The 67,000-nt window shown below is 41.1% G+C and overlaps 2 protein-coding genes and 1 long non-coding RNA gene across 4 annotated transcripts in view; 2 read left to right on the top strand and 1 right to left on the bottom strand.

The window, feature by feature from the left end:
• Positions 1-16,502: 16,502 nt before the first annotated feature.
• Positions 16,503-20,902, bottom strand: LOC139757139 (uncharacterized). Its single transcript, XR_011714520.1, has 3 exons — positions 20,714-20,902; positions 19,235-19,304; positions 16,503-19,026 (listed from the first exon to the last, which is right to left on the bottom strand). It is a non-coding gene; the product is annotated as an uncharacterized lncRNA (long non-coding RNA).
• A 314-nt stretch (positions 20,903-21,216) lies between these two features.
• On the top strand, positions 21,217-37,712 carry Apt1 (Acyl-protein thioesterase 1). 2 transcript variants are annotated; one of them, XM_071677391.1, is made up of 7 exons: positions 21,217-21,456; positions 24,016-24,047; positions 26,749-26,814; positions 27,564-27,611; positions 28,842-29,088; positions 31,054-31,218; positions 35,091-37,712. In XM_071677391.1, exons 1-7 carry the CDS (start codon positions 21,388-21,390, stop codon positions 35,139-35,141), a joined length of 678 nt encoding a protein of 225 aa, XP_071533492.1. In that variant the 5' UTR covers positions 21,217-21,387; the 3' UTR covers positions 35,142-37,712. The 2 variants fall into 2 exon arrangements, with proteins under 2 accessions (XP_071533492.1, XP_071533493.1); XM_071677392.1 differs by lacking the exon at positions 21,217-21,456 and adding an exon at positions 21,598-21,645.
• Positions 37,713-53,600: 15,888 nt separating this feature from the next.
• Positions 53,601-67,000, top strand: part of LOC139757218 (protein tipE-like) — a 126,120-nt gene continuing 112,720 nt past the window's right edge. The window contains exon 1 of the mRNA XM_071677390.1: positions 53,601-54,771. Within this exon, the coding sequence (XP_071533491.1) occupies positions 53,783-54,771 (989 nt within the window). The 5' untranslated portion in view covers positions 53,601-53,782. The remainder of the gene's footprint in view (positions 54,772-67,000) is intronic.

Genomic DNA, 67,000 nt, shown 5'->3' with positions numbered 1-67,000 from the left:
GAGGCTGCTGAAATCGGCCAGTAACAGACCGCTTCGCCAAGACTGTGTTGACCCTTGTTTTACAAGACAGCCTAGCCTTCAGATTGGCTCGTAAGGTGCAGGTCGAAGGTATATATATATATATATATATATATATATATATATATATATATATATATATATATATATATATATAGCCATCACATCACCCATGGGTCATATCGTAGGGAAATCACGAATATGGGGCGTGGGTTGGACGCGTCATGAGAATAGACAATGCCGAGAGAGAGAGAGAGAGAGAGAGAGAGAGAGAGAGAGAGAGAGAGAGAGAGAGAGAGAGAGAGTATGTATGTCTTCCCGGTGACTAGCATAGCTACTAGTAGTAGGCTGGACAGCATGGGGGGGGGGGGGGGAGACGATCCCAAAATGAGATGATCCCCCCCAAACTGTGAGGCACGTCTCGAGGCGTGGGGGCAAGACTGGACGGGAGATGAGCCAGGAGATACGTCGTTCATATATGGGCAGCGGGTACTTATGACGCAGCGAGGTAGAGGGGTGACAGCGGACAGGCTAAATTAGCCCCCACCTGGTGGATGGAGATAAGAATGCCGAGATATCTAGGGGAAAAATAATGATATAAGAAAAAAAACACACATATTCGCGAGGGAATGTGATGATGTCTTCATTCACACAATCACCCAACCACCACCCACCACCACCACCCACCACCACCACCTACCCACCACCCATCACCACCACCCACCACCACTGTAAGGACATGAATAATTCGAAATACGTGGGTCGGGACGCGCTACATGATAGAAAAGGGAAATGAGCGATCATTACCACGACAACGAGATGCAGACGAAACAAATACACGAGCTTGAAACTATACATTAGTAAAACAAACAACAAACAAAAACACAAGCCTAAAACAATATACTAGCACAGAAAACCAAACAAATACACCAGCCTGAAACAATACATTCGTACAAAAAACAAAAAACAAATACACAAGCCTGAAACAATACATTAGCACAAAAAACAACAAACAAATACACAAGCCTGAAACAATACATTAGTAAAAAAAAAAAAAATGCCAAAAATGTATTCACAGACTCGACGTATACGAAGGGAAAGAAACGGTGGGAGAAACATCATAACAGAACAGAAGAACGTGAAGTGACATGGCAACGAGCGGTACGTACACCCATGAGAAACAAGTCTGTTCATCCACACGAGTAAAGTGGTACAACGAGCGCCCGTAACGAACCTTATTGGGGGGTAAAGATGGCCTACAATTTCGACCGCAATGCTTTCGGTTTAACCTCGTGTACCTCCTAGTGAAGATTAGCGGCGCCCGGCACTTTGAGCGTTGCGCAAGCATGTCATCCCGTTCAAAAACCCTCTAACGTGCACTTACGTAATCTCATGAAAGCAACCCCTCTCTCTCTCTCCTGCCTTTGGGCGCAATCGAATCATTTCATACAAAGTCTTAACATTTACTAAGCTAACGACTTTATAACCACCATTTCTTTTTTCTTTTCCCTCCCTCTATCCACTGATCGGAAGAAGAAAACCAAACGGGGAAAGTCAAAAGATGACACCGAACGAAATTAATACTTATCAGGGGGAGGGGAAAAAAATCGTGGAACGTAAAATCGTCATAAAAGACGAGAAGAAAGATGCCCTCTCAGAATCCAATCATTTATATACAGGTCTGCTTGAGCCCGAAGCCTACGTCGGATCGCATGCGCCGTTCGGTCGCGCCCAAGTTTCGGTACCCAGCATCATTCTTCTGGCCTCGGAAGAGACGCTCTCTCTCTCTCTCTCTCTCTCTCTCTCTCTCTCTCTCTCTCTCTCTCTCTCTCTCTCTCTCTCTCTTTCCAGCAAAGACGGACCGGTCGATAAGAAACGTTAACCTCGTACGTCGTCGACTCGTCCCTCTCCTCCCCAACTCCCTCCCTCCCTCTCCGACGTCATCTTACAACAGAGACCTCGATGGTTGAACACAATCCGTGCATATTAATGAGATCAAGTGACTCCCCTTAATGGTACCGGACAAGCGCCCGCTGTGAATCTCTTGTTAGCCACGTATTGGAGAGATAAACCCGACAGCGAAGGTATTAAACATCATATACACCTCCCCCCTCCAAAAAAAAAAAAAAGAAAAAAAAAAGGAAAAAAATTCCTCATACCTTTCATGTACTATCCTAAGTGTCATATCAGATTATTCAAGTGCATTCTTGGTGACGCTACTTTAAAACGACATACAGAGTCGCTACTTAAAAACGACATACAGAGTCGCTACTTAAAAACGACATACACAGAGTCGCTACTTAAAAACGACATACACAGAGTCGCTACTTAAAAACGACATACACAGAGTCGCTACTTAAAAACGACATACAGAGTCGCTACTTAAAAACGACATACACAGAGTCGCTACTTAAAAACGACATACACAGAGTCGCTACTTAAAAACGACATACACAGAGTCGCTACTTAAAAACGACATACAGACGATGTTTTCAAGTGCTTTCCACACTCGGTGGACTTAAGCATCCAATGTCGATATATCGAACGACTTTCTCAAACCAACAATTCTCTGGTATGGCTACCATGCAAAGGCATTATTACCAGGGTGTATGGCTGTGCGGGAAGTAGAAAGGCAACAGCTATGGCTACTATGCAGGAGGTGTGGAAGGTTATAACACGCAAGTGGGATTAAAAAACACGACATTTACTTGGTCCGGTGTGGCACGGCGGTATTCTACGTGGAGACAGGTAATGAGCTTAGCAGGCGACTGGAGAGGGTGGGGGGAAAAAAATAATATGACCACTTAAGAACACGTACAGTCAGCCGGCCGGTGTGTTTGATCGTTTGTGCATGACGTCAACACCATGAATCACATGGACATCATGAACCCTCACAAGCGCGACGGTACGTCCCTTGGATACTCTATGGCCCCTGACCTTTGACCCCTCAGAGGGGTCAGGGGGAAAGGTCAAACCATCTTACCCGTGGGGTCGTAGTGGTCAACGGGTTTGTTACGACAAACCCGCGCGAGGTCGTAAGAAAAGAAAATGACCGCGTCCGTCTCCATCTATTTACGTGCAGTCGTCTTTCCAGGCGTCTATATCTATATTTCTATTGAGCCACCTGCCTATCCACGCACGCGTCCGTCTCCAATCTATTTACGTGCAGTCGTCTTTCTAGGCGTCTATATCTATGTTTCTATTGAGCCACCTGCCTATCCACGCACGCGTCCGTCTCCAATCTATTTACGTGCAGTCGTCCTTCTAGGCGTCTATATCTATGTTTCTATTGAGCCACCTGCCTATCCACGCACGCGTCCATCTCCATCTATTTACGTGCAGTCGTCTTTCCAGGCGTCTATATCTATGTTTCTATCGAGCCACCGGCCTATCCACGCACGTATCCACGCGGGTCAACGGAGGCGTACGACGTCCGCCCGCCTATCACCCACCCGTTTCACCGACCCACTTTATCAATCAGCGGATCCTAAATACATCGCAGGTGCCCATTCCCGTTACGAGGCATCGCTCGAGAGTGAGGAGTAATTAAGAGTTCCTTCACCTGCCTGACGCTTCGCAGGTTTTCCCCCCCGGGGGCCCTCCGGCCATGACTTCACCGGCCGAACAAACGATCCGGCACACCGCTCACCTCGCCGGACCCGCGTGCCGGATGGCGTCGGACGCATCCCACAGGGGCGCGGCTTAGGGTTTTGCTCCGTAGAACGGCTGTCACGTGTGGAAAAATGCCCCGCAAACTCGTCAGTGATACGTATAATAAATGGCTTCTCTGCCTTAGCGAGGCAGCAGCGGAGAACAGAGCCTTCGTGGCGACCCACTCGCTGTCTTCCTCGCGTTCCTACTTTTAGAAAGGCAGCCAATTACACAAGGAGGAAGGTTTCCAAATTGCGCCTCCTCCTCCTCCTCCTCCGCTCCCAGCCCTTTTCGTCGCTTACGACACGCAGGTGATACTTGGGTAGTAGTCTCTCTCTCTCTCTCTCTCTCTCTCTCTCTCTCTCTCTCTCTCTCTCTATATATATATATATATATATATATATATATATATATTATATATATATATATATATATATATATATATATATATATATATATATATATATATATATATATATAAGCTCATTTCTTCTCGTGAGGTGAGCACTGAGCAAGTTATACCTTGGGTACTGGGGGTCTTGAGACTGTTAATCGATATTTGTAACGTTAAAAGAGACGGGCGGCGTGCAAAGCGCAGACGAGTATGACCCGTGTAGTTGTACACTGGTGTATAAGTCATCGTGGAATTAAGTTTAAAAATGAGTTTGTGTGTGTGTGTGTGTGTGTGTGTGTGTGTGTGTGTGTACTAGAAAAGGTGTTCCTGCTGTGGATGGAGAGGATCTAAAAGTATAAGAAGCTGAAGGTAACACCATCCTCTTTGTCTAGAAACTATACTCCTAATCCAGTACACCTCTACAGGTCATCCACAACGCGTATTCTATCACCCCGCACAGTGGTCTCCACAATGGCACTGCTTACTTTCTGCGTTCGTTATCTGACACTGGTTCAGTTACTAATGCAGAGGCCGTCCTAATCTACGTGTTCTGCTGAATACAAGTTCTTGGCATGTATACACAAATGGTCGCGGAAGTGCAATATATCGAAAATATCATTGCATCTGTAATTTCAACATCGACCTCGCATACATCTTTTATGCACGAAAAAAAAAATATACATGAATCATTTCGTGAAATATTTGTTTTCTAAAAAAAATTCAACAACAAACGTATCAAGCCTTGTCATTTAAAATACATTTATCACTTAACGAATCTCTAACCTAATTCAACCAAACGACATCGAAATGTTTATACAGACACATTTCCGGGATCACGTTTTGAATAAAAACGTTGGCGTGAAACGAAGCAACGAACCTCTCCCGACACACTTCAGCCTCGATGAAAACAAACTTAAGACATATAATCCCATGGCAGACCTCACTACTTCGATCGGTGAGGGCAGAGTACCTCGATACGAGTTCATACGCCGATCGAAAGGGAGGGATGAACAGCGAGGGCTGGGCTAAGAGCCGTTTGCCTCAGCAACGCCCCTGATCGAACCCCGGGGTCACTGAATTACCATCACCAGCCACGCTTAACACTACTACACCAACGAAGCCCCCTGCTGTTCACGCATGAACGCCAAGTTATCAATACATCGTCTGCATATCGTATCATTATCATCATATGCTGAAGTTACATTATTCGTGGTGACGATTGTAAGCATCTTGTTAATCTAAAATAATTTCGACCTGATCAACACCTCCTCACCACGTCGTAAGTATTCATGTATTCTTTTAGAAAAAATAAAAAAATAATAATAAACCAAAAATAACATGTGCTACCAAAGCAGAAACTTAAGCTATACCCAAAGTCTCCCCAAACTTTCCAAAACACGGTTGCCAGCGCATGGAAATGACAGATGTAAAGAAAAGGACACACGTGAGCAGTTATACTTTAAAGTTTAAAGACATTTAAGTTCAATTCTCAGCAAAAAAAATATTTTAATTTCCTATTCCTACACTGACGGTATGTATAGTACATGCCCGAAGCACTGAACCCAACCCTAAACACGTCATGCCCTTCGCATATGATGACCCTCCCCCTTCAACCCATTTAACAAGACGACCTTCTCGTCACGATCTATATTCCTGAAGAGAAGAGAGAGTCTCTCTCTCTCTCTCTCTCTCTCTCTCTCTCTCTCTCTCTCTCTCTCTCTCTCTCTCTCTCTCTCTCTCTCACTTCTGATGCCATCTCCCGCTAGAACCAGACGACCTCCAACCCTCCAGGTGAGACTTTGAACGCATTCGTCACCGCCAACGACCAGCGGACCAGGGGCCGGCCGCTGCTAACAGCAGCAGCTCCTAAGTCCCAATGCTCTGTAATAAAGGTTTATCCCGCCAATGGGCCCGGCCAGGTTATCTAGTCCGGCTCTGATTAACGGCTGCTACGCACGAACACACACTCGTGCCGTACGGACATATGACCGCCACACAGCCTCCACCAGGTCTGGCTGGATACATACATACCCAAAGACGTAGCAGCGGTTTTCGAAGGTGGGATCCGCGAACGCTTAATGACGATATTCTTCTGCGCTCTATTACTTTTCGGGACATTCACGTAATCGTAGATACAAAGTTATCAAACACATAAAAATCAGAGCAGAAAATTCTGCTTTTATATTAACATATGGATTTTATTATTAAAACTAACCCTTGGTCAAGGTTCCAAAGATTCTTTTTCTTTTCACATTAAGTTCTGCGGGCTCAGAAAGTCTGAAAAAATATGTGCTTTAAATTTTAGCACCTGCCTCTCAGCCTTAAACTAACAGGGCTGACTTTAATCATTCCTCAAGAACTGCGATTCAAAATCACTTGTATGAGTTATATATATATATATATATATATATATATATATATATATATATATATATATATATATATATATTCATATTTGATCGCCGTTTCCCGCGTTAGCGCCAGGAACAGACGAACAAAGACCGCATTCACTTACATCCATTCTCTAGCTGTCATGTGTCATGCAGCGAAACCACAGGCATTTCCATGGTTTAACCCGAACGCTTTACATGCCTTGCTTAAGTTCACTGACAGCTCGACAACCCCAGTAGACCATATCTTTCCAATTCACTCTATCCCGTGCACGCCTTTCACCCTCCTATATCATAACTCCGTGAAACATGTTGTGAAGCATGTAGAGAAAAATTACGTTAAATAAAATCATCTGAACTACTAAATTGTTATATCACGCGGAAAATGGCGTATAGTATGAAAGAAAGAAATACTGGAAAAGATTTGTAATGTATCATTCAGAAGCCAACAACGAGGACTAATGGGCCAAATGCACTCGGTTCCTTAAACATGAAACATCTGAGCTAAATAATTCGAACACTATTGTGTTACAAATATACATTTAAATACAAGGAACACACACAAAAAACCTCATCAGAGCGCCATTACATAATCCATAACAAAAACTATTACTTTACTCATCCCAGAACACAATTCTGTATTATAGATATACAGTTAAATTCACGGATCACGAAAACACACTGAGGAGTGCCCCCTCAAAATACAAATCCATAACAAAATCATGACTTTATCTCCAATAACTTGACCACCGTCGGAAACCAATCGTGTGTGGGTCATTTGGGAACCAAAATCCGAACCCACTCTGTATGGGTAATCCGTTAATACGAGAGCCACGTCATTTATGTGTTAACTAGTCATGGCGAACCAATTACTTCGTTGATGCTGTTACCACTGTTGCAGCTCGACGACGAAAACCAGAGAAAATCAAATATAAAGAACCAGAGGAGCTTCATAAAATTTTTTTTTTTTTTTTTTTTTTTTTTTTTTTTTTTCCAAAAGAAGGAACAGAGAATTGGGCCAGGTGAGGGTATTCCCTCAAAGGCCCAGTCCTCTGTTCTTAACGCTACCTCGCTAATGCGGGAAATGGCGAATAGTTTGAAAGAAAAAGAAAAAAAAAAAATATATATATATATATATATATATATATATATATATATATATATATATATATATATATATATATATATATATATATATATTTTCTCGTAAGGTATAAATCTCATATTCGCATAAACTGCCGAAGAAAACTACAAACTAAACATCTTACCTGATTTCCCATAAGACCTCCAAAACCTCCTATGTCGTATTATCCAAGTATTTCGTCAGTTTCGTTTTAACGTCATTGGCGCAACAAGGTCTCCCCCCCGAAACTTTCACTTCCCCATCGATCGTAAATTGCACTTCTAATACGAATAAGCCATCTTACTGCTCCTTACCAAAAAATAGTCACGGCTATATATACATATACAACCCCATATTTGAACAATTTAAACTACTTCGCGAGCGCGACGCGTTCCATGCGCTTCTCTTCACTGCCTCTCACATCTATCCACCATTTTCCTTGAACGCTATGGCACGTTATACACCCAGAACTCCTTACGTTCTACTGCAAAAAGGTTTGCAACGGCCAGGGGTCAATGGCGAACGCAGGAAATGAACAGATCTACAACGAACGACTCGAAAGTTCCAATGAAGGTCTTCGTTTGCCAAAGAGGAAAAACAGAAGGTACCTGTGCACGAACCCCAAGCGCCCCCTCAGACGTGCACGAACCCCAGGCGCCCCCTCCGATGTGCACGAAACCTAGGCGCCCCATCCGATGTACACGAACCCCAGGCGCCCCTCCGATGTGCACGAACCCCAGGCGCCCCTTCCGATATGCACGAAACCTAGGCGCCCCCTCCGATGTGCACGTACCCCAGGCGCCCCCTCCGATGTGCACGAACCCCAGGCGCCCCCTCCGAAGACTTCATTGGTATCCCCCCCGAGAGCCACTCGTGGATCCAATCTTCACCGCCCGTGTCCTGGTGTTCTTACGTCGGGGGGGTGGTCTGGTCTGTCACCCCTCAGCCGCGCACGTCTTCGTTCCGTTTCAGCGAGGTCGTGTGGATCCTCTGTGTGACCGGAGAACTCTCCGTCCCAATTATATCCTCAAATTCCTTATCGGGACACGCCCGGCGGTGGCATGATCATCATCCCCCTAAATAAAAATGTAATCCACCTGTCGCTTTAACGCTAACCGCTGGTTAAGAGGAGACGAGAATGAACATTACCTGGTTTCCCCAACTCATGAAATGGTGGAGGGGAGAGAGAGAGAGTTCCTGCTCCCTCTTGCTCCCTCCCATTATCTGACCAGCCACGGTGACACGCCAATAATTTCATCCGGTTACAAACTTCCACAACTTTATTGGCACATTTGTCGTGGCTGTCCGATCCGGAATCAAAACGATGAGACCAGCTGTAAAACCGAAGAAAGATGGTTTCACAAACTTGCGGCAATGTTGAGGCGTCGGCTGCATCTGGAAGGTAAAGGCTAACCCAACCAACGCTCAACACTCTACGGATAATCTACTTCATACTGGAACCGGTTGGTCTGTCACACATTAGAATAATCCAGATTGATGATCGTTTCTGGCCATAAGTTAGGAAAACCGACTTGATAAGATAGCCTACAAAAACCTAGCAAAAAACTACATAATACCGAGAAGCGATACGAGCTATTTATACGCTACATTCACTTAATTCAGTTGAACACAACTAGGATCATTTACGTTACGAGATATGTTTCATTCTATTCATCTATGGCAGATTAGGATCACTTACGTTAACGAGCTATTAGGGCCATTCACGTCACGAGCTGTTTCATTCTATTCATCTATGGCATAGAAGGATCATTTAAATCACGGGCTACGTTTCATTCTATTCAAGGACGCATGAGAGGTTTCAATCTATATACCTGGTTTCAATTCAACATGGTCTCATTTATGTAACGTACTTTGATTTCCATTATTCTAGTAAATGGTTTCATTTAAGTTATTGTTTCTTTTAGGTTACGCAGTCTAATTTGGTAACGTTGGCGGTAAGAATAGTCTATTTAATGAGCTCTGAATTTTCAAATGTATCCATTTGTGACCACTACCTGATACGCTACATCAAGGCTCTTATATACATTACGATAACAGATGTTCATCCTTTCCTAAGCAATGTTTATCCTTACCAAATAAACACACAGCACAACTGCACGCTAAAAGTAATACCTTGCTCTCTTTGCAACATCCTGATAATTAATGCACCATAGTTAGGTTAAGTTACGAGGGCCTTTAACAGACTCAAATGCAAACGCTGTAAGGCAAATGAACCGTCGATAAACTAGACAGAGGAGACTAGATTAAAAAAGGAAAAAAAAATATCACATATTGGAATGAAACATCAACAGGCGAGAGGTCATAGTCATAACCCCGGAAAATCTACGTATATGTTGTGGTAAAATGAGGGAGCTTACTCTTTCGTCTGAAGAGCTTATACACAGAGACTATAATGGGTTTAAAGTGAACATAACTACATACTCTCATTCGTTCATTTCAAATAATATAAAAGCAACCAACCATACACCATGCTTATGTATTCTATATACATGATGTACATGTATTCTTCCTCTTTTGCCAATTTGCATAAACTTCATGAACCATCGGAATTAGGGAGGTGAAAAATAAAAGTGGATTTCCACAAATTCTTGGGAAAGGCTCATGTCTGATAAACATGTGTATTAAATGTGTACATCAGCAGCACTGTAAAGACTGGTGCACCCACAAACCAGCATGTAATCGCTGTTAAGTACATCGTAAAAGTTTACGGACGGCAACCAGATTGCTAGATGGTTTGTGTTCATGAATGTCTGCTGTTAGCATGACAAATGCACTTAAACAAGGTTTGAACTAGAATAGTTTTAAATCAGGTACAAAATTGAAATTCACACACACACGCACACCTGATTCTTCCAACAAATGATAGGAATAAGTAGTTTAACCAAATAAGTCCCTCTTGTTATGTTGATAAATCTCAACTACCCAGTGGCCATAAATTACCTACCTTTCAAACGCAGGGGATGTGGTAAGAGAAGCGTGTCAGCTGCTTCCGTCTGTGTTATTTTCCGTTTCATGCACAAAAAAAACACGCCGTGTTTGTCTTCAAATACCTCACAAGCAATTTTTGAATGAACCGTTTTTTGGCGAAGTGGCAGAGCCTTCGCTGACGAATTTATGTCACCCCACCGATACCTCCACAGCGTTTCGGTAAACAAACACGCCTATCTGCATCCCAACAGCTGGGACGCTATCTCAGCTGTGCAGATTCCGTTCACGGTAGCAACCTGGCCCAGCTCTCATGGCACGAACACTACTCGATTCCCCAGGTGACAGAGGAACATCGATGGCAAGCAAAGGCTACGGGGCTCCTAGAGTACGGCATTTCACTGACCAATTACGGCTTGAAACACACACACACACACACACACATAATCGTATTATGTTTTCAAAAGGCGGTTCCTCCCATCAGTTCACATTCGATAACCAAACGGAACTTGGACGATACTTGCGACCTGATAATGAACGGGCAACGCGAATTGACACTCGATCTGGAAAAACTAAGGTCGAGAGGAAACAATCACATGGTGGAGGGGGCCAGCGTCGCCGGCGAGCATCCACTCCCTCCAACAGATCAAACGACACTGAGGCGCGTGGCTCGAGAGAGCCTCGACCTATGCTAGCTAGCTTGCCTACCTAATACCACCGCCTTAAGTTAGGTCCACCACTCCAGCCGCCAGCGCTGGCACAACCTAACATGCATTTCAACTTACTACATCAGCACATATTTAGTTTACACTTCGTGCTATATAAATACATAAATGACCGATGTAAGGCGAGGTGCTGAGAGTTTGGCGTGGACCTTCCATGCTTGCGGGGTTGGGCTACGGGGGAATGGATCAACGGTGTTGGAAATTGATTCCCACAATGCCACGATGCCTCCAAATACGATATCCGTGCGCTTTGCAAATCGCTCTTCACAGAAGACGAAGGTTCGTTCGGGTGGAAAGCGAAGGGAATGGAAGTTGAAAAGACACACATAAGGAAAAATCAGGTTTTGGAGCAAGACATGGCCGGAGACTCAGGTAGTGCGGACTCATTGTGTGGAATGGAGAGAAAGGTGTGATATTAGGCTCACATGATGATGGATGGCGTGGGCGAGAGCATAAGATGTGGGAATATCAATGAAGGGATAAGTGGTCTGGAAGGTTGTCTGACTGCCAGTGTGTCGGTCCAAGATTCGTATTTGCGATATTCGGGCGTGATGTGTTTAGAATGATTGTAATTGTTACGTATGCGTCGGGTAATGACAGAGAGGGAGAGATCATAGGTACCCACTCGAGAGAATCTGAAAGCGCAAGGGGGTGGGTGGGGAATAGACAGTGATGGATGAAATAAATAGACGGGCAGGTGACACGGGAGAAAGTGATAGATAACGGATCACGTGTAATCGACAAAGCTTAATAAAAAAAAAATAGATAAAAATACGTGGATTATGCATGTGCGACAGCTGAGATAAACGTTGTAAAGGCATATTTTCGAAAAATGATTATTTTGAAAAAATACATATGGTACCGAGACGCAAGAGAGGATGGTTGAGAGTGGCATGTATCAAACAGAAAAAGAAACAGTGATAGAAGAGAAGTTGAGGAATCAAACTGTACAACATAACTCTCAAGTTCCTTAAAAAGCGGATAAGTTTAAGATGATAAAGACGCAAAAAAAAAGAGAAAAATATGAAAAATAAAAACTTTAAAAGTATGCTTAAGTATTGACTTCTAAAAAATATGAAAAATAAACACATTAAAGGTATGCCGAAGTATTGATTTCTGGATGAAATAACCACCAAATAGTCGACAGACATTCAACCCAACATATTATTATTATTATCATCATGCTCATTATACAACCCCAGGTCCACACGGCGGGAACAGGGTAAAACAAATTACTATGAAAAGCGTAGTCCCCCCCTCGACTCTGTGCTCTTTACCACCCGTCCAGTGTACACACGATACAGCCTCGCTGAATGTGGTGGCTTCTTGCTCGTAGTGTTACCCCTTGAATAATAAATGAGCACCGGTGCTATACAGGCTCTGCCTAAGCTTATTCCAGAGTAATGAGAGGTAATCCGACCCTCTACCGGATAGGCCTAGATCCTGTTCATACGGGGGATGATTATACGCGCCTCTAACTCAGGCTCTGAGACAGCAAAAGGTTGGAAGAACGTGGAGTTTATCCTCAATAACTATATCAAGAAAATGTATATTTCGCCTGAATGAGTATAAAACAAGACTAGAGTTCACTTGTACGTAAGAATCTGAAATTCTTTTACAATTTATATACAGCAATGGTGCGATATATATATATATATATATATATATATATATATATATATATATATATATATATATATAAATCTTAAAATTGTTTACACTGGCCGTAAACAATTAGTAGATCGTTCACATCGTCACCAAACAGCAGTCGCTATCGTTTTCTACACTTCACACACTTAGTACGGTATCTTGGCGGTCTTTGGCTAATTCGACGTTGTGGTCATTCCAACGATCTTTCACATAGAAAAAAAATGAATATCACGGGATGGTCTATAGCTATAGACACTGTTTTTTATTAGCTTGTACCTTCAGACGCCTATATAATACGATGGTACGACCCTGGAGTATGATAAAGTGACCCTTCAACACGACAGTACAACCCTCGAGTATTTTGTTCGTTAGCGTGGCCTTTGACAGGACGTTCTAACATTCAAAATGAGTCGGCCTGGTTAAAACCGAATGGCCAAATGTACTTACGTCATTTTACCCACAAGAATTATGAGACGTCATTTTCAAAAGTTTCTTATATGAGGAAAACGACAGTTTTCACATAAACATGCACTTTTATGTTTAACAACTACCACTTGTGGGTCTTATTCTCGTAACGACCCATTCTCCACGCCTATTCGACAGAAAATAAAAAAGAACTAGCGCTTGCTATGACGTTACTGACACGAACAGAAGATATCATTGGAAATGATTATGCATAGACCCCCAAAAGATCTAATAACCAAGCACCAAAGGATCACAGTCGGGCCCTAGCCACAGCATCATGCAAATATCAATAACTCATCGTAAGCTAACCCTGGAACCATTATAAAAGGACTTAGAATCCATGAAAGACTTTAAATCCTAGCCTAACTTAACCTAAACTCATCTATGCTTAAACCTATCAGTACCTAAGGATGGATGATATGCTGAGGTTTGACTATCCAGCCAAGTTATAGAATAACACAATGATCATGGAAAAACGCCTTTCCACCGCTCTTGCAAGCATCCATTGCAATGTTTATTTCCTATTCTTCTAGACTGGGAACCGAACTTCTGTTATCTATTCTGATGGAATCGTGTATTGTGAATGGACTACAGTTTTTAGAGACACACAACCCTGAGACAGTTGATATATAAAATGTTTGTGCCGATTTTTTTCACCATGTCTTTTTCCAAGTAATCTTCACCACAAATTAAAACTTTCGGCATTCGTTCTTCAGAGGAGAAAAAAAAAATCTCCAATTATTCTTCACGAACTCTTCCTATTTTGAACTTTTCCCCCCGCCAAAGTTCACCCTCGAAGGTGAGGTTATTTCCTTTCTTCCCTCAACTGTTCCACATCTGCCTACGTAAATCTCCCAGCACGACCACTCAAAACATTCATCTTTATTTAGTAGCACTGTTTACTCCTGTCTGTCTTACATCGTTCTCCACCCCTCCCTCACACACTATATATAAGGCTTTACTTGTACCTACTTCCTTAGAGATGCCTCCCTCTTTCAACACCTAGCCATACCCAAAGCCCCATATCTAATCACGGTCAACGTCATTCGCTTTTATCTTTTCCGTGCTACCTCAGTGCATTCCCTTGTTACGCCTGTTTCTCCTGTTTCTAAAACTACCTTGTCCCCCTCCTGCTCCTTTACGAATACAGTCCAGCTCGTGCTGGTCCCAAGCACTTTAAATCAACTTCGGTGGGAAGGTAGATGGCTAAAGTTAATTGGTTGGCCAAATTGGGAAAATCAAGAAAATACCTCACCGATTCATTTCTGTACACTTTTCAACGTGGGCTGAAAGTCCCTAACCAATTAAAACCTGTGCATCATTCAAGATGGGATTTCTTTTTCTATCAATAACGTCTCTACGGCACGTACCAGTGGTTGCAGTTAAACTGTACCAAGGATCATACATCCGAATATATAATCGGGCGTCACTGTGACTCCTCCTCCGTTGTCCGTCTCGGAACACTTCAACTGAAACGAATTTCACGTCGCTCTTGGTTATTTCGTACAGCGAAGCTATGAAACGGATGTGAAATCACAATCACACTGTTTTCCAAGGAGGTGCAGAAAGCAGGTGAGAAATTATAATGGTGCCATCTCAGCCACCACCACGTCCCCACTCCACCCACCTACCACGTCCTCACTCCACCCACCTACCACGTCCTCGCTCCACTCACCTACCTCACTGGTCGCAATGTGGACGTAGGCTTGGCGCGAAGGCGTCGTTCGGATAATTAGATAATCGAGGACGTCTTTACACCCAAATGCCATCAATTACTCTCGTGATTATCCGCAGCTTGTAATTACGGTAACTCTGACCAGCTTGTCGGTAAGAACTGAAATAGATCAGGGTACTTAAACGTTACGTAATCGATTGATGATTTAAATCTTTCCTTCATGCTGCCCCACGAGTCCCTCGCTGTGAGCTTCCGCAGCGCTCGGGAAGCTTGCCAAGTCCAACGGGCGAGACGGAAGGTCAGATATTGTGTTGATGGCGTGTGTGAGCGTATGTTTCCTAGTAGGGTGAGCTTAGGAATACTGAAGAGGAAGTGTTAAGTGATGACTTACAGACGTGTTCAATATGCCAAATAACAATGGATTACATGCAAGGGACAACGCACTGACCTTTTTTATATATATATATACATGGAGTATCGATGGCGTCCTACAAATTTCAACTTGCTATCCGTGTCAACGAAGGCGGGAGGGAGGTACCCCTACAGTTCTGGCCAATCCAGAAGCTCTGAAACGATGGTTCTGTTCGTGTTTGACATCCACTTGCGACCGACCAAGTACAGTTCGTGCTACCCCCACCCACGAACACCTGTGAGGGCGACCTGGCAAAGCACATATTGTTGGGTTCAGGTAGTAGTGACGGCCTGCCAATGCCCTAGGCGCCAGGGGTCAATACAGCCGCTGCCGATACACAAGCCAGAATCCCTTTGGTAAACTTACCGCAACTTCACATAAGGCCACGGGGTGGTGGCGTAACCGAACTACTGCCGTTGCTTTGGCGACAGGCTGATAAGCTTAGCTAAGACTCGTACACCTGGGTAAAGCTTTGCACGTGAGGCGGAGGTTAAGAGGTCTTGGACATGGGTATTGGGATGTTGTGGTCACCCGATATGTCTTGAAGGAGGAGGGTGGAAGCAAGTGAGGGGTGGAGGTGCAGCTGTTGCCGTGACCATCTGTGAGGTTCCGGGGATCAGCTGCAGCGATCCAGAGGGCTCAAGTTGGTCGGGTTTGTTAAGCAGTTGCAACCATCCGGGAACATCTACGTAGATGGCACTGACTGCAAAGCAACTGCTGCTGTCTCTCTGTAGTTTCTTGGAGATGATAATAGCAGAGCAGCTGTTGTTGTTGTTGTCTCTCTAGTTCCTTGGAGATGATTAATGGCAGAGCAGCTGTTGTTGTTGTTGTCTCTCTCTAGTTCCTTGGAGATGATTAATGGCAGAGCAGCTGTTGTTGTCTCAGTAGTATCTGGGAGATGACAATGGTAGAGCAGCTGTTGTTGTCTCTCTGTAGTTTCTGGGAGATGGTTAATAGCAGAGCAGCTGCTGTCTCCTGTAGTTTCTGGGAGATGATTTATGGCAGAGCAGCTGTTGTTGTCTCTCTGTAGTTTCTGGGAGATGATTTATGGCAGAGCAGCTGTTGTTGTCTCTCTGTAGTTTCTGGGAGATGATAATGGCAGAGCAGCTGTTGTTGTCTCAGTAGTATCTGGGAGATGATAATGGTAGAGCAGCTGTTGTTGTCTCTCTGTAGTTTCTGAGAGATGATTAATGGTAGAGCAGCTGTTGTTACAGGTTCTCTTTAGGTCCTGAGTGACGAAGACGATACAGAAAGTAAACAGGCACTGGAAGACACACAAGCCTGTACCGAGTTAACCTGATGATAGAGCTTACTCTTTCATGACCCTCTACCTCATCTATGACAACCAATCGATTGGAAATAATCTATTCTCTTGAATGATTCTTGTCGTTTCCCAAATGCAGAAAGCAATATCTTCTACTTCCCAGCGAATTTCTTGGATAAAGAATATCTCCATACCGGTGTGAAACATCTTACTTTTTGAAGTTGTAGCCCAATATTTTACCCTAAGGATCTCTGAACACTTCGAGCAGAACTTCAATGTCGGTTATCAAACAGTCCCGAGTACCTTGAAAACTTTTATTGCATCGCCTTGAGAGCCTTCGCCTCGGTACAGAGGACAGTTCGACTCCCTTCTATCTTCCCTCGTATGGCTTCCTTCAAAGCTCTTTGGCGGCCCCTTTTCTGGATTCGGTCAAGCCAGCTCTGCTCCCTTTGATGGATATCAAGGTCGTACCGCATATTCGAAAGGGGATATATGGTCTCTCTATTGACCGTCATGGTCAAATGGCCTCTAAGCTTTGTATCAAAAGTTTCCCGGAAAACGTCCAGTTCATATTCGCTTTCTGGCCGGCAGTTATACTGCACCAGGCTGAGCGACAGTCATACTACACTAGACTAAGCGACAGCTACACTGTACGAGACTTTGGATTTCAAGCCGCTAACAGATGACAAGCGCCTACATCTTATTCTTCTTGCGCCACTTGAATAATTCTTTCATATATATACATTTTGTTTTTGTATTTTTGTTTACATCTACAAAACTGCCCCAATTAGCACTTGTCATCATAGAACATCATTTGCCACTTTTGAAATCACTTTGCCAGTTTCCGTCAAAGTCGTTTCAGACATTTCTGTGATCATATTCGGGTATCATCCAACTCATTTTCGGAACAATCAGCAAATTTAGAGACTTAATGTCAGTTTTATATCACTTATTGCAATTCCAGCACCATGAACTATCATTTCACATAATCTTTCATGTGTTATTTTATCGCCGGCCTTTTGAATATCTGAAGGGGTTAAATAAGATACTTTTCTTACATCTTAGTTGTTCAGTGTCACTGAAAAAGTCTAATCCATTTCTATGTTCCCGTCAAAATGTTCAGTTGATCCTGAAGAGCAGTTTTCATCATTTTCCAGAGTACTGAGGCGAGGGCCAATTGAACTATAATTCAGTGCTTTACTAACAACCATTGCCAACGTCCAGTTCTGGGAAAACTACCCCACAAATAATGGTCTATAATTCTACTGTATAGCCTTAACTGCGGATGTGTAAGCTCACGACTCAAGTCTTTCAAACTCCAAGAATGACATGTCCTCTGGCTGTGCAATAGTCATCTTTTATTCCCAATACCTTCACCATACAACCCCGAGAAGCTTGTTGCTCCCATATCAATGGACGAGTTGCAAAACACTATACAGCATCTGGATGTCTTTAAATACCTTTTTCTTCCTCTGCGCTCAAGAAAGAATCACGCGTTTCTAACTCATCTGAAACATCTACAGCATGTAGGTTGGATTTTCATGGCGGTCAAGAGCCAGGGGTCATACATCAGCTACGGTGTACAATAATTTGAACGTCTTTTTCCTTCTACAGTCCACACCAGAGATAAGGTTTGGGTCAGTACTTGAAGCCTTGAAGTCATAAATAAGTCTTCATCTTCTATCAGTTGTTCCACGGTGTCCTGAATCTACACAAACTTTTCTATATTTGCCAAAGCTTTTTTTTATCTGCTCTCTTCTCATCATTTTCCTTCTTAACTGTTCCTTTCTTTTTCTCCCCCCAACCTTTCCTTCGACGATCGAAGTTATCACAAGGTTTGTAATATGTGAAATTGTCATCTTTTCGTAAGGATTTCATTGCCTCCAGCTGCTTGGCGGAAGAATGTATGGAGACACCGATCTTCTCTCTCTTGCAGGAGCTTATCTCTTGCAGTATCTTATCTCTTGCAGGATCTTATCTCTTGCAGGATTCACCGAAGGTCTTGCTTGGGGAGGTGGTGAGGTCGTTCCTTTGTTATTACCCTGACGATGACGAGTCTGGATGGTCGAGCTGGCTGGTAGAGCGAGCACACACACACACACTGGTCAAGTGTGACGACCTGCCTGTTTCAGCTTATCGCACTGTGGCCACCGATGGCCTGCAAGTGTTTGTTGTGGCCTGAACGCGCCGTGGCACCTGCAGCAGAAGATGGTCCATGCGAAATATTCCCCCCCCCCCCCACTATGGAAGGGAGTACTGAAGATCTGTTGCGTCCTGTGTTCCAGCTGCTATTTTCTGTCGCAGTCTTCAGACCTGATGGAAATGATAGATGCGTACCCTCGTTACATATCGTCCATATCAGTCTATCCTTATATCTTCTCCATCTTAATTCTACTTGAAAGAGATAACAGCACAAGCTCATCCCGTCTTGAAGAAGAAAACTAACTTCCATATTCTAATGATTTCTATGGACAATTTTATGGTTTCACTATTCTTCTAGTAACATTATTTAGTACCTTACCACATACAAGCGTAGTCCTCTGCAACGGGTATTTGGCTGGCGAACATTCCGTCTGTATGAAGACAAGGACCTAGAAATAACAAAAAAAAAAAAAAAAATCATTCAGGGAACGATGAAACAAATTCTTATTCGATGTAGATATAGCTCAATTTAAGCATCAATTGTATCATCCTCAATACTAAAGATACAACGCTCCATTCGCTGATTCATTACAGTTTTATTGTCTTTACTCTAAATTTCCAATTTGGTTGAATTAAGTGTAACATCCAACGATATAAACGCTGAGAAAGATATGGCTTCATGCGATTTTCGTTTAATCCGGAAATATTACCATGTGTACCCTAAACCTTCTCCGTTTTCATTAAATCCAACATCCACAAGCGTTTTCTACTACAAACTGATTCAACAAAAGCCTCCATCTTTTTAAAAACGTAAATATAAAAAATATCGCTTCTCATTCATTAAATATTAACAGGACACTAATATACTTACATACTAATCCTTAGATTGATGTACTATGGGTAAGAAAATAGTTGCAAGATATTAAATAGTCTTCACATGAAAAAAAAAACTTTGTTCTCCATTTCTTTTGCAACATGCGTCCCTTCCTCGATTTTCCAAATATCAAAATTTTCAAAAAGTCAAACTTGTAATCATTCAAACACATTGGTAACATATTTATAGTAAAAATTATAATGAAAGCCCGATAACAAGAATTATTCTATCCCTTATTTGGCTACACAGTATTCTTAAAAACTGATTATAAATATTACACTCAAGACAAATTATAATGCCTAAAGTCATAAAATGAAATGAAAATTGGAAAGATGTTCGTTGATGTTTGTTTTTTTCGTCCAACAAGATCCTACTGAAGAGAAAAATATATGACAAAGGGAAAATATAATGAATATGGAGTAAATTCAAGCCATGCATATGTTCGATGGTACAGACAATTGAAAGTTGGGGATGTATCACACGGCAAGTATGGGGTACCCCTACTCATACTGACCTTTAAAAATGGCAAGGTGATAAGAATTAGCCAGAGTTTTTTTTAGGTAAACCTGCAGGATGTCTCACAATGAGATTCACAAGGATATAAATGATTATACATACGTCAAGACATGAAATGGAGTAATCCTGAAACTACAAAGGGAAAAACTTCAACAATAAACAAATTCCTATCCAATGTAAATAAAAAAATCTGGTAAAGTTAAGGGAATTAATTTCAAGGATCGAGCAGGGGAGGCTAAAAAAAATTAATATCTATACTGTTTCTACAACATCAAGAAATCCAACCTCACTTTCTCTATTAGAATGGGTTTGGTTAGAAGTGATAATACCATAAAAAAAAGAAAAAAAACTACCCTTCCAATAATTTCTCCGTGGACTGACGTGGCTCTGACGCGCTGTTCGTTATGTCATTCAACGGCTGAAAATCTGCATCCCAAGTTACTAGAGGGATATGTAATATACACTTACAGCATACGGGCAGTCGACAGGAGGACGATTCTCAAATCTCTACCTCATCCCGATGGCGTTTACCGCAGCCGGCTCTGCAAAGAAAACGCTAAGGTCAAACAAATCAGGATTTATGATACTTTTTTTTTTAAATATAAAATAGCCTTTGCACCGGAGGTTCATGATACTGTTCAACACTCACCGATAAAAATAAACTGGTTAAATTAGGTAAGTGGTTTTTACTAGTTTCATGGAAATTGATTGTTTTGAAATGCAAAATTTTTATACATTAGTTGTTCATGTAAACAGATCTGGAAACCCTCGATGTCCGAACGCGTCATTACTGACATCAGGAATAAAATTTCCTCCCCTGACTTCGGATTCTTATGAAGCATTTCCACCTTATATATATCCCTCCTCCCATTGTTCAATATATCACCGCTACTCTCCAGCCATCCGTAGTTAGAGAAATAATAATGGTGGAGGATCCAGATGGCATTAAGACGGTTTGCGCAATCTGTTTGCGCAGAGTCGGATGCGCCGCTCTCGGTGTCGTCTGTTGCGGCGGAGGGGGACGGGGAAGGCCGCCGCGCAACACACACACACAGACTCGTATGGTTCTACTGTGGTGAAAAAATTTTTCCCTAAGGTGGATCTGGCCACGGCTAACTTGGGAGGGACGTTGGTGCCATCGTATGGGTGGTAACGCATCGAAGATGGCGGCTCCAGTAGTAGTGAATGCGACAGCCAAGCACACGGCCACAGTAAGTGTCGACCGTTCCCACCAGCCTTGGTGGGGAAGGGGGGGGAGGGGAGGAAAGTTTACTCGTGTCAAAGGGGGGAGCAGGCAATGTTATGATGGTCTTTATGGTCCTTATTTACCATTTACCCAGCCATTTAAACGCTGGGGACATCGGTATATGGTTCACGCTGATAGTCCCATTGATATCGACGTAAGCTCGGGGTAATCTGGGAAGTGAAAGCTTAGCTGATAAGCGACGCTCAAACTGTACAAGGCTGGCTGTGTTAACTCTGTCACGATATAATGTCACTGATCTGTTGTACCCAGTGGGTTGAGATGGTAAAGGCCATGCACACGGTCGCCATTACGTTCTCAGTCATTAAACCATAGCCCAAAATGCCAATTATACTGATAGTTCAATTGAGGTAATGTGCGATTGGTAAAATACGGTATATTGGGACTACATTTGTATATATTCTTTTATTACAAGCATAATTACTCATCACTGCCGTCATTAGCAGTTAAATTGCACTAAAAGTGCGTCGAAACCAACCTTGGATATTGAGTGACTTGAGTCCTGCAATGGTAGTGTCTCGTTTAACAGTATAAAATGGAGAACTCTAAACATTTATTTTACGGTATGTCAAGGTGATAGTGGTTATAGTTGTGAATATTATGGGAAAGTGAGATTAATTATTTAATTGTAAATTAAACACTCATTCTCCAGTGCCAGTGTAGTGTTTAAGGAATACAGTAATGCTTAAGGTGCATGATTTTGAGCGTTCATGTTTCACCGAACAATATCAGATTCAGCAATGAGTGAGGTTTATGTGAATCAGGGGAAACTGTATGGTTAATCAATGTACAAGTAGGGAATACATTTGCGAAATATCACTCGAACCCATAAATACCTCTCATGGTAGCTGAAATGATAGTAGGAGTATATAAGCATTAAATTTGTTTGCTGTAGGGGATTGCATGGCTGCTTGCTGTGTCAATTTCTTGACATCTTGCACTATTTTGTAGTGCATAATCATAGGTATAACATCTAGACTACAATATTGAATATAAATCTCAACTGCTATGGAGGTTAGATTCTTCGTACTTTTCCAAAAGCTCTTGTGCATTTTCTAGATTTAGGATCTTCATTCTGTTCTTACCGATTCCTTGTTTTCTCGCATAATAATGAGTATGGTTTTTCATTAGTACTCATACGAGAATAAACTTGGCAACGAGAAATTAGCGACCAATGTATGGATCAAAATAATTTAAGAAACACACTTTCTTATCATATGTTGAGGTATATATTCATAAATATGAACAGTGATAGAGTATATTCTTAATCTACTTTTGTTTTGGTGTGGTAAAGGTTTGAAGTTTGTGAATAACATATTTTGAGTTCAATTCAAAACCGCAGAAATTTTTCTTCGTAATATGTTGCAGATTTGAAATAACATACGAATGAACTCAATGCATAATGAAGTGATATATATATATATATATATATATATATATATATATATATATATATATATATATATAAAAAACATACCTATCAGATTATCACTTGCCTTAATGGTGTTCCCTGGTCACTCACTTTTTTTTTTTTTGTGTGTGTGTGTGTCTGTGTGTGTGGGATGGAGGACATCAGCTATGCAAGTACATCATGAAATCTTGCCTATAGATACATTTTCATGTTTCTCAATAAGAATATAGGCCTTTTCTTTGGACAATTTCTTATTGACCAATGGTTAGTTATTGGTAGAGGAAAAATTTCTCCCGGAACAGAAACTGTGAAAATTTCACTAAGCACAAGGACAACAGGCAAAAGTTGCACTGCTCCACTTTCAGTACCATGGGGTAACTGAGGTGGCAAATCATCATGCGACTTCTATGACTACACCATGCTGCCAAACATAGGACGTCCCCAACAGAAGCGAGTAATAGGAATTATTCAAAAAAGAAATGCATGAGTCTTATTTTACAAGGCAGTTATGAGATTTTTTCAGAGACAGTATGCCACATTAGAAATTTCCTATTTACATGCTTACCTTTGTAGTATGGAATCAGATACTGACATTTGTAAATACAGTTGCACACTGTAATTAACAGTGATAATCAACTAGAGAGGGTTCTTCCCAGTTTTATGGATGGCCTTTTAATCTTTTTCCTAATTCCAGAGCTACCCTTTTTATGCCATATATTTAGTCAGCATAGAATTTTTTCTACATAAACAGAGAATACATAAAATTTTAACACATGACTCGCCTTACTAAATGCAGAACCCCCACTACCCATCACATAGGAATGTGGTAGACAAGATTTTTATTGGTGATTTGACATTTTCTCCTTTACAAGGATATAGATATTATGTTCAATGTTTTGCTGAACATTTTCATTTAAGGATGATTTGACATTTTTCCCCTTACCATTGGGTTCAGAATTTGTGTTTAATGTTTTGCTGAACATTTTCATAGAATTGTTTTAATGAGTCATTTTACAGAATATGTTTTGTAATGTGAAAGATGGGAGGTGCTGTTAGTGAACAGGTTTCCTTATTTATGCTATTATCTTTTTTCAGGTTATTTTCCTTCATGGTCTTGGTGACACTGGGTAAGTAAACAAGAGGATTTAACTGCTTAATACAGCAGTACCAGTATTCTGAAGTAACAAGCAATAATTGCCATATCTTAATAACAAACACAAAACTTTTTTATCCTCTAGATTCCTTTAATTTGCTATACAGCAATCTGTCTTGTCTGGAACTTTTGCATACCTCTATGTTTGCAACAGTCATCAGCCACCAAGGCAGTACTCATACAATATTTACTCGGGATTAACCCTGTTCTTCCTGGTTCACTGTCTTCATTCCACAGAATGAGATTTTGTTTTCCAATTCATTTTTTTATAGAAAACACTTCCCAACCTTAGCAAAGTAGTGTCTAAACATACAAAGGCTTTATTTGTTTATGCATACTCTCTAACTGTGCTACAGGGGCTACCATCCATAGCCAAAACACACAGACTTCCATGGTTTACCAAGGCCACTTCACGTGCCCTAGTTCAACCCATTCATAGCATAACATACTGATCCAATTCATTCTTTTCTATACACAACTCACCCTCATGAATGTTCAGTCCCCAATACTCCAAAGTCTATTTCACTATAACCTTCCATCTCATTGGTCTTCCTCTGTACTTCAGTCTCATATTTTCCACATACAGATCTTTGTCATCCTTCCTTAACACATTTTTTCCATACTTCCCAACCAATTCAGCACATCCAGGTTGAATTTCTCAATTATACTATGCTCTTTAGCATATTTCTCTCACAGTCATTCCTTGCACAGTCAACTAGTCTCACACGGCATATTAATGATTTCAGATGTTTCATCACCAACACATCCACCCTTTTCAGTTTTCTGCAATCAGGGCCTTCAACACACATCCATGTAACACTGCCAGAACTACTATTAACTCAGACGTACCTGTCTTTGTCATAACAGACACAACTCTCCTTCCAAACACAACTCAATGCGTTCATTTGCTCAGCCATTTCTTCCACCATACAATTCACTTCAAACCCCCCGGTTGGATCTGTTGGCAAGTCCACTTCCAAGAACTGAAAGCATCTCTAACTCCAGGTCCTTCCCATTTTGAATTTACTTCCAAACCATCATGTTTCATCCCCCTGCTGCACATGACTGCCTCACTTTAGTTTACTTTTCTCTATTACCACATTCTCCCTAACTATGCTAGTGGAGCTTCCCCTCTTGATTTTGCAGAGGTATTATTTTACACATAACTGATTTACTTCTCAAGTAAATTAAATGTTGGTATAAGATCAGATTGCTGTATACAGTATGACCTTCAATTAAAGAGAATTGCACATAAAAAAGGGAAGCAATGTCACAAATGTATAATTATCATAAATATTTGTAAGCAGCTAACATGAATTGTTCTCCTCATGGTTTTTGAAAGTATCAAATTGTTCACAGAAGTAAAGGGAACCAAGAAGTACAGGAAATTTACATTATTACAAATATATGAGTTGTTTTAAAGGTAGAAATTCAAAATGTGTACTGAATTGCAATTTTTTTATGGCAACCACCAATATAGTGATGCTAAGTACTGGAAGGGTAAACTCACCAAGATGATCAGCAAAAAAAAGTAATTACAAAGTTAGATTACAAAAGCTCCCACAAAGATGCAGCAAGTGAACAGTAAAACACTGTAAATCAATACTGTTATGAATATGAATTAAGAGGGCTGTGCTACAATGAAAGGTTGAAGGCTTCAGAAAAAAACAGATTCTGGTTGGACGTGGGTAAATACTGGTTCGGAAATAGGATACTAGATTTATGGAAGAAGCTGCCAAGTACAGTAGTGGAAGCTAGGTCTTTAGGTAGCTCTAAACAAAGGTTTGATATGCTTATAGGTTCAAGCAAGTTGGTTGTAGGGTGGACAGTCTCAGGACCTGCCTAGCATGGGCCAATAGGTCTCTTGCAGTGTCCGTACTTCTCATGTTCTAAGCTGTTCATCTAAAAAGAGAGGGAGTGACCTGAAACAGCCTTTGAACTCAAAAAATCGACTGGGTGATGTTGACTGTAAAAAGTTCTATGAGGTACTGTACCAGAGGCTATGATCAGAAGCTGAGAAAGAGGATGTTTAAGAAGGATGTAGAAATACTGGTTTTGTGTAAGGATAGTGGTATGATTGTAATGGTCTAAGCCAGGAGATCATGAATGTTGGTATCTTGCAAAGATTTAGGTCATGTTGATGGTACAATTTAAGTCATGTTGGTACAAAAAAGCACAAAAGATGGCAACACCAGTGTAAAACTCTCCCAGTAACTTGCAAACAGTAATCAATTACACCTGGGCACACTGAGACCATTCTGGGGAAATTATGCCAGAATCAATCATCATTGAATTACAAATACTGTGATTATTTTTGATGGTTATACAGCATATCTATATGTGTATTTCTCTGAATATTCACCAATCCTTCAAAATGGTATCAATTGCCTCATTCTTTGGTACACATCTGAGACATGCTCATAAAAAATCGTACAAATGATTTTATGAACCTTTATGTTCTACAGTTAAGTACATAGATAGCTTCTTTCACTCAGACTTTTAAAGATGTATTTTTACACATCAGTGTATTTCATATTCTTGATGCATAATGATATTTGTCATAATTTGATTTTCACCAAATAACTGGTGTTGCTTGTGACTGTTTTCATAATCTTAATGTGCATGAAATTCTGCACACTAGTTTTATCGTAATAAAATTACTTATTATCTTGCAGTCATGGTTGGGCAAGTGCAATGGCAGCCATTGGATCACCTCACATTAAGTTCATATGCCCAACTGCGTAAGTTTACCGTAGTTTTATTTAGTGTAATTTTCACTGTGCAAATAAATCTTTGGCACCTTATATCAGTCTTTACTTTATCAGTTTTTGACATTTATTGAAATGGAGCAATAATTTCTTAACAGAAAGTGGTCTTGCCAGTTCAGGCAGGTTTAATTCTTGTCAGACTTCACCTGGCAGCTAATCTATCATTATATTCAATGTTATACAGGTACTTAAAATATACAAGACATCTGTGATTGCATCATTCATGTAAAACACTTCTACTGAGGGTAAGAACTTCATTGACATGCATTCTTTCCAATCCTTACATTATTTCTGTTATGCTTTAAAGTAGGTTTATCATTCATAAATGGCACATACAGGGCATCAAATCTGGGAAAGTATTACCAGAAAATTCATTAATGAATAAGAAATGAAGGAACAGATTAGAAATAATACATATGTTTGTTATTTCAAACTAAAACATTAATTAGGAAAGCAGACTCATTATTTGATGCAGAATGCACATGCAATACCCTGATCCTATCCCTTTATGTGTTAGGGCATTGTGGTTTAGTGGGTTGAAACTAAATGATTTAGATTAATGTTTATTTAGGAAAAGAATTTTTTTTTTATGTACTGCCCTATGAAGTGCCCAATAGTTCAAGGGATAGAGGAGTCTGTAATTTAAATTAAGATAATCAATCATTACTGTACTTTTTAAAGATGATGTACTTCAGTTTCATATACTGATTATTTCTTTACAGGCAAATAATGCCAGTGACACTAAATGCTGGTTTCAAAATGCCATCCTGGTAAGTACAACAGCTGCAGCTTTATATTTCTGATCAATATTTTAAGGATAATGAGAATATTCTTTGAACAAATGAATTTATGTTACCAACATTTTGTACGTTCATGATAAAATTGTACTGTAATCCATTCACTGTGGCTTAGACATGTACATCCCCAATGATAATTTTTTCCAGTGTGGTGGCTAGGGCATGTATATTAATATTTCTTAAATTGGATGACTATTCCTTCAGTGCTTCTTTTGGCATCCCACACATTGCCAGGCACTACAGCCAAAACATTTTGCATTTACTGGTCAGTATGTGTGTCTAAACAAGATCTAGGACATCACTTTGTAATTTGAAATGCTTTGACACTCTTAAAAGATGATAAATATTAAGGACCAAAATTCTTTTTGATCAGACTTATTTTGTGATAAGAACACAAAAATTATACATGCCCTTAAGTACTCATGGAGTACCGCTTGGTAGCACAGGAGCACAAGTTAAACCACACATACATAGTCTTTTCTGGGTGAGATGCATGTAATTTTTTTTCTTAAAAACTGTCCTAGGTCAGTCAGTTGTAATAAAAAAGTCTTGAGACATTTGTGTAGAAAATCCCATACAAAGAATGCACATTACATGATAGGACCACCAGAGTGAAATGGTTAAGGATGCACTTTTACCTTTTAATGCAAATTGTATTTTTCACTAAGAACAAAGCCTGACATACACCTTTGAACTTGGAGCATTTTTTTTCTCACCTTGGTTAGATTTCATTTTGTAAAAGAAAAACTACAAAGTAGTAACTGTGACACAAATCATAAAACCACTCAAGAAAAAAATATGGGATGGTAGCAACTGAAATAAATGTTTCTTGGGAACATTAAGTGTAAGGTAGAAATACAGTCGGTACACAGAATGGCGTTTTGGCAAATCATTCTTAATACATAATTAGAGTATCAATAACTTTATGCTTATGGTAAGAAATGGAGAAACTGAGTTACAGAAAAGATATAAGGTTATATAGGTGTTACAAAACTGAAGAAAGCTGGAACACAAAAAAATTATGGTTATTAGATTCAACTACTACTTTTGTGTTTGCATGGTTATTGTTACAGAAACATTTTAAGAAAATGTATGTACCTAATGGTTAGTTAGAAAATTTACTTTTTAGTGGTTATTCTACTCTTTTTAAAAATGGTTATTTTTGTGGTTTGTATCAGTAAAATTGATTATGCTGTACTTCAGGTTTGACTTGAAGTCATTAGATGTGGATGGTCCAGAAGATGGTGATGGCATCAGGAAAGCAAGAGATGGAATTCATCACTTGATCGAGGAAGAAGTTAAATCTGGTATTCCGCATGAGCGAATTATGTTGGGAGGCTTCAGCCAGGGTGGGGCTTTAGCTTTATACTCTACCTTCACACATACTAAGACCCTAGCAGGGGCTGTAGGACTCTCATGTTGGCTGCCACTGAGGGAAGAATTTCCTCAGGTAAGATCTATGGGAGAATACAATGCTTACTGCTTGTTAACACTAGGTGTTGATTGCTGATGAAGCAGATAAAACTAAAACAGATATCACAAGGTGAAACAAGAGGATGAGGAAGCTGTTAAGGGAACAGGAGTAATGGTAAAGTGAAAAAAAAAACAGATTTGTGCTGAAAAAAGGACTGGTGACTGGGAGTACCAGGTTCAAAAAGAGAGACATAGACAAGTATACACATGTGAGTAGGAAAGACGGTCAGCAGGCATTACTGGATTACATATTAATTGACAGGTTGGTAAATGAGAGACTTGAATGTGAATGTGATGAAAGGGGCAGCTGGTAGAATGTCTTATTACTTCCTTGTGGAGATAAGGGTGAAGGCTTTTAGAGGATTACAGAAGAGAGGAAATGTTTTCGGTTTAAAGAGAGTGAGTTTGGAAAAGAGATTTGTATGAAGAAATATCAGGAGAGACTTAGTGTTGAATAAAAAAAGGTGAGATTAAATGAAGCATAGGGACTGGGTGAGAAATGTACAGTATTTAGGGAAGCAGTTTTGGCATGTGTGTGAGATGCATGTAACCTGCAAAAATTGGGAAACAGGCAGATTAGAAAGGGTGGTGAGTGGTGAAATTAAGTAAGTTGCTGGTGAAAGAGAAGACAGAGGCTTTTGGGTGATACTGGGAAGGAGTGCAAAGGTTTGGGAAGTGTATAAGAGAAAGTGGCAGAAGGTCTAGAGGATGGTGCAGAGGTTGAAAAAGAGGTGCAGCTGAGAGTTGGGGTGAGCAAGTAACAGTAAACTTTAGGGAGAATAAGATATTTTGGAGGGAGGTCAATAACATGCAAAAAGCAAGAGAACAAATGGGAACATCAGTAAAGGGAGAAGTGGTAACAGATACATATGAAGTGAGGAGATGCAGTGAGTTTTTTTGAAGAACAGTTTGATGTATGAGATAAAAGGATGGGAGATGTAGGGTGTTTGGTTTGGGGAGGTATGTGAAGCGAGAGTTATGGAGATTGGTTAGGTAAGGATAGAATAGGTGGTGAAAGCCTTACTTAAGATGGTATTGCAGTTGAATTTCTTAAAGGTAGGTCTGTATTGATGACTGGTTACTTAGGATTTTCAATGTATGTATGGATCATGGTGAGGTACCTGAGGATTGGTGGAATGTTTGTATCGTGTTATTTGTATTGAGGCGAGGGGTTTGTATAGTGTTATTTGTATAGAGGCGAGGGGCTTAAAGGCAAGTGTTACAATTACAGAAGTATAAGTTTGTTGATTGTACCTTGTAAGCTGAATGGCGGAGTCATTATTGAGAGGGTGAAGGCATGTACAAAGTATCAGATTGGGAAGGATCAGTGTAGTTTCAGAAGTAGTAGGAGATGTGTTGGTCAGGTGTTCATTTTAAAGAATGTGTGTAAGAAATACTTGAGAAACAGATGAATTTGTATGCAACATATATGAATCTGTTGAAAGTTTATGATAGGGTCGATAGTGATGCTTTGTGGAAAGTCTTAAGAATATATGGTGTCGGTGGAAGTTTTTATCAAGGATGTAAGGCCTGTGTGTGTAGGTAGACAGGAGAATGAGTGGTTCCAAGCAGGGAAATGGAGAACGAGGATAAAAAAAACTGGCTTAGTATGATTCTTATCTTTTTCCATGTTAATAGGAATCATTACAAATCCAATCTGTTTGCACTAGGTGTTTGATGTTTCTGAATAATGTATCCAAGTGCAATAGTATGCATTTATTAAATGTGGTATAATCTGATATTATAATAATATTACGTGATTATACATTGATCATTCACAAAATGACTTGTATATTTAAGTTTCCTGAGATAAGCAGTGAACTATTTTCATGATTTGCTTTTGGTCTGTAACCTCCATTGCTTTATATATATTTGATCATTTTTCTTTCATAAATGCGTGTAAGGATTATTTATAATGAATAGAGTGATTATTCACTTACAGGCTGCCATCAGCAACACAGGCTCACCAATTCTGCAGTGCCACGGTGACTGTGACCCCATAGTACCATACAAGTTTGGGCAGATAACGAGTCAAATTATTAAGAAATTTGCTGGAAATATCGAGTTCAAGACATATAGAGGCATGATGCACTCATCTTGTGAAGAGGTCAGAATTTATCAATAGTTTGTATCCAACACAGAGATTTTCGTTCTCTCTCTCTGACAGCTCTCTAAAGTATACATAAACTCATTAGTATTTATTTTTTTTTTAATTCAAGCCTGATTATGTACATCTTATAATTTTTAACCTAGATTCCTGACAGCTGTTAAAGGAGACATTTAAGGAATTTCTCTGATCAAGGCTGTGTAAAACTAATGTCGACTCCCTACTACAACAGGGCATTGTAGCATAACTTATGAACAATTGAACTTCATTATGTCGTTACCCCCATTATAATGGTCACCGAGTTGTTTAAACAAGTGAATTACTGTATACGTTTTTTCCATACCAGAGCTGGGAATAAGTGACAAATTTCATCTTAGTTTGAGCTTATTTTCTTTTAAATAAAGTTGGAATTCACTATTGTGAATTGTCTAAGTTTTGTAGATGTGATGGTACCCATTATATTCACAATGAATGTGTCTCTTAGTCTGCTCAAAGGATAGACCTTTAATTGCTACAGTTTATTGTTTACTGCAGTGTGGAAGAATCCTAAAGTATGAATAATGTGGAGCAGATGTAGCAGTCATTAAAATTTATGTCATGTCTTTCACTCCATGTATGTGAGGTGGATGAAGTATATACGATGCTACAGTTCACTTGCACCTGTATCATTACTTACTTAACCTCCCCTTACAACTGAGCACTATGTGGAAATTTGTTTAAATTCTAGTAAAAAAAAATTCAATCCTTAAACATTAACCCATACCAAATGATGTAACTTTTCCACCTGTTTAAACATTCAGCTTACTTAATGTACTATTACTAGCCTATGGAGGTCTCTTACATCATCAGGCAGATGTGGGAAAATATTCTGCTGTCCTCAGTACCCTTCAACAACCATTGTAGATGCACGACCATTGACTGGAAGGTTATGTGTATAGTAAAACCGCATTCTAATGGACTTCAGTGTATCTGAATTTGGCGTCTAACAGACCCTCTGGACCCCACTGGACTGAGTTTGGAATCTCATGGAAATTTCCATGCAAGTCTGTGAATTCAGTCAGGTAAGGTAAGGACCCATCAGACTGAGTTTAGGATGTACTGGATTAGTCCATTAGCTTCCAACCTTGGTCCAGGACACTGGGCATCTGGAGAACATGTGACAGCCTGTTTCACATCACCTTAGTGCACTTTTTCTTTATATCACCATCATACAATGATCTCTGCATATGCATACATAGATTTACGATGGTTTACAGTATTTAATGATGCAGTACTTTTTTTGTACCTTTACACCCACAAGGATAATTTAAATAATAATGTAAAGATAAAGCAAAACAGAATTTCATCACTGCCCACCAGTCTGAGATATGCACCCACTTGGTCAGTACATAAGCTAACATCGGCATGTGTTATGCAACTGCAGTTTTTTTATGGTACAAAGGCCTGTCTTTTTGCATTAAATAATGACAGATAAGAGGGTTATCAGTGTTGCATGTGCTTTTAGATCTCAGAGACACCTCAGCTTTGCTGACAAGCTGAAAATGAGTGAGCACATTAGCAGGGTTGAGTAGCTTGTGCCTCATGCAAACCCCATTTCAGACTAGATGATGATTCAGGTAAGCTTGAGAGCTAAATACCTCCATCCTTATGGGAATGAGGCAAGTTTCCATTACACTTGTTATACTTTTTCATACTTGATTGCTGTTTCCTTGCATTAGTGAAGTAGCACCAGGAACAGATGAAGAAAAGCCACATTCATTCACATCCATTCTCTAGCTGTCATATGTAAAGCACCAAAACCACAGCTGCCTATCCACAACCAAGCCATGTATACATTTCCATGGTTTACCCTGGCTCAGCCCATTGACCTCTTTCCAGTTGTTAATTTCATACTATTTGCCATTTCCCGCATTAGCGAGGTAGCACTAAGAACAGAGGACTGAGCCTTTGAGGGAATATTCTCACTTGGCCCCCTTCTCTGCTCCCCTTTTGGAATATTAAAAAATAACGAGAAGAAAGGACTTCTAGCCCCCCTGCTCCCTTCCCTTTTAGTCACCCTCTACAACACGCAGGGAAAACGTGGAAAGTATGTTCCTTAGAAAAATTCAGAATGTAATAGAAACTGGCTTTTAATGGATCACCATTTACGTGTTAGCCTGTTACAATGGGGTTCACTGTACTCAGTTACCTTGTGGAAACTATGTAGACTTGCACTACCTCAGTTATCATGCATCAATTAAGGAAAGTGAATTGAAGAAGACTAACATGGAAAATTGTGAAGAAATGAGTGACTTGAGTAGTTTTGGTGGGATTGTTTAAGAAAGAGGGAGGCCAGCACCTTCAGTCCCACCACCCTCATGCTTATCCTTTTTTCAAAAGAAAGAAATTACTCTACTGCACCTAATTTGCTGTTTATATAATCCTAGGGTGATGAGAGGACTTTGGTAACAGATGATAGGACTTTAGCTAGAAGATATCCGAAGAAAACCATCTCCAGTAATTTGTGCCAGACTCTCTATCTGTAATCATGTTGTTCACCAACATTGTCCATTGTTACCCAGCAATGATAGAACTGAATGACATATGTCCCATAACTTTAATCTGAATTTTATGTCACTTCTAAAAACAGGTTAAATGTGGAACTTTATCTGGCATATTGCTACCTCGCAAATGCGGGAGACAGCGACAAAGCAAAATAAAGAAAATAATATCACAAAGAAAATAGCATCTTTGGCCATGAAACCTTATACAGTTGTTTCCTAGCAACTAAAACAAACAGTGACATAAAACGAGCAACTCATTTCTTATCATTATAAATATTTTTAACTAGGAACTTAAATGTGGCTCATAATTTGGAGAAAAATTCCAATGATGGCCATGAAGCAATATGTGATTGTTTCTCCATTATTTAAAGTATTAACTGGTATAGAGGTCCATAATTCTAATTTGATTTTTCTTTCACATAAAGGTCTACCCAGAACTTAACCTGGCTCATAACTTCAATAAAATTGCACTTTTGGCCATGGAACTTTATTGACTTTTAGGCAACTTAAAGAAAGTTTAGCCCGAAACTTATCGTGGCTAATAACTTGAAGAAACTTCCTCCTTTGAACAAGAAACATTACACAGTTGTTTCCCTGCATATGAAGTACTGAATGTTGTAAACCCTATAACTAGTTTGATTTCTATTGGTACTTTCCAAAAAAAATATTTCCCATTATTTCATTCCTAATAACTATTCTGAAGTGCAGGCAAAGGTGAATAATGTTTGTCTCACTTGAAAATCAGTTTGATGTGCAAAGTGAAGAATTGAGTGATGCATGTGTTGGTGTAGTATGTAGAATTGTATGTTCCATTAACATATTGGATGTAGGCAGATGATTTCTGAGAGTAAAATGTAAGGCTGTATGCATCTGATCCTCTATGGAAATGGGAATGGAATTAAGAGATAATAGATAAGTATATATAAAATGATTATTACTTCATTAAGCGTACATGAGAAGGGTAGTAGTTTCAGGAAAGAAAATTTATCATGTACAGCAGAAAGCAGTAATGAAAGAAAGAAAAGTAGATGGTCGGGTGTTTTGAGAATATGCTAAGTAAGGGTGCAGTTTGGGCTACTGTAACCAAAGAAAAGTACAAAATGAGTCTTGTATTTTAAGGAAAGTGATAGAACAATAGATAAAAATGTATCTCCAAGGTGTTGTAGAATAATATCCTTTTTCAGGGATTGAATGAGTAATGGTATAGTGAAATACAAATATTCATGTTTTGAAATAGGTGTTCCCAAGTTCTTATTATGATGATGCAGTAGTTACATGTTTACAGAGAAGTCTTTCAGAATGATAAAGTTTTTTTACTATCCTTTTCAGGAAATGGCAGACATCAAGAAGTTCATTCACCAGCATTTGCCTCCAGTTTAGAAACAAATGTGCCACCCACATATAAAAAGTGATGCAGTATCATCTGGAATTCAGCTGTCATGTACAACAATTACTCTTATAAAAGAAAGAGAAACAGTAAAGTTTGGATTATCAGTATTTGTTCCTCTGTTGTTATGTTCATTCACTGCCATTAATGACTTTGTTCAGGTAGACATCTACACCACCAGTTGTACAAGTCATGAAATTATTTATTTTTACTATTCAACATGGTTTCAAGGATGCAAGTTATTCCCTCTTGCTTGTTATGGCAGTTAAGGATGGCAAGTGTAAATTTACACCACCCCAACACAGTATCTGCATACAAAAATAACCCATCCTACATGGCTTAGCAAAGTGCAGCCCTGAAAAATGAAAACAGTTATCACATTGTCATTATCCCTTACCACCACCCTCTCCCTGGACAAATGAAATTATGACCACAGCCAGTGAACAATAATATTTTTTCTGTACATCAGCAGAGAGTTAGCACTGGAACTGCTGCTAGTTTATTGTGTTATAAGTTCTGATTCTGACTAAAGTCAGTGAACTTCAATCTTGCAAGAATGGTGTTGGTCGCTCTGCCATGTCTGATGCAATGTGCGAGGCTTGAGAATAGTCTTAAGTGATTTATGAAAAGTACAATCATTCTATTTTGAGAAACCTGTCCTCGTCCATCCATATTAGCCCTCTTGCATTACCATCAGTTGTGCTGAGCCTGGCTACTGAAGGAGATTAGCACACATTTTTGTTAGGTAGTTACATTTGATTCAGTTTTAAGTGCTGAGGTAAGTTACTGGAGCTGAGTTTTCAGTGAGGCTCATATTATTGTAAATTCTATTATTTAGTCCCCAAGTTTATGGTCTGCCAGGTGCAGTTAAGATGAGCCTGTATTTGCATATTATTATTTTAACATATAACCCCACACCCTTTGATAGAGCTCCTGCAGTTCATGGCTGTGCCACAATCAGGAGCTAGGATATGATGGTCTCTTTTGGATTGAAAAGTTTTTCTGTCAGACTATAATCCCTTTCATCAAATGACTATAATACAGTCTCATCAAAGGTGACTTTTAAAAATATCTTGGAGCTACAAGCAAGTGGAGTCCAATAACTCCTACATCTGCATATAAGAATATATATACATTTTTTTTAGTTATATTACTATGACCCCTTTTACAGGACTCATGCAGCTTTAAGATAGTTACAGGGCAGGGCTGGACTTTTATAGTGTGAGAAGTTCCTTGATGAGATTGTACTTCAATAATACAACCTCAACAAAGTTGACTTCTCATTCACCGTTAACCACAAGCAGGCAAAGTCTGCTAAAATCTGTTATGTTTATCCACCCAGTCATTACTTTATGCAGGATTTCACAATTATGCAAGGAACTTACTTCCATAAGTCTCTCTTTTTTGCAGTCAATATTTACTACCATGAGACTGTGTGCAGTATAAAGTGAGCCAAAACTTTAGAGAAGGTTGGCAGGTGAAGCTGGCGTGGGTTCTGAGTGGAATGCACCACATCAGCATCAGCAGGTCAGCCTCACAATTACCACCGTTGTGTGCATACCTGTGCTTTTTGAGCAATTTGTACACCTCCTGAAGTGATTTTCATGTAACCAGCTGTGTTTGTGTCTGTGTTTCTCATCCAGCAACTTCACTCACCCCAGAAACCCTCACTAAACTTAGAAATACAGCCAGAAATCTTATCATGTGCTGATGCTGACAAGGGAGTATCAGCATGGTAGAAAGTGTACTAAAACATATGTAAGGGTGGATGGGTGGAGTAAGTGTGAGTCCTGGATGTAGTGTGCTATGTTACAGCTAGCAGGTCAGTCTCACAGTTACCACAGTTGTGTGAAAATCTGTGCCACTTGTATAATTTGGGTATATCTGCTTATGTGATATTCCTGCAACCAGCTGTGTTCATGTTTATTAACATGACATCCAAATGTCCAGTAACATCTCATATCCCAAAACCACCAGCTGAATGGAAGAAAACCTCTCTGACTTTAAGCAGGAAGCTACAAATCTTACGATGTGGTGAGGGCACATCAGCACTTAGGCATGCTTACAACCTGGGTAAATCTAAAATCCACAATAAGAAAAATGCAGAGAAAGTGTGGAGTGCTGTAGTCCACTCTATTCCAGTGTCTGCCAAGGTAACCACAAGGGTTAGAAACTACTTATAGAGAAGATGGAGAAAATACTCCATTATACATAAAGTATTAGATGAAGAACAAAAGCAGCCTTAGTATCCTTCAGCTTAGGTCTAAAGCTCAGAGGAATTATGAGTGTTTATTTTAAAGAAGACAAGGTAACTACAGAGCCATTGCAAGCAAGTAAAAGATGGCTAGATAAAATTACATGATGTCAGAAGCTACACAAGGGTAACAGGAGAATCTGCTAGTGTTGACTATGAAGCTGCTGCACACATCTCATTTTTCTCTTTGTGCGAGGTTTTTACAGGGCATAAACCCTGCATACAGCAAGGGATGGGTGTATGTATATATTTGTGTGTGCATATGTATTTCATGCCTCACTTTTCTTAATAAAACCACTACAGTATGGAGGATTCATCTCTGTTTTCCAAGAATCAACCTGATGACTGGATCAGTTCTGTAATTCAAACTGTGCGAGGGTAAAGTGGAAATGGAGATAATTACCAGTTGGGTTTGTGCTAATTATTGTGATTTACAAAATCATTTTATGTAGGATGGGTTCTTTGGAGAAGTGGAACTCTGCTTGGGTGGTTTTACAGGAAAGAGAAGAGCTTATGTCATTCTTGAGTCAGAATGCAGAAGTCAGGCTGGTTAAAACCAGTTTTAGTTATGAAAAAATAAGGCTCTAGTAGCAGTAGCATTAATTTTTCTTAGGTGTTACAGGTATTCATTTTTGAACAATTAGAATGAACCATAAAATTTATTCTAGTTTGTCAAAAATTCCACTATACAGATTCTGATATAATTTATATAGAAACTAAGTACACTGTTATTAACAAAATATCCCCTTTTACTATAATCATGTAGCTGGAAATAATGATACTTATTTTATGGGAGGGCTGATATAAACTGCCTCATGCAAAAGCCAAAAGTTTTTTCTTCCCCGTGATGAGATAAATTTGACTATACTTAGTCAATATATTAAGTATGAGTAGGTTAATGGTGCATTTGGAAAATTTTTCCTGACTTTCAACTTATACTACCTCTGGTGTCATTCTCATTATTTTACATTTTTCACATGTAATAAAGAGAATAAAAACCTTATATGTGAAGCTTAGTGAATGCATTTTTTAAAGTTTAATATCTTTACAACCAGATCCATTCCTAAAAAGTATTTCTATCTTTTATCCTCAATGACCTCATTCCATCCCAACAAAACACATCATAATGGTCCTCTCATATGGAGACAATGCTGTCTCAATTTGCTTTATCTCTTGCAAGATTCACACCTTCCTGAATGTCCAGGCCTCAAACACTCAAAGCATTTTTCACTCCATCCTGCCACATCCTCCTCAGTGTCCCCCTTTTCCTTGTCCCCCTCACTTCTGACATGTATGCCTTCTTAATCATCCTCAACATATGCCCAAGCCCTTGCAGAACACAGCCCAAGCCCTTTCAGAACACCCTCTTTAGCCCTCACATACATACTTCTCGTACTACCAACTGCCTCTTTTCCATTATCATTTCTTATTTGGTCAACCATCCTAACACTTCCTATTGCCCTTAATAATTTGATTTCCAACACATTCACCCTCTTCCATACTATGTCATCCAGGGCCCACACCTTGCTCTCACATCGCACTGAATAGACTACTATAGAATCCAAACATGCACCCACTTTGCCTTCAGAAACAATGAACTCTCCAAAAACTCTTCAGTTCCCAATGGATGTCCTAGCTCACCCACCATAAAGCTTTCCTCAGCTTCGATGGTTCCCTTTGTTGCCATGTCCACTCCCATTTATCTAAAACACATTATTTTCTCCATAAAATCTCACACCCCAACTTATCTATCTCTTTGCTTTGCTTAACCTAATGAACTTGTTTTTATGCACATTTACCCTAAACTTTCTCCTCTCTTACATTCTCCCAAACTAAGACAACTTCTGCATTTAATCGCTTAAATCTACCACCAATGCCATGTCATCAGAAAACAAGTGACTACTCCCAAGCCCCTGAACAGGCTACATACCTAATCCTCTCTCCAAGACCCTTCTATATACCTCCCTCACCACCTCATCCATAAACAGGTTAAACAGCTATGGTAATATCAAACACCCCTGCAGGAGACCCAACTTGACTTGGAACCGCTTGCCCTACTCTTTTCCTACTCGCATACTTGCCTTATTCTAACCATAAAAACTTCTCTGCTTCTAATAGCTGTACTCGCATACCATGTATTCATAAAATATATCACAAAGCATATCTATTACCCTGATCATATGCCTCCTCCAGATCCATAAATGCCACATACAAATCCATCTGTTTCTGTTAAGTACTTCTCGGGTACATGTATATGTACTCAGAAGTGGACAGGATATCTCAGTGGGGTAGACAAAATCTTAAGATTAGTGCCTCCAAGACCCAATTTCTACACATCTCTCTCGAAAACTCCTCACAACTCTCATCTCTCCTTTGATGGTTATGTAATTCCACCTCTTGACTCAATGAACATACTTGTAATTACTGTAACATCCACTCTTTCTTGGAAATTCCTTTTTACAGTAATAGCTAAGTCTGCCTTTAAGAAACTGGATGTCCTGTTTAGATGTCAAAAGTTCTCTTCTGAACAGTTGATCCGCTTATTCAAGAGATTGATTCATCCTTGTATGGAGTACTGCTCTCACTTTTGGGGTGATTCTAGCTCTGTATGCTTGCTTGAGAGTTGAGCCAAAAGCATCCCCAGGCTAATTTCCAAACTTGACTCCCTTGCCCTTCGCAGCAATTTTGGTTCACTGTCTCTCTCCTATAGGTATTACTTTGGTTTTTGCTCATGAAAGCTGGCTGCTTGTATGCCCCTACCACTAGCTAGATCATGCAATACTCAGCAAGCTGCTGCATCAGGATTATTGTGTGGCCATCAGCAACTCACAGGTGAGTTTTGATACCTGCTTCTTTCCCTACTCTTTGAAGCTTTGGAACTCTCTACCATCTCATGTCTTTCCCAATAACTATGACCTGGCACATTTCAAAAGACAGGTTATTCACTTCCTCCAAAATTCATGAATACCTTCCCTTGTCTTTTCTTTTTCTATTTCATAATTCTATATATTTTAATAAAGGCCTGGCCTTGATGTGGACTTTTGTCTGTGACTGGAGCGTTCAACCATGGAAAGGTCTAGGGGGCCAGGATAGTTAGCTGTGGTTTTGATGCATTACACATGAGTGCTAGGGACTGAGTGTGAACAAGCCTGGCCTTTTTGGTCTGTTTTCCTGGCGCTACCTCGCTGAAGCAGGGGGTAGCGATGGTGTTTCCTGTGGGGCAGGGTAGTGCCAGAAATGGATGAAGGCAAGCAAGTATCAGTATATACATATGTATATATGTCTTTGTATGTGTATAAATATGTATGTATATGTTGATATATACATGTATGTATATGTGCATGTATGGGTGTTTATGTATATATATTTATTTACTTATTTTGCTTTGTCGCTGTCTCCGGTGTTAGTGAGGTAGCACAAGGAAACAGACGAAAGAATGGCCCAACCCACCCACATACACATGTATATGCATACATGGCCACACATGCAAATATACATACCTATACATCTCAATGTATACATATATATACACACACAGACTTATACATTTATACACATGTACATAATTCATACTGTCTGCCTTTATTTATTCCCATCTCCACCTTGCCACACATGGAATAACAACCCCCTCCCTCCTTTTTTTTTTTTTTTTTTTTTTCAAAAGAAAGAACAGAGAAGGGGGCCAGGTGAGGATACTTCCTCAAAGGCTCAGTCCTCTGTTCTTAACACTACCTCGCTAATGCGGGAAATGGCGAATAGTGTGAAAGAAAGAATATATATATATATATATATATATATATATATATATATATATATATATATATATATATATATATATATATATATGTGTGTGTGTGTGTGTGTTTATATGAGTGAATGGGCCATTTTTTGTCTGTTTCCTTGTGCTACCTCGCTAACGCGGGAGACAGCGACAAAGCAAAATAAGTAAATAAATATATATACATAAACACCCATACATGCACATAAATAAATAAATAATAAAATAGAAGTGTGTGAGGAGCCATGAAAGATGAGGTAAGTCACAGGGCGGGTGAGGGTGCAAAGGTTCTAGGAGCATTGAGGAATGTATAGAAAAAGGTCACTATCTGGCAGGGTAAAAATGGGTATGTTTGAAGGTATATTTGTCCCGGTGGTGTTGTATGGATGTAAGGCATGTGTAGATGAGAATTTCTGGAAGTGTAAATGTGGTGGAAATCAAATGTTTGAGGACAATTGGCAGTGTGAGGAGGGTTGATGAAGTAAGTAATGATGAGGTAAGTGGGAGGTATGGTAATAAGAAAATTATGTTTGAGAGAGCAGGTGTTTTTGAAATGGTTTGGACATACGGAGGGAATGAGCGAGCCGTTGACAAAGGGGATGTATGTGTCAGAAGTGTAGGGGACATGGAGAAAGTGGAGACCAAACTGGTGCTGAAAGGTATGAAACAAGAATTTGAGTGCTACGGACCTGAACATGCAGGAGGGTAAAAGGCATGCATGGGACAGAGCAAATTGGAACAGTGTGATTTAATGGGGATGACATGCTGTCAGTGACTGAACCAAGGCATGTGACGTGGTTAGGGAAAGCCAGAGAAAGGTTTCTAGAGCCTGATTGTGAAGTGTGCTCTGTTTTCACTGTATGATACATTACTGCAATAGAGTGGATGTGAGCAAACAAGGCCCTTTCTTTAAATGTTCCTGGTGATACCTCACTGATGTGAACAATGTGAACAAGCATAATATCAATATATATTTTATGGGGTTACTTGGCTCTGCCTTCAAGAGGTAACACTTTGAATGAAAAGTCTGGCGAGTCTGTATCATAGCGAGTAAAGTCTCAATGAAGAACTGCAGAAGAGTCCACTTTCCCTAATAATGGAAGTAGTGCTTTATTAGGCTGCAGGAGCCTTTCGAAAGAGGCCTTGTGAACATCATGACTTAATAAAAATTGATCTTGAGATAAGTATGTCAATAAAATATACATATTATCATTATTATTATTATTACTACCAGAGTGGCTAGAGTGAATAGGATTCTTGAGAAAGTGGGCAAATGCACTGTTGATTAGTTGGTGGTACCAGACACCACCTGCTCGAATTTACACTGCGAGTGAAAAATCTCTGGCATGGTTGTATCACTGGAAATACGGTTTCATCAAAGAACTTGTTATGCTAAAGATCACATTTCCCTGCCATTTGAAGTTGCACATCCTTAGGCTGAAAGCACCTCTGGAAAGAGGTCCTAAGTAACACCAGGACTATTTCTTTGAAACTGGTCCTAGGGTATTCATATATATATATATATATATATATATATATATATATATATATATATATATATATATATATATATATATATATATATATTTATAGATAGATAGATAAAGTAGCTGCAGGAGCCTCTGATAAGAGGTCATGGGCAAGACCTGTACTCTCTCCCAGAAAGAGGTCCTGGGGTAACTATGAATAAAAACGAAAATTACTACCCACCCACATACACAAGTATATCCATAAACACCCACACATGCACATATATATACATACACAGACACATACATATATACGAATAAAGTGCATATGAACGCGCACCTTCATAGAACATACAAACCTCCAACAGCCAGGATCGAACCCGGGACCCCTGTGCAAGAGGCAGGCATGCTAACCGCTAGGCTATGGGACAGTCCCATAGCCTAGCGGTTAGCATGCCTGCCTCTTGCACAGGGGTCCCAGGTTCGATCCTGGCTGTTAGAGGTTTGTATGATATACATATATACACATGTACATATCCATACTTGCTGCCTTCATCCAATCCCATCGCCACCCTGCCACACACTAAATAGCATCCCCTCTCCAGAAGGAGGGCTGGAAATCCTTCCCTCCCATTTTTAATTTTCCAAAAGAAGGAACAGGGAAGGGAGCCAAGTGAGGATATTCCCTCCGAGGCTCAGTCCTTTGTTCTTAATGCTACCTTGCTAACGCGAGAAATGGCGGTTATGTACGATATATATATATATATATATATATATATATATATATATATATATATATATATATATATATATATATACTTGCTATATATACGCTACCTTGCTAATGCGGGAAATGGCGAATAGTACGAAAAAAAAAATATACTATTGTTATAAGGCCACCTGTGAGTGGTGATAATGCAAAGGAAGTACATCATGGAGTATCTTCCCACCCCAAAGAAGTTCAATATGCTCTCTTCTCATTTGTGATGCTGCATCAAAGCCACAGGAGCCCCATAAAAGGGTTCCTCAGGTTACATAATTAAATATGTACACAAAATTGCACAAGTGTGCATCTGACAACTGATCAAATGAGGCATTCTAAATAAGGCCCCATTCTTTTATATGAATATTATCCTTGCTTATTTAATTCATGAAGCATGATCAACCTCCTCAGTACAAAGTTTATGCCTGCAAAATCTTAACCAATCACCCACAATTACAGATCACCTCACCAGTTAACTTAGCTACTTGCTTACTCAACCATACACACACACACACATCTGCACAACTACTGAAGCACAGAAACATTGCATATTATAATGAATACAATGGTCATTTATACAGAAATCAAGTGATACTCTCAGATGTCAAGAACAATGATGATTTCCCTCCACACATACTCGTGCATGCCAGTGTAGATACTATTCACTTATATTCAATATGCTCTTCATTTTTTCTACTGTTCATTAAAGTGAGGAAAAAAAGAAAATTTGAAAATGGAATACTGCAACTGAATATACATTTAATTTACATAATGTAATATGACAGCCTTATCTCTCATGAACTTGTACATAAACACTAACACATTCTACCAGTGAGGACATATGGATTATTATTGTTATTGCCCACTTATTGTTTCTGAAAAATTTACTTGATAATTCCTTCATTAATATGCTGGAACCCTTACATTATAGGATGATAAACAGCAGCTTGGAAGGAGTTTTTATACTGGTGTAAGAATGACCAAATATGACAAGAAAAGATAAAGAGAAGGATAAAGGTGTGTATGTAAGTGTGTGTGTAACACCCCTCTGCCCCTCAGACACCCACATACAAACTTGTCCACTCAAACCAACCAATGATCCCAGCTTTTGAATGGGTTTACATTCCACTGAGGTTCAAGCTACTATGGCATGATCATGTCTCAGATAATACTGGATAAAAGTTTCAGGCCATTTAGTTTTTCCTTGGTATTCCCAACTTCTTTTATGACTCGTTCAACAAGTTTTAACATACTGCATCTGGTAATGACTTTCATACAATATGTATTCAAAGCTTCTGCTCCTGATACTACCTTGCCAAGGTGGGAAAAGGAAAGCAGGTATGAGAGCAAGAGATAGAATAGTGAAAACAATTGGAAAATAGGAAATTTCAATGAAAAGGAAAGTGACCACTCCCACTACACCATATTTGGTATTCCTGTTATCCTTTACTCTATTGGAGCATGTAACCTGTAAATCTCTACTGGATTCAGCTTTTAATGTGTTATTCAAACTTAATGGATAAGAATACTATTAACATTGACAGTTCTGAAGTAAATGAAACTTTGTCATGTACTATGTTATTTAACTCATCATTCATAAAACATTAAAATTAATGTTAATGCATGTTCATAAATATTACTAACAGTTTGATTAGAATGAATGATAGAAACTCTGATTTAACAATTCTTACCAAGGCAAGATAATGTGATACCTGTAAGGGATAACACCACAATACATATATTTACTGGACCATATGCTAAGATGGCAAAAAAAATACAAGGTACTATGCAGTCTAAAGACTGTGACCATTCATTAAATGAATTATGAGATAATACTTATCTTCCTTTTATTTTGAAGAAGTTTGTTTTCACATTATTTTACATGTAAAGTGCTAGAAGCATGCATGGAGATCGTGTTTTTTTTAACAGCCATTGGTCATTTGTTCCCCAATAATATTGAAAAAAATCACTCTAAACGAGACTTTGTAAAACTATCTAAATATGCATTGGTACCTTTTCAACATATTGAACTGAAAATTGTTTACATTATATTTCTTGACTGGATATAACAGTATTTAGAAACTGATTAAAAATCACTAAATTCTTGAAGAAGTGATTCTCCTCTGACAGCAGAGCAGCAACCCTCCACTCATATATGCTGTCTTGACAGTAACAGTGATACAGTACAGTTCAGTTTTTGTTTATGTAGACTACATTCATTGAACATTCTCCTCTGATATGCATAGTGGACTTCACTGGTTATGTAATATGGAGTTAGAAAGGATGGAAGGAGGGAATGGTAAGTGGAGCATTAGCTGAGTTATCTTGTCAAAACGTTTGCTTTGTAGCACTGCAACACTGAGTGAAACATTGGAGTGAATTCTAGACCTGATTTGGAACTATATAAGGTCAAACTAGTCGGCAAGCAAGGCCATTTGAGTAGTACCTATGAACATACCAATCAACTGTTAAAACATTTGCCGCTGTCTAACAAAACCCAAACCATACTTACTCCCTCCCACATTCTTGATTTGTACAGGTACATCTACAATGAGCTCAGACTTTTTGTCTCATAGTAAAAAGCCTGCCTTCATGTGATAACCATAATAGAGGTCGAAATCACACCAATGTTAAACCAATCCCAGTCCTAAATTTGACAATAATATTGTGACCTAACTTTGGGATCGTTACATTAGATGTCTTTAGGTGACTTGCATTTTGTTTATCAGAGAAAGCTTTAAAAAGTATCATCAGTTAAGTAAGGTCCACTATTCATGCAAGTGTATTTGTTACACACACACATACACACACACACATAAATACTCCATCCAGCTATGTAGTAGGAAACGTTTAGATACAGATGTATACTATTTTGGCACACAAATCATTTTGAATGTAATCCAAGGATTGAATTGCATGATTCAAATTTTTTTAGTTTTAACTCTTTTAAGGATTGGTACCACATCTGAATAATCACAGTCAGCCGAATGCTGTTAATGAAAGTCATTGTAGTATATATATTTTTTTCATTTTGTGGGTATGCACATACAGTCCATGAACCGATTGTTATTCCTCCTTGTGTCATGGGCCCACTATATGTCTAAGTCATTTTAGTGAATTCCAACCCAAATTTTCAATTCATTACTGATTACTGAATTAATTTTACCATCCTTTAGGACAGGTTGCCATATGTCTGACAGAATTGTAATCATTTAAAATGAACAATTGATTATTATGAATATCATTTTGTCTTGATTTTAAGAGATACTTCTATATAATTATTTTATGTTAACATCATTTTCATTTTTTTGACTATGTACATTGCCAGAGAGCTAGTCAATAATTTCCCTTGTTTTGAAATGATAAATCTCATTTACTAAACTAGTAACACAGTTAGATCATTTCATTATTAAGAGTTCTATCACTATTCACTTTTATTTTCATTTACAATCATTAGCATCTCTTATTGTATTTATGCAGTGTTTTGATAATGACCTGTTACAATGATACTAGTTATGGAACTTTGTAGTTATATTAGACAGTCTCAAGGTGTCACATTATACTGTATGTAATTGGTGAATATTGCTGGCTCTGCAGTGATGCACATTATGAGGTCCATAATGTTTTGGAAACTGGTTGTTAATCATTACTATTAATGGATATATTGTACCAAGTAATAACCAAATTTTAAAGAAAAATTTATCTTGTTAAATCATTATACCGAGATATTTATTGCTGTTTAAGGCAGACCTATAACAAATATACATTTAGGAGACTGCTAGGGGTGCATTCTGCATTTTTATAGGTAATCTAGGCTAGGAGTATCCTGAAGTGTTGGTTTAGTTGGTTTGTACAAATGTGCTACAAAGCATTGGTCGGAATGGTTTGTACAAATTTACTACAAACTAATCTTGTTGCTAGATGCCAAATCATCAAGCTTATTGTAAGAGCCTATTTGGATAAAGATATCCATTAATATTAACAAAGGGTTAAAGCCAATTCCCTGCATTGGCTTGTCCATTTCCTAGCAATAGAAATATGAAAATTATTATATCTTTAGAATAAGAGTTGTAGGTTTGTTTATAGACCCCCACATTGTTCTGGTAGTGATATACTCTATTTACTCACAAACCTTATGCCCAGTATTTTTAAAATATATCCAGCATAGAGCATACATTTTCTTGCTGGTATGTATGACTATCCTAATCAGTTGACTTGTGAGGACTGGTTTACAACTAAGAATAATATGCAAAAGCCAAAAAACTAGAAGTGTGTTTTTTGTCCTTTTTGTTAGGTCAGTACTCTGTACCATGCATACCAATAATTCAGTGTTCAGTTTCAGACCTTAAAATTTCTAATGAAATTGATACTAAATGTGAATTTAATAACTCAGCATTTAACAAACTAGTTTTGTACTCGGTAATTTGCCTTTAATGCAAGGTCGTATGTAATGCAAACAGAGTTGGTGTAACAGCTTATTAGTAACCCCGTTATTTCTATGGGTCATTTTACTATAAAATACAAAGCATATCCTATTTTGGGTTTGATTACCTTCAGTTAACCTTTTGAATGAGTAACAGCAGCAAGACATACTTTAGTGTAATTATGTGGGAAAATAAAATGTGCACATGAGGTAAGGATTTTGAATGAAAATGGAGTACATCTCATGTAAAACTTCCCAATTCAGATACTGTAGTTAAGAAATGTGTGAGATTTAAAGATGAGTTTTGTATTCATTGTGAGACTTTTCACTGCAGAGAAGCAGCTAGGGCCCATAAAAAGTGGAGGCTGATTTGTATACAAAACAAAAAGCAGATAAATTGTTTCAAAAGGTGGTTGAACATGAGTGAACAAAGATGAAAAGGGCTCAAAATGTTTAAATATTTAGACTGAAAGGATTAATTTGTAATTATCAATGGGAAAGCTGAAAAGAAAAATTTACTGTGGCTGAAAGGATGAAGGATGAAAATCCTTAAGGATAAAGCACAATGAAAAGAGAAAGAGGAAAGAAAAGTGAAGTTACTGAAAAGATTATAATAACAGGAATCGAAATGCTGGAGAGAACAAAGTGAATAGTCACGTAAAATATGTAATTTTGTCTTATGCAATAATTAGAAGGAAACTGAAGATGTCCAGATTATGATACATGAGCTTTTATTCTTGCTTGTTTTTTCAATAATCCTTTAATCTTTTTCCATGCCATCTTCTATTTGTCCATAGTCTTTAGTCCTAAGTCGTCTTGATTTTGTACATATTCTCTTTTTCCTATGAACTGGCTTAATTATTATTTGGTGAAGTCTCTCACAGTGTAATTTTATCTTTATCAATAGGTTATTTTCCCTGAGGATCTCATGTCAATATATGTTCAGAATCCTCTAAATTATTTTTTTTTTGCCTAATTTGTCTTGGGAAAACCTGTCATTCAATTCACTGTTGTTCTCTATTGCTGCATCATGTTTACATTTCTCTCATTTCTATTTAATATGCTGCAGTTACTAATATGGTATTATGATCTATCAAACTTGTAATTATTAACTTCTATATCTGAAAACAGTGCCATGTCAGTTTTAAAAAAGATAGACTGCTCTTTCTTCTTTGTCTTTGGTTACCAGCACAAGGCCTAATGAATCACATAAATTAATTTGTCTTTGGAATCGTTCCCTTATATATGATGACCCAATAGTCTTTACTTTATAACTGTATCTACATCTATCAAAATAATCTACTCCTTCTTGCAAGTCAATAAAATGAAAGTTAAAGACATCAGCCCATACTATTTTCAGATCAGGTTTCCCTAATCCCTTCAAAACTTCTTCAGCTTTTGTTAAAATCATTCTAAAGTCTAGTTTTGTATTTGGTGGTTCATGATACTAGGTTTATTATGCTTATGACTGGAATGCTCAATATACTTAGTTATCATTTATTTGACTCATCTTTAGCTGTTTTCCTTTGAGCCAATTACAGATTAATATTCCAATACCTTATTTGAATTTTGTTCTACCTGTTCTGAATGTTTCAATTTGTTTCAAGTTTGTTTCATCTTTCACTTTTTCATTTTGCCAAGTTTCTGATATATTAATCAGAACTGTGTTGTTATCCTTTGCATATTCTAGAGTTTTTAAGAATCAGATTTTTTTTCGTTATACCTGCTGGCCATTTTGCATATTCAGGAGGCAGCTCCAGGAATAGATGAAGAAAGGTTGCATTGGCTCACATCCATTCTCAAGCTGTCACAAGCAATGTACTAAACCACAGCCATATTCAGACCCCACAGACCTTTCCATGTTTCCTACCGACAGTTTTATGTGCCCTGGCCCAGTTCATTATCAGCACGTTGACCCCTATATACTACATCGTTCCAATTCGCTCTATCCCATGCAAGCCTTTAACTGTATATATATATATATATATATATATATATATATATATATATATATATATACTATTTTTTGATTTTTATTCTACCTAATAAGTGTTTCCTGCGTCAGCAAGGTAGCGCCAGAAAACAGACGAAGAATGACCCATTCACTCATAAACCCCCAGACACGCACATATACATACATATCAACATATACACACATATTCATTCTTGCTTGCCTTCATCTATCCCCAGCGCTACCCCGCCCCACATGGAACAGCCTTGCTACCCCCCGCTTAAGGGAGGCAGCACCAAGAAAACACAAAAAAACCACATTTGTTCACACTCTCAGTCTCTAGCTGTAATATGTAATGCATCGAAACCACAGCTCCCTGTCCACATCCAGGCCCCACAGACCTTTCCATGGTTAAACCCCAGATGCTTCAAATGCCCTGGTTCAGTCCACTTTCCAGGTATTATCAGTTTCTTTAGTAGTTCTTAGTTCGTTTCTGTTTTTTAAAGTATTGTTCTTTATCCCAGTCATGTTAGAGAGAGAGAGAGAGAGAGAGAGAGAGGTGGGGGGGAGGAAAGTAGGAAAAAAATAATGCTAATTAAAATTGTATCTACTTTATCTGAATTATAGTCGTCTCAAAAGGAACACGGTCGACTAATACAGATACTTCTAACAATTAAAAAGATGTAATGAAATTTTTTTTTTACTATAGAACCAAGTAACGAAACTCATTTTGTGAAATTTATGTTGCTGTTTAGATATATTAAATGAATGCCGTTAAACAGTAAAAGGAAAAAAAATATACCCGGGAAGTAATTCTGGTCAGGCCAGGTACGGTGGCACAGTGGAGTGGATACGAGCTTTCAACAGCAAGTCATAAGGTGAGTTTTGGGGCTGACATCACCTGTGGTTGGAGCCGGGAAACAACCAATCTTCTCTACAGGAAAAAAAAATGGCAAAGAAAAAAAATAATTCCTTAGCATTATCTAGACAATTATTTCCCTCCACTCTCAATTGCCCTACACTTCCCTGTTCATCCACCCTGTCAAAAGTAAAGATAACAAAGATGATCCACCCTGTCAAAGGTAAAGATTAGAAAAAAAAAAAAAGACGCAAACCTCCCAAAACAAAGCCCTCAGAACAATCACTGGCTGCCTAGCAAATGACAAAACACCCAACACTCATACCAAGAAACAAAGATCCTCCCAATACAGTTTTTCCTGGACATGCTCTGCACTAGGCCCTTCTCATACACACCAATCTTACCGCCAACTCTCGAAGATTTTTAATAACCTTACCTATGATCACACCTCAGCAACCTACACTCGAAGATCCATTCCCCTTCCCCCTCAACAAACACAGCATTGGGAAAACATACACACACACACACACACGTACGACTTTGCGAAACATAAACATCGGTGCGACTGGACAAACTCCCAAGCCTCCACCATCCCAACTCAAACTCACCCTACAACATAGACACCCCCACCCATCTAACCCCAAACTCCCCAGACATATACGAGTTACACCTTTTCGTCTAAGCTCGGGGACATCATTCATACCTACAACACTGCAAACACAAATTCAACATATTTCAAGAACCGTCATGCCCACGATGCATCTACCACAGCAACACCACTGAACACTTCCTGCTATCAGAATGAAGAAGACAGGTAAATCGCACGCTAAGGCTCAAAGGCTTTTTAAATTTGTCCACCTTAAAAGAAGGAAGAGTGAGGGGTGACCTGACCCTGTACTGCTAGCATTTAAGTTTTAAAAATATGACACGATGAAGCCAGTTCTTCGAGAGACATAGAGATGGACCAACCAGCCAGAGGACATAACGTGAAATTAAGCACGGAACTTGTTTAAAAGGAAGTGAAAAGAACTTCATAAAGGTGGTGGATCAATGGAACAAAATGAATCAAGACGTGGTAAATGCAAATACCGAGCAGAAATTAAGAAAAAAAAAATGGAAGAAAGCACAGACCATTTAAGAGATGGGGCCTCGCGAGTGTAAACCCTAACCCCCTCCCTCCCCATACTCTACAAACAGGAGACGACTACTGAGCTACCCTAAGGTTGATGATGTCAACGGTGGGTAGAGTCTTGAGACAAGCCCCGCCTACCAATGACGTCAACTTGGAAGCCGGTTCAACGCCGGTTCAACAACCCTGTCTTATGTCATGCTGTTCAGAAACATGTCTGCGCCAATGTTTCTGGTTGGGAATATCCGTATGTACCACCCGTACCGTACGTACGCGTCGTACCTTGGAAGTAAGTTGTGCATACGGTATAAAAACTCTCATTACTCCAAATGGCTCAAACAATCCATAATATAAATCCTGAACATTTTTTTCAGATGCTGTCTTCATGACAGGGTTTCATTTTCATACAAATGGAAACTTGAAGAAAAAGTTTTCTCAAAATATGAAAAAATCAAAATTTTCCTATTTTTCTTTTTCAAGTGAAATCGGAAACCCGCATAATGAAACTACAGGCTACTAAATTTCTGGGCACCAGAATGCTTCTTACAACGTCAAGACTGAATCGTAAAAAATCTACATCAAAGGTAAAAAGTTATCCGTGTCTTGAGCTTCGTAGTGTGGCAGTTTTTACTTAACCCCTGCCACCATAGCCTTCTTCAACCCTTGTACTACACAACCAGTGGATGCTTCCCTCAACATAAGGGCGTGGCAATGGTAAGAGACGGGCTAACCCGAGTTCACTTCTGTTAACAACTGACTTTGAAGACACATCTTAAATGTTCACACGTTTCCTTAATACCGATATCAAGTCTTTAATGTAGTAAAAGCTTCAGAGGTATACTGTGCATTATATATATATATATATATATATATATATATATATATATATATATATATATATATATATATATTTTTCATACTATTTGCTATTTCCCGCGTTAGCGAGGTAGCGTTAAGAACAGAGGACTGGGCCTTTGAGGGAATATCCTCACCTGGCCCCCTTCTCTGTTTCTTTTTTTGGGAAAAAAAAAAAAATTTCATTGTAACAAACATGGCATGGGTAAAACATACACCACGATTATCTCGGGTGAAAAGAATCTATTCGTGAAGGGAAAAACAACTAAGAAATTTATAAAGGTTACTTAAAAGTATATGTTGACCCGACTCTTTAAAAAAGAGAGAAGATTAAAGAAAGCGGGGAAAGACGAAAGAAGGAAGAAAATGCCATCACTTCCTAATCTTTTCGACAAATATACCAAAAAAAAAAAACATGAACGCATGAAAAAGTTACAGCAATAAGAACACGATGCAGAGTCAGAACTTCAACCTAAATTTCAGGATTCCTGGAACTTTGTGGGAAGTTCGGGGGCGAGATTCCACCATGTCTATAATTTCCCAACTTTAAGTCATGTTTCATTTCCTGGTACAAGCATTCATGTGCTATGGTTATGTATAAATCTACATTCTTTAAAGACCAAATTTACATAAAAGCGTGGACGGATAATCGCAATAGCTTGCCTTCTACACTTAGTTTTTTTTCCCCTCACTCCCCCCTTGTCTTGTAAACATATCGGGGGTTTTACAGATAATATACTTATTTGTTAATTTCGGTGTCACCAACTGCATATACATAATGTGTGATCTTGCGTCGTGCACACAAGAATGGGTCAGCAACTAACAACAGGAGAGGGGGGGGGGGGCTGTGTGTGTGTGTGTGTCTGTCTGTGTGCGTGTGTGTGTGTGTGTGTGTGCGCGCGTATGTACGTGTATGTGCGGTAGTGTCGGGTGTGGCCGGCAGATGGCAGTGCAGGCGTCGGTCGGTCGGTGTCTGGCCCCTGGCACACGGGCTCACTTCAGAGTCGACCGGCGTGGGACCATGAGTGCTTCGGTCTGGATGAACCCTACGCCATTTCAGTGTCTGGTGGCTGCTTCCGGCCACTAGTGGAAGGGGGAGAGAGAGGATCTTCAGTGGCACAGGGATGGGCCGGGGAGAGCGCAGTGGGGCGTGATGCTCGTGCCAGCCGCGCAGTTCACAGGCCGGGGCAATGCGGTGCAGCCTGTCCACTCCCGCGGCCCTTCGACCTCCTCCTCGAGAGAGGATCTTAGTGACGCCAAGAAGGGTAAGTCCAAAGCCCATATCAAGCAACCGTACAGCAGCAATTTCGACGAGAAGGACAATATCAACCTCAAAGATGAACATTTCGAGGCGATCATGGACAGGGCCCAGCTGGATGCTGGCAAGGAGGCGCTCAGGCAGCTCCTGAAGGAGAGAAAGACGAAGAAGAAGAGCAAAACCTCATGGCTCTCGCTGCTGAAGCTTTACGTGACCATCGTGGCCGGCCTGATGATCATAGGGGGTCTGTTCACCCTCTTGTTCCTGGTCCCCATGACCATAGACCCGGCGCTGGCCACGCTGACGTACGAGTTCCACCCGACACCCGTCCTCTGCATGACCACCTTCGCCGAGGTCGTGGTCGGCCTGAAAAACATAACGTGGTGCTCGTGCACCGAGGGGTGTACCAGTGACGTGTACAACTGCTCGCAGATCACTGTAGTGTACAGAAACTGTGTAGTGAAGGGCGATTCCCGGGCGGGCCTGGCGTCGTCCCTACAGGACGAGTGTGACGTCGGTGTGAACAGCACCTTGCCCGAGCCAGGCGCCCACAACGCCACCACCTACATCGACAACAACTACTGGGACAACCTCAACGCCTCCCTCTTCATCAACGTGAAGGGGTGCGGCTACCCTCCCGTTGTCAACTGCTCGAATTTTTTCAAATACTACGGCGTGCCCGGGCGACGGTTCCTCTGTTACTACAGCGAGGTGGACCGCAGTCTCGTCATGCCGCAGTACAACCCCCAGGAGGCCGAGTTGGAGCTACTCAAGTCCTTAGGTTGGACTGTAGGGGCTCAGGTCGGCGGCATCGTCATAATCATCATCCTCCACTGCCCCTACCTCAAGAAGTGCTCCCGGCGGCGCTCCGCACTCCAGCCGCAGTAAGTACCCTGTTCCCCTACCAGCGGTGAGTTCCTCAGGTGTTCCCCAGAACTGATAAGGATGCAAAAATAACGCCGCTCTTAGCATGCGCGCCCGCTTCCCGCGGCGAGTTAGGCAACGAGTGTGGACCACCCGGATAATATCATGACCCCCTTCTTAAATCTGTGGCTGATACAGCAGGGAATAATCTATCGATACTGTAGCACGTGTCTCCAACCTATTTCCAAGTTGTTTTCTTAAAGCTGACGTACTCCAATACTAATGCTAAACCTTAAACGACTGGCGACCTCTTTATATACACATTCTATTTTGTGTGTGTTCCGAAAAGTGACAGGCTAAGTTCGGGGCAAACACATTTTAACCCATTCCGAACCTCCCTGATCAAACCTACTGCAGTCTCCTGTGGTCCACTACGGACGACAACTTCTACCATTACCACAATACTTTCTCTCCAAATTCGCTTTTGACTGACCCGTACCCTCATTGCCGTCACAACAACGCTGACCACAAACATTTTGTTCCCCGAACTGTAAGGGAATCGCAAAGTCTCCTTACTGCTAGAGTATAAACAAGACAAGGGCGATTGAACTCTACACTTTGCAGCTACTCATCATAATGGAACTTATTAATTTCACATATTCTTCATTGGTTGTTCCACTGTGAAGTGGGAGGGGGGGGGGGGAGATTCTAATCGTAAGCTGATGTATACAGTGGCCTGGAGTTGTGTGAAGTGTTTGTGATGCTTGTAATGAGCCGGGACTGTGTTGAGGACCTGACAGGCGAACAATATTAGACTGTCTGCCATCACACATCTACAGTATCAGGGGCTGTCTCTCCCCTGTCCTTCTGTCTTCATTCGACTGTCAAGTGTCATTCTACTGTGACATGTTCCAGCGCCAAGCTGTCACACGGAGAGACTGTCACAGGCAGCATTTCACCCTACTTATTGTCATATGCCGGCACTCCACTGCGACTGGTTTATATCTTACTGTCCAAAGTTGTCTTTCAACTGTCAAGGGTTAACTGTCTAGGGTCAATTGGCAAGATATAACTGTCAAGGTTTGGTTGTCGTGGGGTCAACTGTCAAAAGATGAACGGTTAAGGGTTAATCATCAAGAATTGACTGTTACACGTCAAGTGTAACACATTGCCAAGCACACCCCCCATAAGTGACTGTGGAAAGCCTTCAAGGGTAGTTTATAACGAGGTCAACGGTTCTTTAGCACTTCGACTGTTGCATTCCCCCCTATAATATGAAAGCCCCCCCCCCCCCCCCACACACACACACACGGTGTTACCGGACTCCACCTGGATGGCGTTAAAACAGCGAGCGAAAAGTCACCTTCGGCGAGGCTGTGTCATCCATCGTCTTTGCCCCCCACACCCACGGTGTTACCGGACTCCACCTGGATGGCGTTAAAACAGCGAGCGAAAAGTCACCTTCGGCGAGGCCGTGTCATCGTCTTTGGATGAATAATGGGAGCACGGTCCAGTCGAGGAACTTCTCGCTCTAAAAGAGGTCAAAAAAGTGCAGCCTTCCAGCTTCCAGGAGAGCTCCTTGAAAGTGGTCCTGGAATTGTATGATCAATACTAGACCCACCCCATTTCCGATGCTTGGCAGGAGAGGCGGACATTCCCAAAACGATAAAATCTGAAAGAACCTCAAAGAAGTCAGCATTATTGGTAGTTTACATCGGAAAACGCGAAGAAACAAGGATTGAAGTACAAATACAGCAGTGAAGGCCATCTGCGGCTCCGGAAAATCACGTACACAACTGTGGTAACATCTTGGCAGAGAATATGGAAGAACGAACAACAAATAAGTTCTTTTCCACACTTGTTAGCAGCTTCCCGCGTCAGCCAGGTAGCGCTCCGAACGGACAAAGAACGGCCTTATTAACTTGCATTCACTCTCTCGCTGTCATCGATACCAGAGTCTACCATCCACAGCCATGACCAACAGTGTATTTTAAGATAAACCTTGATTGCTTCTTATGGCTCAGCCCAATGACTGCACGTTGCCCCCCAGTACACCACACCAATTCAATTCCTTCTATCCCATGCACGCCTTTCACCCTCTTGAATGTTCAAGCCCCAGAAGCCCTTCTTCCTTGGCCCCCTTTCCCCTAGCTACCTCCACTTCTAACTTGTAGATTCTCTTAGTCATTCTTTCTTCTCTCAACCTCTCCATATGTCCAAACCATTTCAAACAGACTGAACTGACCGCCACAACTTTATACTATCTTTCCTCATTCCTGCCTCATATCACACACTGTCCTCTGATATTTCAATCCCACAACATACTTCTTCCTCTCTTCTGCGCTCCTGGCCCCACGACTCACCAACACACAACACCGCTGGGAATACCACACAGTGTCTTCACACATCATCCCTCTCTGCCCCACAGCTTCCAGGTTCTCCCTAATTAAAACTTACTCTCAAGCAAGCCATTCTGTCCCATTTACGCTCAAGTTCTCCTTTCACACACACACACACTCTTCCGAACTCGTATCACTAGCTTATTCTCTCTTTCTATCTCTCTCTCTGGAGTCTGTGCCACCAGAGCAGCGTCAGCCGCAAACAGCAACTGATTCACTCCTCATCCCGCCCTACTCCTAGACCCCGCAGTACTTATCGTCAACCTTACCCTCCCTCTAAACCCCTACCTTCACAACACAGTTCCTTTTCCTTTTCGTCAGACTTGTTCGCCGTACCCTGCGTTCGAGAGTGGCGCCAGGAACAGACAAAGAACGGTCGCAGGCAAAGGAATACCACTCGCATCGCACATCCCTGACGCAGACCCACAACACTCATCACAATACCAATATTCATAACAGTACTAACAGTAACAATCACCCAGTAATCCAATTCATAATAACAATTATAATAATAATAATAATGATAATAAAAATAATAATAATAACAATACCGTATGTCCTCCTAGCCATCGACGTCGGAATACATGAGACAAAGCAAGTCTAAAAGAATTAAATGCAACTGTGGAGGAATTCACAAGAATACAGATCGATGCTATAAAGCTAAGGATGTGGGACAAATGGAGGCTCTATGGAATACTGGAGGTTCAACTGGTAAGGTGAAAAAGCCAACAAATTTTCAAATGATTTGATTAGATCGATTATGTCTTTCTCAACTGAGAAGTTGGCTAAAGGGACCTGAGATGAGATTCTAATGCCCTTGACAGTCTTACTGTATTGGGAAAGTTTTTGGACGATGGGAAAGTCTTTGTGCGCTGGGACGGTGTCTGTGATGTGGGAGAGTCTTCGTGCGCTGGGTTGGTGTCTGTGAGATGGGAAAGTGTGCGCTTGGTTGGTGTCTGTGAGATGGGAAAGTCTTTGTGAGCTGGGTTGGTATCTGTGAGATGGGAGAGTCTTCGTGCGCTGGGTTGGTGAGATGGGAAAATCTTCGTGCGCTTGGTTGGTGTCTGTGAGATGGGAAAGTCTTTGTCCACTAGGACGGTGTTTGTGAGATGGGGAAAGTCTTTGAGCACTGGGACGGTGTTTGTGAGATGGGAGAGGGACTGTGCTCTGGGATGGTGTTTGTGAGATGGGGAAAGTCTTTGTGCTCTGGGACGGTGTTTGTGAGATGGGAAAGTGTTTGTGCGCTGGGCATGGTGTTCGTGAGATGGTAAAGTGTTCGTGCTCGGGCATAATTCAGGTCTAGAAGACCAACAGCCTTCTTGACGCACACAAGGGCCCGCCCACCTATGAGGCAAGGTGGAAGCAGGAAACGGCGACGCCAAAAAGCGAGCTGACTTGCGAACACGCGGAATTCAATCAATCATAAGTTTAGGGGTTTGGAGGATGGAGAGCGAAGATCCATAATTACAAACATCTTTTTTTTTCTTTTAAACTATTTGCCATTTCCCGCGTTAGCGAGGTAGCGTTAAGAACAGAGGACTGGGCCTTTTTTGGAATATCCTCACCTGGCCCCCTCTGTTCCTTCTTTTGGAAAATTAAAAAAAAAAAAAAAAAAAAAAAAAAAACGAGAGGGGAGGATTTCCAGCCCCCCGCTCCCTCCCATTTTAGTCGCCTTCTACGACACTCAGGGAATACGTGGGAAGTATTCTTAATCCCCTATCCCCATATACATATACATATATTGATGTATATATAATGCACGGTGGTTTTGTCCTGCAAGGACAGCAGGGAACACTGGATGAGAAAGAAGGAACGGTAGTGGATGATGTATGATCTGGACGATGAGAGGAAACAAGAGACAGAGAGCGAACAGGTTAGAGAGATGGGTCAGTGGATGAAGTGAATGTATGGAATAAAAGAGATGGGTCAGTGAATGAAGTGAATGTATGGGATAAAAGAGATGGGTCAGTGAATGAAGTGAATGTATGGAGTAAAAGAGATGGGTCAGTGAATGAAGCGATTGTATGAAATAAAAGAGATGGGTCAGTGAATGAAGTGAATGTATGGAGTAAAAGAGATGGGTCAGTGAATGAAGTGAATGTATGAAATAAAAGAGATGGGTCAGTGAATGAAGTGAATGTATGGAGTAAAAGAGATGGGTCAGTGAATGAAGCGATTGTATGAAATAAAAGAGATGGGTCAGTGAATGAAGTGAATGTATGGAAGATTTGTGAACAGAAAAAGCATAAAAGTCTTCGTGTATACGTCTACGAGCCTGGTTGGTAACAGGAGAGATATAGACAGGTAATTTGCTACAGAGAAACGACAGAGGGACTTCAATATTTTGACGGTGTTTACATAGCCTGGGAAATGCCAAGACCTCGATGGTGTTAACACAGCTTATGACAAGACATGACATTTTCCAGCCCAACACAGACAACGAACGGCTGACGACAAAGATCATACAAATGGGAGACTAAGTATAAAATCAAAGGTGTCCGAGGGTGTGTTCCACGATATTGCAATACATGTCCTCATTTCCCGCCACAACGTGGTAGCGTTAGGTGAACAACAACGGGGACCTCCTCCCCCCCTCGCTCACACCCCTCTGGCGGTCGTGTTTAATGCACCCCGAAACCAGATCCCCGCCTTCCACGGTCAAAGACCCAAAGACCATGCTGTGGTTTCCCATGGTACAGTGATAACATAAAGGAGGGGTGTGTTAGCGGACCCCCGGCCTGCAAGGGGGAACATCTTTATTTACATCTAACACGGTGCCTGCGTCTGTTACACCAGGGGGTAGTGCTGGCGGCGTCTATATACCAACCCACCATTATATACTCCTCCCAACATATGCTATCATATACTCCCCGGGTAACACGAGTGTACGCCGCCTCTGCCCTACGATGGAACCCACAGGTAGAACTCGTTACATCACACACACACACACACACACACACACACACACACACACCTTCTCCCCTACCTTTGGCACTCCCCCAGGTAGAACGAAACAGAAGTCCTCTCCTCCCACCATAATGGTGACCTCTTCCCTCCCACTCCCAAGCAGATCTACAACACATGTCACCCTCCCTACGATCGCAACTCCCCCGGGGTAGAACCGCTCTCCACGTCAACTCCCCCGGCATAACCGCGCTCTACGTCAACTCCCGTAGGGCTTCAAATCGAGCAGACTCGAGCCATACACACACACAACACACATCCCCAGCCACGCTGACAGTCCCCCACCATTACCAAGTCATCTGCGGACGTGAGCAGAGCCAACACGTCGTGTATACTGTACCCACCTGGCAACACTCCGGCGTTCAACAGTCCGCTGTGCGTTTCACGTCCCGAGCGGCGCTCAATCTACGAACTGGTTACGGCGTTCAGATCCTATAAACAACGGGACTGAACAAGTTATCAGATCGCTTGATCTTACTTCGCTTTGCGCTGCCACAAAGGGGCGATCTCACAATGGCAAAATATCTACAAACATGATGGTTTTGTTGGGTGAACACCATCGAAAAGTTGGGGGAAAGTCGACCTTGTGGTTTGTTGAGTCGTTACCCAAAGTAGTCAGCAAATGATACATCATTGTGTTACTTGCGGATTTAGATATTCTATTAATAACTACCTCAGGTTCTATTTCTATAAAAAAAAAAAAAGAGTCCTATTATCATCCCTTAGGATCCTCTTTCTCAAAGTCTCCTGCCTCCCGAGGCTGCGCTACCTCCAGCAGCAGGGACATGCAGACAAGACTGTACTCCCGGTAATACTGCCTCGCCAAAGGTACTGTTTCTCCTTACGGTGAAACCTCGAAAAGGCGGCGGATGTCCGGGGACACAGGTCCACCGAATGATCCCCAAGTCCATGTGGGAGACGCCCGAACTCCTTGCAGGATCCAGTGGTCATTCAATAAGATCTGAACTGATGACGGGATCCCTAAGTCCTTCGTCTCAAGACCTGGATAGTGGATAGGATCCTAGAGAAAACAAGAAAAAAAATCCTTCGTGGGGAACCAAGACAAAAGAGTTTTGATCCAATCTCTCCGTCCTTCCAGTGACCATCAAAATTCCCTAAAGGATTCCTACAGGATCCTCAAATATGGTCCAAAAAAAAAAAAAAAAAAACTGCTGACGGGATACACAGGTGGTTCGAAAGGGGGTTCGCTGACTGATGACCCTGGCCCCCTTTGGTCTTTCCAGCTCGGTATAAGACTGCTGGAAGGATTCACGTGGTCTTTGAAATGGGGACCAAAAACCTTCACCTGGGTAATGTACGGATGAAGGGTGATGATGGTGGCACACACTCGCTGGGAATGGTGAGAGGAGGGGATCGGCGATGAGGAGAGGAGGTTAATGGTAATAGGTGACCTTGATATTCATGGTCAATGGATGGTAAATGGTGTTTACTCGAAGGTTCACCAAGGGTCAGAGTCAAATGGAATGGTTACCTAAGATGTAAGGTTACCTTTCACTGGGTCAGAGGAGCATTCTCTTGTTTCAAACCATGGCAAATTCGTGGTTAAAGAGACGTGAGCATTCTTACCACATTCACACGGGCTCAAGATGATGGAGAGGTCAGCGTCTCAGTCCTTGAGGAAAACTTATCCAACGCATCTATTACAACCTAATGATATCGACAGCATATATTTCCCAGTGCATTAGTCATTTCATCGGTATGGATGCTGTGAAAAATAGGCCTACATTTACTATTTTCATAGAAAGTGTTCGACCTCAGTTCATTTTCTTTTTTAGTGACTACGTAGCATAAGCAGTTCAAACTGCAACTCCTAATTTTTTTAGGGGGAGGTGGAAGCTTTGCTGGACATGGAATGGGGTCGTATAACATTCTCTAACTTGGCTTCAGAAGTGCGCCGGGCATCGACTCCAATACTTTATCTCTTTCCGTTAGTTGGGAAGGCATGTGCTTGTACTCCCAACCTCCCCGCTTCGTGCTGCGCGGAATTTCTGGATAGTAAAATACGGCATGACCCGGGCCGCGCGCGCACCTCTCGCGCCTTCACCAGGGGTCAAGTCACAATGATGACCATCGGTCTTGGCTGACCTGTACCCTTCCGAGGACGACGACACGACCGGTGAGCAACGACGGTACGACCCCCTGGGCACGACAATACGTTCTCTCGGGTACGATGGCATTGTCTCTGACCTAACGTTTGCTTCTGAGAGGCCAGGGTGACAGGGAAGGTGGGTGAGGCGTAGTTTAGGGTGGAGCGGTCATATGAACTGCACGAAGGAGATACTGACTGACACCTTTCATCGTTGCAAATCGTCGCTGGTAAGTGTTCTGAGGTCGTTTAGCCTTCACGGCCTTCGCGTTGATAACGGGGAGCGAAAATATCGTCCGTGTGCGTCGTTCGTGATATCCAATATGGCCGGTGCTCCGCCGAGTGGAAGTGGCTGATCTGTGAGGTAAGAGACGGGCGCAAGTCGGACTCACGTCTGTCTGGGAATAAGAGGAGCGACGGTGGGTTTCTGAGCAACTACGTAGGGACGTCCTGTTCTCAGCAAGCCAGTTTTCTTTAAACGCGTAATGTGTGTGTGTGTGTGTGTGTGTGTGTGTGTGTGTGTGTGTGTGTAGCGCTGCGCGTTTACTGCTGCCTGTGTTCCGTCAGGAAGCAGTGGCGTAAAGGTCGTTTTGCATAGTCGGAGAGTTTTCATACCGCGCTCTGCTTGGGAAGGGGGAAGCAGAGCAGCGTCATGTAGTGGGGAGATTAAAGAGGGTCGGGGGGAAAAAACTCCTCCCTGGGGTACTCCATTGTGTAGTTTGAAGGGTTTTGGAGGTAAATCCTTCGTGGGTGAATCTAGCCTGGAGGAGAGGTGTGGAGCAGGTCAACCACTCTTTTGTTATTCTTCACAGTCGAGGCTTGAAGCGTCTATTGTGTGAGGGACACTTCGGGGAACGGCCTCGAACGCTCTGGTGATATCTTTTGCTTCCAATAAACTGAGCGGGAGAAACAAGTTGGAGTTGGGTAAAATTATTCAGAATATGTTGTGGGAGGTTCTTATGCAGCGTGGGAGTACAGCGGTTGGGTCTGAAATGGCACGGGCTGAAAGAGAGGGTTACATTATGTTTGATTCTGTTGTTAAATCAGTCATTTTTTTCTAGTTGATATGTTATGTGACGTAATATGGATAAGAGGAGAGAGAGTTAAGAGGTTTCGTAGATTTTCCAAGACTGGAGGTACGATGGTAAGTTTTCAGACGCGAGGGATTTTGTTGTGTAACCTGGGGTGGCTGAAGATAACATTAAATTCCCGAAGTGCTATTGGTCAGAGGTGTTTAAGGTGGACGTCTGATAAGTTCTGAGAGACAGTGACCACTGAAGGGGAATTCTTTAAGCGCAATAACTGTGATATAAACATCGATTTATATATGGGTGGATTTTGTGTGTTTTCAAAGAGCAGTTGAAACAGGGTAGATTTTGTATGTTGTCCATGTAAGTATGTTACTCCTTGCCTTACACCTCAGTAGCGTGTACTCAAATGATTCTGTCCAATAAACGCCACAATAACAAAACATATCTACACACCGTAATGCCCGAATACCCGCTCCCTTCTGAGCTAATCACGGAACTCCATTCCATCAGATATTACACACAACGCAGAATTACACTTCCAAGCTTCAAGAGTGGTACACTAAAAATACTTTTGATAAACGAGGTTCTCTCTCATCTCTCCTTTTTCACTTCTACTTTCATACGTATTTTTCACATCTCATTCGAGCTTGCAGAATGAGGGACTTGTGTACACAGAACAGGAGCAAGCACAAATGGAAGGAGGGAGGAGCTGAAGATCCATTCTTACTTATGCCTGTCCCTGACACACATTTGGTTCTAAAGTTGGCACCTGGACAGACATGCACACGATGGGAAACGTTGACTGTGGCATTTCTTGGCTGGGGGTGAGGACGTCTGTCCCTGGTGTCCAGCAGTGAGGGCTTATGTCTCTGGTCCTGCAGTGAGGACCTCTTGCTTCTGGTCCTGCAGTGAGGACCTCTGTCTCTGGTCCTGCAGTGAGGACCTCTGTCTCTGGTCCTGCAGTGAAGACCTCTGGCTCTGGTCCTGCAGTGAGGACCTCTGTCTCTGTTCCTGCAGTGAAGACCTCATTCTCTGGTCCTGCAGTGAGGACCTCATTCTCTGGTCCTGCAGTGAGGACCTCTGTCTCTGGTCCTGCAGTGAAGACCTCTGTCTCTGGTCCTGCAGTGAGGACCTCTGTCTCTGGTCCTGCAGTGAGGGACCTCATGTCTCTGGTCCTGCAGTGAGGACCTCTTGCTTCTGGTCCTGCACTGGGAACCTCCTCCGCTGGGACGTGCAGCGAGGCAACAACGACCGCGTCCATGCATGTCCAGTGACGTCTGTCCATCTTCCCAGCGATTATCGTGATCACTTTCGTGGACGCATGATCACATGATTCTCATGGTCGCGATCACCATCATTTATCATCCGTGTATATACAATCATCACTCATCATTCATCATCATGCGTAATTACTCGCGCTAATCACCTGTTACATTCAATGCCGCTGGGTTATGTCGTCATATATACCATCATTGAACATGGAATGGAAATGACCTTAGGACAACCATCAACCAGGATTCTGGGCCAGGTGACACATCCTCCTCCTCCTCCTCCTCCCGCGAGGCAGAATGAGGTTACGCTAACAGGTGCACGTTACCGGCTGTGACCTGGCGTGACGCTTCGCCAGTTTAACCAGATGGGAGGCCCCCCCAACCGACCCCAGCCCAGTGGCCTCCTCTCTCTCTCTCTCTCCCTCCTCCTTCCCCTTCACAGCCTCGTCTTTACTGTTCCTCCCTGCACGAGAGCCTACTTCCCTCGGAGGCCTGCACAGTCAGTCAGTCAGTCAGTCTCTCTCTCTCTCTCTCTCTCTCTCTCTCTCTCTCTCTCTCTCTCTCTCTCTCTCTGAGAAAGAGAGAGAGACACACACACACAACGATGAATGTATTTTCTTCTGAGTCACCGTCGCTCTGTGAAAAGACACTACGTGACATCGGAAGGATCACAGCGGGTAAACCCAAATGTCCAAAGTGTTGGAAAGAAAATACAGAAAAAAGAAAAAAAAAGGTGTGAAATCCCATACATGACGACGAAATCCAACGGGGAACAAACGAACAATTCCACCCTGATCGCTATCACTGATTTCCCTTTCGTCTCCTTGTCCATACGGTTTCAGGACGACCCTCCACACACGACACGACAAGTAATAGCTAGCATTAACGTTGGGCGCTGTGCCTTTTTTTCTCCCACCCTCTCTCAGAATAACAACAGCATCGAGCGTTCGAACGCTACAGAGCGTCTGGACATCGCGAAGAATCGCGAAATCAACATGCCGCTCTCCGAGCTCTGGATGATGATGATGGTAAAGTCGTGGCGCGATTTCACATGGTGAGGGGGTCGGGGGTCGAGGCATGATGGTCGAAGGCGGTAAATCACCACCAGTTCAAGACACTCAGAAGAGTGGATTAGGATTTCTCCTCTTTGATACGACCTTAAAAATATAAATTCTCATCCGGGTACTTACCGCCACAGCGCTCCTTCGCTTGGGTGACCATACACGCAGGTGGGTGTGGAGGAGCGAGGGGGTGTGGGGCACACTCGCAGGGTGCTGGGTGTTGGACACACACTCCGTCTTCAGGAAATTATAACGTGCCCCTGGCCCAGCTTCAACCTCCTAGAAAATGGGCGATAAGAGAGATTAAACCTTCCGCGTGGAGATAAGAGACTCTCACTGAAACAAAACTGGTATTTTGTTAAAATGTTTGACTTCGTATCTATCGAAGGTCATTTCCATTTACACACAGTGGATTAAGAATAAGGTGAATTGGTTGTTTGTTTTCTTCTGGCGTTATGAACTACCAGGGGTCGCTAAGGTCGTTAGAACATCAAGTCGTAACCAACACCACAAGAGAAAAAAGACCTTTAAGTACTTCAGGTGTTATGAAGATAAATCTTAGACCATATACACTATGTATATGGCCCATGTGAGTACACACAGTCCCCTTGATACACCGAAACCCATCCTCAACTCATGACCAGAGTGATCCACACCCAAAAAACTTGACTCATCCTCGAACTACATACACACACACACACACACCTGCTCCACCGCATACGATAAAACTTGAATCTTCCTTGAAAACATCACATAAAACAGCCTTCAGCTCTCTGCCATCCACTTTAAAGATCTATCAATCTCTACTGACGATCTTATTTTCTTCTTAAGTCTTTTGAAGCACAGAGCCCCCATGATCGACTTTCATGTCCGCGTCCTTACATCCTGTAACCCACACTGTTCTAACAGACTTTCATCCTCTTCCCGCATATATATATATTCTCTCTCTCTCTCTCTCTCTCTCTCTCTCTCTCTCTCTCTCTCTCTCTCTCTCTCTCTCAAGACACACACATTTCCTCACACTCACACATTTCCTCACACTACATTCTCCCGCATATTCTCCTCTCTCTCCACACTGCAAGGTCTCTCTCTCTCTCTCTCTCTCTCTCTCTCTCTCTCTCTCTCTCTCTCTCTCTCTCTCTCTCTCGGCTTGTGAAACGTGGGTGGGAGACTCCGTAGACCTCTAGTTCCCAGTGTGGAATATACTGGTTGGAAGGTCGAGAGATTTGCTTCGATTCTATTTACCTTCTCTCGTGGTGAAACGTCTGTTTCTCCTCTAATGCTCCCCAGAGCTCCTTCGTAAAGCCCTAGAGCTCTGTAACGCTCCCACAGCACCGCCCTTAGAGTCAAAAGGCTCTATAACAAGGCTCCCGCTTTTCGTTTTTTTTTATGAGAGATATCGACCTAAGGGGGCGG

Source organism: Panulirus ornatus, chromosome 25, assembly GCF_036320965.1.
Source record: "Panulirus ornatus isolate Po-2019 chromosome 25, ASM3632096v1, whole genome shotgun sequence".
Lineage (NCBI taxonomy): Eukaryota > Metazoa > Arthropoda > Malacostraca > Decapoda > Palinuridae > Panulirus > Panulirus ornatus.
This window is presented reverse-complemented; position numbering and strand designations above follow the sequence as displayed.

Bases quoted from the DNA above. Each gene is read 5' to 3' on its own strand.
- Apt1 (XM_071677391.1), top strand. From the start codon at position 21,388: ATGGGTGGTAACGCATCGAAGATGGCGGCTCCAGTAGTAGTGAATGCG. The intron at 24,048-26,748 runs GTAAGTAAACAA...ATTATCTTGCAG, and splicing joins CATGGTCTTGGTGACACTGG to TCATGGTTGGGCAAGTGCAA. The intron at 29,089-31,053 runs GTAAGATCTATG...ATTCACTTACAG, and splicing joins TGAGGGAAGAATTTCCTCAG to GCTGCCATCAGCAACACAGG.